A 72,089-nucleotide genomic window follows, 5' to 3' on the forward strand; every position below is an offset into this window, starting at 1 on the left:
TGGCTAAAATTCCCACAAATAGGGGTTAACATTCAGGGTCGCACGGTTATGGTTGTTTGCCACACTCCCAGTGGGGATAACTTCATGTTGTGTACAATATACAGTAGTATCCACGATGACCCCACAGTATTCAATCAGATATCTTATGAATTGACCCATGGACCACTGCCTGTAGTGCTCTGCATGGATTTTTAATATTAATCTCCTGGCTAACTAGTACCACAGAGTTCAACCACAGAGTTGGAAGAAAGCTCAAATGTTATCAAACATAAGTAGGAATGTGTAAAGATCATGGTCTAATCGATGTCTGGGGTAGAGTGAATCCAAAAATGCATGGCTATACATACTTTTCAGCTCCTCGTTCCACGTACACCTGCTTGGATTACTTCTTTGTTTCTAGCAGTTTTATATCAACTTGTAAAATTGAACGATATGCACAGTATTTCTCAGATCATAACCCATTGCTATCAGAAATAAGAGGAATGGGGAAAACTCGTAGTATGTTGAGCTTTGAGTGCGCACTGCTTGCTAATTAAGAATATCGCAGGCACATCACTGAGTAGATCCCAATGTTTTTAGTAAAAACATTGGTAGCGCCACACTAAACATGGTCCGGAATACCTTTAAGGCCTGTCTGCAGGGAGAGAAGCTTAGATTTTCACTAAACAGGGTGAAAAATGAGAGACGCCCCATCTTAGCTAAACCGGATAACTTAGCAGCAGCAGATGAAAATTTGATAACGGTTCTGAAGAAAGGAGGGGATGTAAAAGAAGCCCAACTTGGGATTATTATAGCAAGGGCAGCAATTGATTTGATCTTTACAAAAAGAGCTGCAGAAAAAAATGCAGTCTGGAAAAAAAGCACGTATGATTGCAGTGAGGAAGTTGGGCATTACCTTGCAGTGAGAGCAAGACAAACGAGTATGAGTAATGAAATAAGAGAGGTCAGGGATCCAGTCCACAGGCTGGTATGAGATTGAAAAGAAATTGGTGAAGCTTCAAAAAAATATTACCACATTTTCTATACTGAGGATATCAATGAAAATCATGTGCAAGCTGCGGAGTTTCTCAAACCAACAAGTGCAAACACATTATCTATTGATGAGCGAGATTCCTTAGGGGGAGATTTATCGTGGGATGAGAGTTGCCTCGCAATTGCTTTCTTCGGTAGTATGGCCTAGGGCCTGCTTTGCATGCATGTTATGTTAGCATGGCTTATTAGAAGTTTAAACGCCATTTTACCTTTTGCTGCTTTTGCACACAACACTGCAAAGCTGTTTTTGTAAGTTAGCCTTCACGAAGGTATTCACATGAGAAAAGGCTTGTTTTCGACATCTCTAGACTTACATCATGCCACTAGTCTGCACAGTGAGTGCTAAAGGTGTCAAGGATATCAAAACATGTTAGTTGTTTTTCGACATATTCGGGTAACGTTTTCTAGATACAACATTTTGGCAGCTGTGAGCCAAGTAAAATTCTGGCCTCCGTATTATCATGATTTCAGACACTTGGAAGATTTCCGTTTCCAGGGATGCATAGAGCCTATACTGACTCAGATGTAATTTACTCTTACTGAGCAGAAAGGTAATGGGGTCCCCTACACAAGCCTAAGAGACCTTCTATAGTTTATAATACATAGTTCCTATATAGGGACGGTGTTAAAACTAGGCGCTATAGGACCTGTTTTCACCATCATTGTAATATGATTTCTTCTTTTGTATTTTATGGAATTGTAACCATGCTGACCATATTATTTTTAATCATATGTCTGCTTATGTTGGCTAAAATTTTGCGCATGAGATCACATTGTTAAAATAAATATTTTAACCTTACTGTGTCTCTTATTTACTCCTGTTGTGGACTGGTACGAGAGTATAACAAAAGAGTGTTCTCACTTCCCACCATTCCTTTGATAGTCCTAAGTTGCATGTTCTAGGTTGTCTAATCATTGGTTACTTTGCTATAGGACGAACAGCTAATGTGACACTGATGCTAGCTGGTTGGGGATTTTGTAGGTACGGAGGTGAGTTTCTGGTACACCATAATTCACTGACGTCCTAGGTCTCTGTGCACAGTTCTCTGTATGAGCAGGATCCTTGCAACATGGCGCCACCGAGTGTGGTATTATTGTGAGACACTTGAGTAGTGCTTATATCAGTCTACGACCCCCTCACTATTGTTTCCGGTTGACAGTAGTGACAGATAAAACCTACCTATAGTTACATAGGTCTATTCAAGCTTGATATTTTAAAACGGTTTTCTGTTGAATTACTACCCAGTTGTGCCTTTTTATATTGCATTGTACTTTCCTATCACTGTGTCATTATGGCTGCGGTTGATATCCCAGCACACAGTCGCTTGGCTGTGCGGAATCACTTGCATGATTACCTAATTTCATGGGAAGGGCAGGCAGTTGTTTTTAGATGTATTAGCTGAAGCAGTGTACCCGTTTGAGTTGTTCTACTCATGGGTCACGTTTCCTGCCGTGGATGTTGTGTCTGGTGTATTTCACAGTTGCACCCCAGCTGCAGCGCCTGCAGAGTATGCTCCATATAGGACAGTGGAAGTTCTAATTTCTGCTTGGTAGCATGCCGTTTAGTTTAATGGCGCCCTCCCACACGTAATAACAGCGGTCAGACAAGGGCTGTTGTCAATCCCAGGTGCTACGTGGCCTGTTTTAGCTGCTTATAACCCGCATCCTAATGCGGGGCTGTTAACAGCTCCACAACTGAGACCCCTTTATGCCTCTGCTGTGTCAGTTATTAGGGGTCTGGTTCATTACATTACCCGCAACCTCCCGGGTGGGGCCCCGGGAGGTCAAGCGCATCCAGTTGGAGCGGGTGGGCTGAAGCTTAGTCCCGTCATGGTTAATGCAGTCATGGGCAAGCGTCCCCAGGATAAGGATGAGATGCCTTTTTGGCTTGCCGAGAAATTCGACCAACTGGAAGGAGTATTCCCGAATACTACTCCTGTGGAGAAACACAGGATCCTTACCATAAGTTTGCAGAAAGACTTAGTGCCAGACGTAAATGACTGTACAACTTGGGGTGTGATTTTTGCGGCAGTCTATACTAGGTGCTTCGGCACTCCGTCAATGGCTGTTCTTCCCTCCGTCATTAAGTGTGTTCAGGATGAACACGGGCCGGGGGCGGCGGTGGAGTTGGGAATAAAACTCGTAGGAGCGTTTGAGATGGTACATGATCTCGTCCTTGCAAATGTAAAAGCGGGATGCAGTAAGTTTCCAGGTCTCTAATGCTTTGCGTGATGCCGACAAACCCCGTCAGTTACCGAAAATTATTATGGAGGCTTATAAGACCGTTGGCCATAATAGTTTGGTGTTAAGCCTTTTTCTAAAAAACAAACACAGCAGCAAACTCAACAAGCGTCATCTGATAAGGATGACCGCCCAAAAGTTCAGGACAAAAAACAGGGGCAACAGCAACAGAAACAGGGGTCCCGTCGTGCTTCATCTACACTTGCCTCTACTGAGCATACATATGAGTTGTGCAACCGCAGTACTATAAAGTAACCTGATAGATTTCGGGTTCCTGAACAACGTTCCCCTCACTCTTTGCAGGAGACATCGGTCTCACCCACCGGTGGAGGAGGCGGCAGCAGAGGTCGAGGTGCCCAAAAGAGCTGTGAGCAGCCTCGCAAGGCTTAGAGAAAAGGCAAGCAAGACGAGTCACAACGACAAAGAACCCAGTTTCAAAAGAAGAAAATTGCTGCGGTAACATATGCCACAGATAGTGAGAACGCAGCTTTGGAATCTGACATGGGCGCTGACGCTGTTGGACAGCGCAGCTCAGATTACCATAGTGCGAGAGGCCCTGCATCCACTACTGAAGGTGACAGCGACTGACACCTTCGTTGTAGTTGAGACAGCAGACACTAGAGTGGCTCCCCCTGACAGACTTTATGAAATAGTCCTTGTAATTGAAAGTGGCATAGAACGTACCATAAAAGGGGTATTTTGGGAAAATACCTATGATATTTTGTTGGCGCAGGTCGACTGGCCCCCACCTTTTGTCTTAGCTGCTCCCCAAGGGGAGGAAGTAATCCTCCCTAGTTTCGCGCACACAGTGCTGAAAGAGCAGGCGCTGCATTTTGCAGAAGATTGGGCTAAGGCGCTTGCGCCGGCTTTGTACCGTACTCACTGTGGATGAGACAAATTTTCCCCTCAACATGAGATTCTTTTGCGGTCAATGCCACAGCCTCAACCCCAGTACCCCATGCAGCGAGAAGCAAAAGCTTCCGTTGCGGAAATCCTTGACAATTGGAATATCAAGGTGTCATTGAAATGTCTGTGTCTCTGATGAATAACCCCTCGTTTTCATTGTGAACAAACCAGATGGTATTGGATTACCGTCATTTAAACTCACATTGTTGTATGTGCGCGGTGCAGAATACTCACAGTTCTGCTCTTGTGGATAGTCTTGTGCGTAAAAGGTTCAAAACCACACTTGACATCTCCAATGGTTTTCTTGCCCACAATATGTTCCCTCTTAGTAGCCAATGGACAGCATTAACCAGTGGTGGCAAACAGTGTCACTTTCACCGTTTCACGATGGGCTACAAGAACAGTCCAGGCATCTTTGCCGCCCATTTTGTCTCTCTCTTGGAGGGGATCGACACGGATACATGTGCGTATGTGGATGACATCTATCTCAAAGAAGACGAATTATGGCCGCATCTGTGCCAAGTAGACAGCATAATTTGCAATTTTGCGGATTTTGGATACAAATTTAACTTTGCAAAATCTCACATTGCAGAGTACACAGTGTTGTTCCGGGGCTACGAGCTCAACAATGAAGGTCGAGGTTTGGCTCCTCACTTCCTGGAGAAATGCCCACTTTTGAGAGCTTCCACAACACTGAAAAAACTACAATCCTTACTGAGCTTTTTGAATTTTGGGTGTACCTACATTCCCGAATATGCCCAGCGTATCAAGCCTCTTTACGCTTTGATACAACCTTCTTTTTCCAAATCGTGCTGGCTGCCTGAGCATTCAGCCATCTTGCAATCTTTGCAGGCTGATCTGCTTGAATCTAAATTCTTGCTGACCCGTGATAACCACACCAACCTGGTAATAACAATCGTACCTGGGGCGGGGGGTTTCACGTACCTCACTTTTAATGAGGATGACACAGTCCCTATCGCCTACAAGTCCCACTTGTACACTTCAGCTGAGTTGCAGTTTTCCACTGTGCAAAAAACTTTTGACAGCAGTGCAAATGGCGATTCTTAAGGAACGTGCACTGTCGCAGGGAAAACGCATTTTGGTTGTTACTGCATATCTTGCTCTGGAGGCAGTGACGAAAGGCAGTGTACCAAATTCCAAAGCCTTGCACCCTCAATGGATACAATGGGCCACGTCCTTGACTTTTCAGAATGTCACGTTCATTTTTGATTCCTCACTGCAGACTCAAGAGTACTTGCAGTATGATTTTGTTCATCCTGCTCCTCTTACTATGCGCCCACTAGAGGCATTCCGTTGTATCATTTCCACTGACGGAAGCGCGCAAGCGGCTATGGTTTCAAAGCACGCATATTCTTCGGCCTGCGCAATTGTGGTTGGTGCTATGGTGGATGGTGAATTCAAGTCCGATGTACCGTAGAGCTCCGTGGTCTGATACTTGCATTAGAGTACACGGATCCCAGTGTGACCACTCTAATTGTAAGTGACTCTGACTACTGTGTTCAATCCTACAATGACAATCTAACCTTTTGGACTCAAAATGATTTTGTGACTCCAAAGGGCGCACAATAAAACATAAAATGATCTGTGTTTATGTGGATGAGCTTAAAGAAAGGCTGCCACTTCTTTTTGTAATTCATACTCTGGGTCACCAGCGTGTCAGAGTTCACCCTGTTGGCAACTGTCTCATGGACGAGGCTGCGAAGGCAGCAGTTACAACATAAGCAGTAGTAGCGGTTACACGTTCCAAAAGTAAGATTGATGATGACATCTTGGCAGCAATTGCTGCTACAGAAAAGGGAAGTAATTACGCTAGAGGTTTACCTTCTCAATACTCTTATCATTTAAGCCCTCATAAAGTTCCTTATGTGAGAATTAACATCGTTGGTGACAGGTTAATACCCAACGCCGACCGCAGACAGACTTTGATTACAGCAGCCCACGCTGGGATGGCCTTATCGCATGCCGGCGTGTCAGCTACTGTTTCTTTTCTCCAGCAACTATATTGGTGGCAGGGTTTGTACAAACAAACGGGTGATTATGTCCTTCAATGTGGCATTGGTCAGCAAAGTAAACCTTCTGCTGCTGCATGCCGCCCCAAACTCAGTTGTACATATCTAATAAACAACATGCGTGTGTTTATTTAGATCACTGTGGTCCTTTCTCATCTGATACTGCGTATAAGTACATCTTACACGCACTTTGTGTGGCTGTGGCCTCAAAGGAGTGCTGATTCCAGAACTGTCTTAAGGGATTTGCGTGTCTTTGTAGGAATTTTTGCGTGTGGTACCTTCCATCCGGACCAGGGTCCAGCTTTCGCCTCTAAGGCATACAAGGATGCCATGGCTTCATTGGGGGTCCAGGTCAAATGTTTGTCTCCATATCGACCTGAGGGTAATAGTGTTGTGGAGCAGATGAACCGTGACAGCTAAGGTATTAGGTACTGGCAGAGACTGGCTTACCCACGTTAATAGCGTGCTGCGTGCACTAAATAATCTCCCTAGAAGGTCTCTGGGTGGGCGGATCCCATACGAAATGCTCTTTGACATTAAAATGTTTGTCCCAGACCTTTATGGTCTAGAAATGGCGATGGCCGCCGCATCCTTTGACGTAGATGAACATTCTAATGTTTTGCAGAATCTACAAAAGACCAGAAACAGTCTTGCAAAGGAACACTTGCCCAACGCATCTGATGCTGAGTTCCAGATTCTGCTAGTCGGCTGGCTCCCGCAAGTTGGAGAACTGGTCCGAGAGAAGATCGACAAAAAGAAAGAATTCGGTCCTTCCTATCGAGCTCCAGTTGCCGTGCTTGGCGTGCAGGGTACAAGAACAGTCATTTTACCTCCTCTTCCTGGGCAAAAGGGGAACAGGTACCTCTCCATTGACAATGTCAAACTATACAGGGTGGCCGATTCTTCACAGTATGACTCCTGCTGTTTCATGTCCAGCAATGGTGCAACACTCTGTTTTAGTCCCGGATCCTGCCATCGGGCCTGATCTTGTCATTGAAATGCATACAGTTGCAAATCCTTTATTGAATTCAACTGCTGGTAATCCTCTTAATGGTACTGAATATACTTACCCCACTGACTTGTCTATGCCTGATTTGGAGACCCGTGTGGCCAATCAATCCCGTTTTTTATTTGACACTGGTCCTACATCATCTAAGGCCCCTTCAAAAGTTTCGATTTTTGTTACCTGGTTTAAAAAACATTTTTGATACCCCCTTGGACTTACATTTGGCTGGTACTTTATGCAATTTTTTTATTCATGTCCATCAGATTTATGGTGTATTTTTTTCATTTTATTAATGGACACTACGTTCAAGAAAGAACTTCAATTAGATTAATTGATGGAACTTTGGCTCCCCACTCCTCTTCACACATCATGAAGAGGGAGCAGACATTTGTTAATATAACTGCTTGGCCCGTTTTAGATGAGATTGCATGGGATGCTGTAGAGTTCCAGATTCATGGGCCCACAGAGGTTATTCATGTTCACAATATACTCCGTATTTCCATGGGGGATGTGGTTAAACAAAATATTCACTCCGATGATTGGTACGTCCAGGCCGTAGAGGCTTTGTTTTCTGATTTGAAATATTATGCTGCCTTTGATGCTGAAGATTTATATTTAGAGTCTGCAAACCATGGTGACTTGTACTGTTACCAGCATTTTGGCAAGCACTTTCTCCATAAAACAAATTCATTTAGAAATGTGGTTAACTACACACAGTGGGATCATTGTCCCGCACCAGTGGAAGGCAGCACAAAAAGGCTTTTGACAATTTTTTTTTCTTTCTGATTTTAATCAATTAAACCCGAATGCATTTTATTTTAAGTTGACTGAGAAGTCCTCTTCCAAGGTTAGACTAAATTACTGTATTAAAAGTCTTTTATTGACCAGTTGGCTGTTGGGGGCTATGAACTGTGGAAAGATACCATTGATCTTAAATCTGTTTGGGGTTCTAAAAGTTGGCAAGTGCAAGGCACTGAGGCTTTGCATTGTGCATGTCTCATCCCAAACAATATGTTGTTTCTGAATGCTACTATTTCACAAACCACCTGCTTTGGATTGGCTACTTCTAAAAAATGAAATGCTCCTTCATTTCCTGATTTTGGTGAGTTTCCCCATTGGAATAATTACACCAGTACTTCCCTAAGTGATGTACAAGCCCTGTTGAAAAATTCCTTTTTTAATGTCTCCAGCATTAATCCTGAAGGCTGGTTGCTATGGCAAAAAAGTGCAGATTCCTGCCAGCACTGTTTTCTGGGTCTGACCCCTGGATATACAGAGGTTAGAGTAGATCCCCATTTTTAGGCTCAGCATTCAGTCACCACCTATTCTGTAGGCAAATTATGTTGGAGTTGGCTAAGACACTCAACCTTAGCATCTGTTAAGTTGCATTTGTCCAAGCTGACGGACACCGTCGACTTAAATGATTTTGTTAAAGGTCCTGCGGCAGGCAGATCGAAGAGATGGATATATGCTGCTTACAACGAGGTTTGGAAACTGTCCCAGTTTGAAGCTGCTTCTAGGCTTGGAGCTATAGATCAGGCCAATTTAGAAAAAGTGCTTGCCATTGTAGAAAATAGCATTACCACCCTTTCCTTACGCATTTACACATTGGATAATATTGTTTCATCTGTTGTTGATATTGTGCAAGAAGAAGTTGCAGTACTGTACCATGGTCAGAATCAATTGCATTCTGTTATGCAGTTTGCTTGGACTCTTAAAAAGTTGATAAATGGCAAGGTGCCTTGGGATTACATGAACACGAGTTTGTTATTTTTGCCTTTTAATTTGACTGTTAAACAACAATTTATGTCTATGAAGGATGGCACGTTTTCACTGTTGCATATTGAAAAACTGGAGCCGTTACCATTTTCGATGTCCGAGTCGCATTCTGCAGTTTGCCTCATCCAGGGGTTGATAACTCTACCTTTCCCCCTGTTTAAATTTGAGTCCTGCATGAAACACTATGCCATAGGTGGATTTGAACCTTTAGGTAGTGCTTTTCTTCATGAAGTTTGGAATCTCCCATTCACACATAGGTGCTTGAGGGAAGGATTGGAAGTTTATTTGAAAGGTGAAGATTGCACATCCACACCAGATCATTCATTAGTCTGTATAAATCTGCACTTGCACGGTTCTTGCAATGTACAGGCACCAAATCTTGCGTGTGTTTTGAAAGGCACCCCCACCCCGGCTATTACACCAGCTTTCACATTGCTTGGAAACTGCAGTTATTTGTTATTAAATAATGAAGATTGTTCTGGTATGCTTGCCGGTATTCCTTATATCACTACAATTTCCCAGCATGTCGTTTTCTGTAAGAATGTCTTGTTTCCTCCTCCACATGGGAGGCTCGATGTTCCCATCTTGCCTTCTATCCCGACCTTGAGAGCAGAGTTCAACAAGATGAGTTGAATAATTAAATTGAATTGAAAGAGTTCTTATATAGCGCAAACTGCCACCCTACGGGTATCCTGGCGCTAAGACTGAGAGAATTAACCAGGGTACGGATAGGTCAAGATGTCGGAAGGAAAAAGGAGATCAGTCCTTATTAAAGAGCCAGGTTTTAAGACTCTTTCTAAACTCGATCAGGGTGTTAATTTGTCTGATACTCTGGGGTAACTCATTCCAAAGATGGCCAGCAGCCACATTAAATGCTCTCCCTCCCATCCTAGAACATTTGAATCTGGGGATCGCCAGCAGACTGGCACTAGAGGAGCAGAGCTGCCTCTTGGGCTGGTACCAGGTGAATTTTTCCTGCAGTGGAACTGGACCCAGATCATGTACCGCTCGGTGCACCAAGCAGAGTGATTTAAAGTGGACCCTTTCCTTGATGGGCAGCGAATGAAGGTCTCAAAGCCAGGGTAGTGGATGGTCTACGTTGCCTATTTAGCACCAGTTTTGCTGCTGCAGACTGGACGCTCTGCAACCATTGAAAGATGTGCTACGGTGCTCCCAAATACAGGGAGTTGCAATAATCCAGCCTGTTTATCACTGTGCTTCTCACTAAAAGGGAGTGCGAGTCTTTTGGTAATAGTGGGAGTATCTGACACAGCATGCACATCAGGGAGAAGCACACACAGTCGGTCTTATTTGCCTGTGACTCCATTTGAAGGTTGTCGTCGATCAGAACCCCCAAATTGCGTACCTTGCTGACCGGTGCCAGCGGTTCCTCCTCAGGGGTGAGCTTAAACTCCAATGGTATATGTTTAGACATCTTGACATAGGAGCAGTACACCACCTCAGTTTTCCCACCATTAAACTGTAAGGAGTTTCTTCGGAGCCAACCAGCCGTCCGACGCATATACTGCTGGAACGTGTCCATGGATACTGCGTGTTTTCATTCCAGGGAAAATGCCAGTTGTATATCGTCTGCATAATTGTCCATGTCGACTCCAAATGATTTAATGATGGGGAACAGGGGCTGCAGATAGACATTGAAAATAATAGGGCTCTTTTGTGCCAGAAGGAAGTTCCCCTTACATCTGCGCGCGACATTCGTCCTTCACATTGCAAATAATCGTACTGAGGTGAATGCCTTATTAAACACAGACCTGCACCTGCATTTCGGTGCTTTGATTCACACAATCTTTAATAACTCGTCGACCACGGGCCTGGCACACTTTTTGAAAGTAGTATGTTCTGGCCTTGTGACCTCATTTCAAATTATATTTGGTTAAATCCCTGCATTTTTTCATTCGATTTTTTCGAGTATCTTTGGTGGTTGCCTGTTAATTCTTGCTTTGGGAGCGGACATACTGCTGTTAATTTGTTTACTCCAGAATGGATGCACAATCTGTGCCCCACGACGATCTGCCCCGTCTGCTTCAGCTTTGTAACCGGAAGCTAGAATACTATGGATCACTGCCTCTGGCGACTCTGAGCGTGGTGTATGGTTTATCTTTCCGGTTCTCTTTCTTCATTTGCGTGCAGTCTGTTTTCCATTGCCTAGATTGTGGATTTGAATGGGCCCTGGATTTGTGTCTCTGCAACACGGTGTCTCCTGACCTGGATTTAAATCTACTGCATCCCTTAGTTGCTCATAAAATAGATTGTTCTAGTTTCGGGATTATGTCCTGCGCAGCGGCTCATGTCAATTGGAATATTTGGAATGCTGCCAATGACTTTCTGGCATGCAGTTATCTTGAAGTAAGGCCGAGTTGTCCTCTGATGGTGCTAGAGGCTTCGGCAATTGAAGAACATGTATGTTCATTTCAGTTACTTAATTGGATGGCTGAAATGTTCATGGATGATGACAATGACTTCCTATTGGAGGAGGTTGCAACGTATGGTGCCTATACACTGTTGGATTGAAGTGTGAATTTTTCTGCTTCATAGACACATACTGAACTCGTGAAGAATGTTTTTCTCCCTCTGTACTGCCTCAATGTTTTGGTTTTTTTTAGGTCTTTTTTCACACCATGGCCACCCGTTATTGTTTTCACTGAATTGGTTTCTTTTTTAATTCAGATTTTTATTCCCAATTATCAAGTTTGGCAAAATTCCTGAACTTGGTTATGACTCATTCGAACTTGAACTCTACGTTCTATGAATCTTGCCCCCTTTATTGTGCATTCCCCAATCAAGGGAGGGTGTACTATGGCCTAGGGCCTGCTTTGCGGGCATGTTATGTTAGCATGGCTTATTAGAAGTTTAAACGCCATTTTACCTTTTGCTGCTTTTGCACATGACACTGCATAGCTGTTTTTGTAAGTTATTCTTCACGAAGGTCTACACATGAGAAAAGGCTTGTTTTCGACATCTCTAGACTTACATCGTGCCACTAGTCTGCACAGTGAGTTCTAAAGCCGTCAAGGTTATCAAAACATATTAGTTGTTTTTGGACATGTTCGGGTAACGTTTTCTAGACACAACTTTTTAGCAGCTATGAGCCAAGTAAGATTTCCAAAACAACAGTTGATGGACAGAATGCAGAACCATGTCATACATTCACCCCAGTACAGAGATCTGGGCCTAAATCCATCGTTTTTTGCTCACCAAGCCACCCCAGTTCAGACATGGCCATATGCAAATCAGCCTTCACCCTGTGCCTCATGGGAACAGTCCAGCCAGAACTGCCAAGCCATGTCTTCTCTGGACTGGAATTAAGCGTCCTAGGACCGGTTTCTGGCTATCAGCCATCATCAGCCAGGATAGCTTGACTCCAGTGGCGTGGACAGCACGGGACTCACGTCTGAGCATACCCGTCCCACTCGGGGTGACAAATGCAAAAACAACAATTGATGGACAGAATACAGAACAATGTCATACATTCACACCAGTACAGAGATCTGGGACTAAATCCATGTTTTTTTTTGCTCACCAAGCCACCCTAGTTCCTGACATGGCCATATGCAAATCAGCCTTGACCCTGTGCCTCATGGGAACAGTCCAGTCTGAACTGCCAAGCCATGTCTTCCCTGGACTGGAATCAATCAATCAATCAATCAATCAATCAATCAATCAATCAGTACACTTGTAAAGTGCACTACTCACCTGTGAGGGTCTGAAGGCGCTGGGGGGAAGTGCTGCTACTGCTCGAAGAGCCAGGTCTTGAGGTGTTTCCTGAATGTGAGGTGGTCCTGGGTCAGATGTAGGTGGGTGGGGAGGGAGTTCCACGTCTTGGCCGCCAGGTAGGAGAATGACCTTCCGCCGGCGGTTGTTCTGAGGATCCGTGGGATGGTGGCGAGGGCCAGGCTGGCAGAGTGGAGTATGCGTGTTGGAGTGTAGAACGTGAGGCGGTAGTTCAGCATTCAAAAGTGTGGCAACAGATTGTTCCCCTACAGTTAGAACTTTTTTGCAGTCCAAGCAAAAAGTTTCAATTCTTTTGAGTTTTGATGCATTCTTTGGGAACTGTTGCTGGACCGCTGATGGTAGAGGGTCTCCAGGACCAATTGGTGTTGCATTTGAGGTAGACAGACCCCCTGCAGGTCGCTGCCTCTGTGCTCTGGTCAACTCCTTAGAGTGGTACGTCTTCAGATTATACAACATACTTGTTGTGCCGTACAAATCCTTCTTGGGCATACACCTGGAAAGGGTCTTCTCTCATATTGAGCACTTCTCATGCTTCACAATCACTTTATTCTCCCTGGAGAGGATAGTAAAAACTCCCAAACAAATGATTCCCCTTTGCAAAGGGTTCTTCCTCCAAAGAATTGTCTTCACCATTCATCAAGTTGTGGCTCCTGATCTTCACTGCCACCATATGCCATTTCATTTGGATATAATTTCCCAAGAATACATCAAATTAATATTCAAATAGAAAAGAGCAGGTGCTGAATTATAACTTCCAATTTCAGGACTTGAAGTCTGAAGAAAAGAAACCAAGGTGGGGACTTCCTTTCTAGAATAATCAAAAATGCCTTGTCCAATGAAAACCCTAACTTCCATAGTCACATGATATTCACATAAATGTTCAGCAGTTATAGTAAACTGAGCTACCTATAGCTTACGCCCCCCAATGCACTGCTTATGACCTAACATATTTCATCATTCATGAAATGGTCAGTGACATCACTGATGATATCTCAAATGACATTACAGAGACATCATCCACAGAACCACTCACACACCCACTCACACCACCACACCACCTCTCATACACCCACTCACAGACCCACAGAACTACTTACATACCTATTCTCAGACCTATAAAACCTATACAACCACTCACACACCCACTCACTCAACCATAGAGCCACTCACATACTCACTCACTCACCTGTACAGCCACTCACACACCCATACAGTTACTCACACAACCACTCACTCACCCATATAACAAATCACACAGCCACAAACTCACCTGTACAGCTACTCACACAACCACTTATTCAACCATACAACCACTTACAAAGCTATTTGCTTATGCATACAACCTCTGAACACAGCCATACACTCACCCATGGAGACACTCACACAAACATCACTCTGCAATTTAGCCACTTACACAGCAACACACTTAACTGAACATCCACTCAAACAGCAAACACTTACTCACTACAGCCAATCATACACCTACTCACTCAACTATATAGCCACTCCCATGCCAACTCTCCCACCCATACACCCAAGCACACACCCATTCACCAATACAGCCACTCTCACACCACTCTCTCACCCATACTACCACTCACACAATCACAGACTCACCCAGACAGCTACTTGGACACCCACTTATGCACCCACAAAGCAACTCAAGCATCCATTCACTTACAAATACAGCCACTCATACACTCATTCACTCACTATACAGCCACTCACACACCTAGTCATACAAAGATATTGCCACCAAGACACTGAGTCACTTGTCCATACAGCTATTCACAATCCCACTCACTCACCCATATAGCCACTACAACAACCACTCACTCACCCATACAGATACTCACACACCCACTCACTTAGTCGTACTGATACTAACACATGTACTCACTCACCTATACAGTCACGGACACTAGTGCACATTCACCCATACAGCCACTCTCACACTCACTTACCCATACAACCACTGGCACACTCACTCACTCATCCATACAGAGACTCACACAGCCTCGCACTCACCCATATAGTCACTCAGGCACCCAGTTAGTCACACATACAGTCACTCACACAGCTGCTCAGTCCCCTATAAATCCATTCACACACCAATTCATCCACCCATACAGCCACTCACAGAGCCACTCATGCACCCATACCATCACTCACACATCCACTTACTCAATACTACAGCTACTCACATAGCCATTCACTGAACCATACAGCTACTCACACAGTCACTTACTCAGCAATACCACTACTCAAACACCCACTTATTCACCCAGCCATTCACACACCCAGTCACATATCCAAACTGTCACTCAGACACCCACTCACATATGGATACACACAATCACACAGCCACTTACATATTATATGTTAAAAATAGTATCACTCATTAGTAGTACACAAAGTATACTAATTTAACTTTTATGGTACCTTGGTATATATTTTTGACTCTCAGAAACATTTATGAAACACACTCACTAGAAGGCGCCATCAGTGATGTCATGAGTAATGTCACTGACCATGTCATGAGTGATGTAATATGTGAGGTCATACGCAGTGTATAGCGAACAGAGAAATACTAGACTGTTTTTGTTTTCATGGTGAGGTGCTCCTTGAGGGAGATTTAAGTGTCTAGGTGAATCTGAGTGAAAGAAGTGGTTCGAATGTATTGAAGTTCATGTCGTTGAGCCATGTTTGCACTATATGTTGCGTAATGTTTTTGGTGAATAGCAGGACCTCTGCAGTGGTAGGACTGAGTTGCAGCTAGGAGCTGCACATCTGCATTTGGAAGACCACACACAGTGTTTGAAGAGTTGGATGTCTGGAGTTCAAACGCCTTTCAAGTAGAGTTGCCTATTGTGTCTCTGAATGGGTAAGTTCTGCACACGTGTCCAATGCAAACCGTTCACATGTGTAGAGAGAGCACAGTTCAGATGAAGGAGCATGATCACACTACACCGGTACAAATCCCCTGTGAAGCATAGCACTGTAATGTGAAGTTACACTTTTGTTCACTATGCAGGCTTCTCCATAGGATTTATGTGTAATCTTCACACTGTGAACAAGTATATTGAAAAGACCACGTCTTCCTTGTTCGCATATTTGATGCTGCATCTGAGAGGAAAAGAGGCTTGTTGACTTTTGCACGCCACCGTTCCTCCTGCAGAAGCCCAATGAAATATTGCAACTAGCAGTATGTGCAGGCTTGCAAACCAATAGGAGGATGAGAGAGGGAGAAGTGTACATCAAGGGCACTCCTTCTCAATGTACACTCTGCCAATGGTACTTGGGCATACCAAACCCACGAAGATTAATCATGCACCATATAAAGTCGGCTTTATCAAGGTCACTAAAATGCACAAGAGCCATAGGTCCAAAAGTATTTTTCCCCGTTCTTACTTTTTGCACATTGTCAGCTGTGAATCAATGATTGGGGATACCAAGTGCCCTTTGCCTGCAGCACCGCTACACCCTTCCTCTATGCCGATCAGTGGGCGCTATTCTTGTCACAAGCAACAGCATGTTCTTCCCACCACCTCACGCACTCTATTTTCTTGAGGAAAAACACTTTTACCAGTGGTAGTTTTAGAACGCCGCACGACAATCTTTCTCTGTCTTGGTCTCTGTTTCATTGATTGCATTGGGCCTAGGTGGGACGTTTTGTGACGGTACAGGCTAAGGGTTTATTGCAAGGCGTCTCAAATTGGTTATTGCACACTCCTGTAAATATGATTGCACTTCACGTAAAAGCAACAAAATAAAAGGCAATAAATCAGTTCTGACTTTTTCAATGGAACCACGCATATTGTAGCAGAACAATACACAAAACTTCCAATAAATATAAAACAAAAACTTTCTTTTGCTTTGATGAGAAACTCAGCTCTCATAAATGTTTCAGAGTAACTACTCTGCACATTCTGAAAAGACTAAATAAAAAGAAGTTCAGCCTTGATACGAGGTGTCATCAAGGTGTCTAGACTAAAGTGAATTTCACTCAGGAGACTTGCAATTAAAACTCCCGCAGCTCAAAGATTGGACCACTTGTAAGCACACTTTCACATAGTGATGAATGGAACTTAAATGTTTTTTTTATCAATTTTTGTTGCTGAAACGGTTCAGAAATGTACAGAAATACTAAAATTCATTTGTGTCCCTACTTAATTCATGTAGTTGACAGGAATAGAAAAATAAACTAATAATCTTAATTATTGCAATAAATCCCGTCCACCCCTGTAAATGTTCTCCCCATCACAACTCTGCATGGGGGCATATTATCAAGAACGGCGTTAAAATTATCGCTGCTTTAGCTGTCAATACTGGGGAGAAGACAGTCACGTGCATCTCATCTCTGCTTTGCACCCTCTAAGAGACTGACTCTCCATCTGCATCCCCATCCATAAATCCTGTCTGGAACCCTGTGCTCATCTGTGCACATCATGTCCCAGTCCTCGCCACACCAGCTGAACGCAAGCACTTAACAGCCCAGTCAATGCACCAATGGGGCAGGAACATGACACATACTCACTGCCAAATGAATCCACCATCTAAGTCACTGGCATTGCCTCGCTGATACCATTTTGTCACAGTCAATGTAACCATCACCTTTCTAGTCATGGTATTAAACTAAGAGGACACTGATTTTGTAGCCAAGAACAGAATCCTCTGGGTTCTATGCTGATGCCTAGGCCTCTGTGCCTAGAAGCAATTGCATCCACCTCAGGAATATGTGTGTGACCTCATGGTCATAGGTTTGATTTTCATTCCACCGAGCCTTTCATACTTCAAGGTTAAGATATGTGTTGTTCATTTGGGTTACATTAAGCATCTGTTATTTCTGCACCAGGGTGAAAATGCACTTTACAAATATGCTTGTTATTTTATGATCTCTTATAACATCGTAAAGTAAAGATAACTCACATAAATCTTACCAACTAGCACCCAACCGCATGGCAGCCCTTAGGGAAATAATTTTTCGTCATGTAGCTGTGCAGAGCCCACAACATATCCTGGTCAACAGGCCCAAGGTACCGAAGCAAACTGGCCCACCAGTACAAAACTGTGTCTCACTTAAAATGAAAAATAACATTAACAAAAGAACAATTGGGAGATACAAATCCCTGGGCTCTTAAACAAACTGAAACCAACACTGCAGCAATAACAGGTCACTAGAGGCTCAGGAAGCATCAAAAATCCATGTTCATTCACCAAGACTTCAAAGAGCAGGAAAGAGTATAGGAGGCTCTTTACTGACTCAGGCTGGAGGCGGGCTCGGCCTCAGCTCTGGGAACATTTGTCTAGCAGACATGATGGGTGTTTAGGTGACTTCACTCTCCCTATGAAGTTGTTACTTTCTCACCTCAAGGAAGACAGAACTCGAACGAAGCCAGGTGCACATTATGATATATCTGGTGTAACCGGTAGTCATTAACCACACTTCTTGGATTTGAAAGGGAGATTACCAGCCGCTCTCAGCACTGGTGCATTACTTTTGAGGGGGAGGTACTGTGAATTTTCTAGAGCAAACGTGTACTCTGAGATACTACTACCTGCACTTCTATATATTTCGATATCCAGTGCTGGTTGGTTGCATAGCCTTTCTCTGATATGCAGTCTGAAACACACATGTCATACAAAAACCCCACAAAAAAACAGCCCAGAAGAGCCCTGAGCCCCGTGCTAATGCCACAGTGCCATGGTGAAACAACTTCCCCTTCCGTGGGTTATCCGTTTTATCACTTTATCTCCTAGAGTGTAACTGCAACAAAAGAAGGACAGGGAAGTGTGTGCTATGCAGATGGCTCCCAGAGGAGAGTAGAAGCCGGCTAGAAGCTGCTTGCCCTCCACAGTGCCGAATCCATGACCACAGGGTGTCTGTCCAGACTCGGGTGCATCCGGACTCGGGTGCAGTCCCCCTGTTTAGCCACCCTCGAACCCTCAGACTCAGGCCTACTCTTTAACTGCCCCCCAAAACGTGGGGTTTCAGTGTCGTAGGCAGCTGTGTTGGCTGTAGGGAGGCTTATACTACTCCCTTCTGCCTTCTGCCGAAGCCCCAGTACAGTACCAGTGCACCCTTCTGAGCAAGCCTGGGTCACGTGCATACTCCTGTAAGGACATTTACTATAAACCCACCCCCAGCCGCCACCTTTCCCTAGCGGTACACACCCGTTGTTCACAGTAGTACTGTGAGAGATGGAGGTACATAGCACCTGTGTCAGTTTGTGGTGTGCACCACAGTGACTGTTTCATTTGGCAGAAGCCCTACATAAATCATAAAAAAACTGCCGGGTGAATTGTTTTTTTACTGATCCTTTTCCAAAGTGACTTCTTAACAAAGTTCCATTATAACTCCCGACTTGCACATTGCATTGAATGCACGTGCATAGAAATCCCTGCCAAGGAATAAAATGTAAATTCGCCTATGATACAATGACACAGATGTTTTCTATCTGCCCCCTCCCCCAACGTTCACACGAACCCCCCGTCCGCTTGCCTCCACATGAAAAAAAAACAACAATCCAATACCCCAGTGCTTCTACGACACCAACGCAATTCCAGCCATTTAAGAAAACAAGCATGCGCGCCTCGCGCTGAAAGAAGGCAGCAGGGGGAGGGGAGAGAGGAGGGTGCCTGCGCCGGTTTCCTTCCTTGTGGGAGCGAGCAGGGGCACAATGTGTTTGAAACTTAATTACAAACATATCGTGTCAAAGGTCACTCCCACAAAGGAATCGCCAAGCATGCATGCGTTGCCATTGAAAGCAATGCAACTCGTGCACGTTTTTGGGGCGAAAAGCGAATCCATTCCAAAAGTGATTTTTTCTATGCAGCGCATGCACGCCGCGTAGGCAAGACCTAAAAAAGAAAACCAGATACTACAAATTTGACGCTTGCATGGCTATCAGAGCTCCTGGATTCTATCGAATTTGTAAACGGTCTCTACCTCCTTATATCCTTCATTTTATGACAAATCCCCTTTCTTGAAAAGATTGCTTTTTCCAGATTACAGGTTACTAACAATCGAGATAACCAATGTTGACAACTGGTGGGTTATTATCTACCCATGCCGAAGCAATGCATAATCAGAAAATAGCCATGGCGATAAAAACCAATGCCCTTCCTCTTGACAATCTTCCACCATCTGCGACTCCCAGAAGAATTACAACGGTGGTCAGGAATACTTGAATATTTGATTTGCAAATAAAAAATTCTGTGATCTGCCTCTTTATAGGTGTTAATGGCATGCAGGTAGCACAAATGTGTACAATGTCGCCCCCCCCCCCCTTAGTTGACACCTGTGACATCTAGAGCCTTTGCTGTCCCCCCATTTAATAACCCTACTAGGTGTATAATACAGATTAAAACAAGTTGTATAATACTTTACAAAAACGTTTTGAAAGTAAAAACGTTGTTTGAACCAGAGAGAAGGATTCCCAAAAACTTGTTTCTGGGATATCCAGTCGCTCTTGTCCACATCATCCTTTGTTTGTTTATTGAGAAGGGAGTAAATATAACCAATGGAGGGTTTATGCCCAGCTGTCAATGCATCCGCCAGATCAGACCTTTGAAAACCAATGGGGCCCCCCACTCTTGCGCTATATGAAGTCCCTGAACTGGGGTTATTTAAAAAAATCTTTTGGGTAATATCAAATTTGTTCCTGATCTCTTGGAATGACCTTAGACCCATTGGGGAAAAAAGTAGATCAGCTTGTTTAGGCTGCCGTTCAACCATAGGAGGACTTATTGATCCCCGATGATTTCTGGGAGATGCGTATTATTGTTTAACAGGGTGTAAAAATGAAGTCTCCCCAAGCCCATTAATTTTCGAACCGAAGACCAAACTCTAATAAAAGTATTCAGTAATACCTTGAAGTGAACTCTCTTGAAGTAGTTATGATCGATTTGCCTCCAAAGGTTCCCCCACACTCTTTAACCTATCAATAGTTCGAATGGAGAACGGTGGCGCTCACCTCCTAAATGTGATGATGATTTCTCTTGGAACAGAGGTCCTAGATTCTGTAGCGTCGTGGCCCAATAGTACAACTTAAGGTTTGGTAACGCCAATCCACCTCTATCCTTAGGAAGGGAAATGATTATTAAAGCTCTCCTTGGTTTTGCATATTCCCAAATGAATCGGGAGATCATATCATCAAGTTTCCCAAACCAATTCTTACTCATCTCTAAAAGGAAAGCCCGAAGCAAATAAAGAATTTTGGAGAATAAAAGGGTCTCGATTTTCATTAATAATCCATCTAAGTCCGGGGTGATAGAGATTCCTAGATAAACTGCCCTTGTGGCTAATCGGGGGTCCACCTGGGAAATCTTATTATTACAGTTTTTTCCCTGTTTAACGAGTAGCCCGAGATGAGCCGGAACCTATCCGATTCCTTTTTTATCTCAAGTAACACTGTTGCAGGCTTGGGGGTAACCAGGGCTATATCATCAGCATACACAAGCGTTTTTATCTCCTAACCACTACAGACCTCATGGGGGATGTTATCATTAAGCTCTCATCTGCGGATGAAAGGGTCAATATAAAGGGCGAACAAGAGAGGAGAGCAAGGGCACCCCCGTCTTGTCCCCCCTGAGAACTTGAATGCCGTTGACAGCTTCCCAGCCGCCAACACCCACGCTTCTGGTCTAAGATACAGGGCCCTGATAGCTAGCCGAAACTCAGGTCCTATATTTACCCTTGTTAGTACCAACCACAGACATTTCCGGCAGACCCTATCAAAAGCCTTCTCAGCATCCAGCAGGATAAGGGCCATAGGGTCTCCTGTCACCTGGGGTGTATCAAATAGAGTGATTACCTGCCTGGTGTGGTGAGTGGTGCTTCTCCCAGGTATGACACCATCTTGTCATTTGGTTATCACATTACTGATCACAGAGGACAGTCGAGAAGCAAGGATCTTTGAGTATATTTTAGAATCCCCATTTATCAGGGTGATAGGTCTAAAGGACCTGAGTTCGGTAGCCTGTTTGTTTTTATTGAGAAAAACTACAATCTTGACTTGTTACCATGAAGGTGTAGAATTATTACCTTCAAAGATATGGGTAAAAAACCTGGTTAAGCAATCTTTTAATTCAGGCGTGAATACCTATGGGGATCCCATCAAGCCCCGTATCTTTCCTAGCAGACAGTGAACAGATAGCAGACTGAATCTCTTCCAAACCCGGGTCCCCTCTAGCCCCAGCCGCTCTCCTCCACTAAATTTTGGAAGTCGATTTGAATACAGAAATTCACTTATATCTTTGTCCTCCACTTTGCTGGTTTCACAATACAATGCCTGATAAAAGCTGTTGAACGGCAGCCTGATTCCTGCTAGATCAGTGATACTCCCTTGTGGTGGGTCCTGTATTTCTCTCATTTCATTTTCGCTGGACTTTTGTTTCGCCATTAGGGCAAGCATATTACTCACTGGCTCGCTACATTCATAGGCTTGTTTCCTCCAGACTGGCAATTTATCTGCAATTTTAATAGCCGAGATCTAATTAATGACCACCTTTGCTATTTTAAACCCCATCTGAGCCTCTTGCGTATTTCCCCCCTGTTGTGTAGCAATTAATAAATTCTTCTCTTCCCTTGCTAGAATGGCATATAACTCCTGCAATCTCTGTTTTTCCATCTTCCCTCGCCTAAGAGTGAACTAGAGGGTTTCCCCCTGGACCCCCGCTTTCAAGGCATCCCACACGAACTCTAGAGAAGAGTTGCCTGGATTTTCCCATAGAAAAAGTGGTATCCAGTTCCTTATGTAACATAAATATTTATTGTTGATCAGCAAAGCTTGCTCGAAGGTCTAGTTACTGCTCTTTCTAAAATGCCCACCCTTTTTAATTAGTAATACAGGTGGATTATGGTCAGACATGACCCAGGGGTAATCTCAATATCGCAGTCTTGAATTACAGACTATGACGTAAAAAAGAAGTCTAATCGGGCGTGCGAATGGTGAGGATTAGAAAAGAATGTTTAACGCAGTTTCTTAACTTGCCATACATCCATTAGGGTGTAATACCTACAAAGATTTTGTAAGGCCTGAAACACTTTGGGTTTCCTTCCATAATATTTAAACTGTTCCTTGCAGGACCAACTGAAAGGGAGATTAATATTTAAGTCCCTTCACACTCCTACTTCCAAGTCTATCTCTACACGTCTGTATGAAAAACTGAAGGAGATTCCTTTGGCTAAAACTGCCACCCCACATGTCTCTGTACCTTGAAGGGTTCCTCTAACCAGTTTAAATCCCAATGTATCTAGTAGTGATAATTGGATACCCTCTATATGAGTCTCCTGGAGACAAATAACGTCGCTGCCAAGACTTGTATTTCTAGAGCGACTTTGGCCCTCTTTCTTTTATTGTTAAGACCGCAGATATTTACTGAGGCAATTCTTAAGTTACTCATCACCTCCCTCCTTCAAAATCCCTTTCAGGAACCTCGATCCCTCCATATTGACACTGGCTGGCTGGAAGGGTCAATTTGTCCTCCAATCCCCATCCCTCTTCTATGATTCTGTACCAGGTACACTTCTGTGTAGTATCCACCCAAGCCAACCACAGATGCCCCCCTCCCCCCATGCCCGCCATCCTCCACCCCCACTAAATGAGCAATCAGGCGGCAGACCTGATTGAAGACACAGTGGAAGCAGGCACTCCCCTGTCACTCCCCAACCATGATCCCTCTAAGTATTAGAACAAAAGCGGCCATAGCTCCCGAAACAGTGAAAACATCTATCTTCTCAAAACGTTTGAAACGCGTAGACTGCTTCAAAAAAAGCCTAAACTAGAGATTAAAATCACAGAATCTTTGTTGAATAGATGTTCTGTTGAGAACAAAAAAATGTCCAGGGCTTTGTTGTGAATATTTGTATTCCTATATTCAATGAATTTTTTATATTCGTACACTGTCTGTTTTCTTTTGTGATGGTATGAAAGAATGATGAATGAGGTTTCGAATGAATTAATGTTGAATGTTTTTTGATATTGTAAATAGGAATGTAATTGTTTTGTCTTTTCATGTACATAAGGTCTTCAAAATACAAATTAAAAAAAACTAAAATACCAAATGGATAAACTTTGAGTAAGTTTCAAAAGTAAATAAATTATCATAAATCAGAGTTCAAAACATAGTGTTTGATTTCGTATGTTTTTTGGGGAAAATAGATTAGATAACGTGGTAGCAGCATATGCACCTTTTTCTGTTTATCACTAGTGGACTGTAGCAATTATTGTGTCACCACTAAAGTGACAATGAAGAGCATGTGTTCAGTTCTTACTGAAGAACCTGGGTGTGGCATTTTAAAACTGCAAATACGACTTTGCAAAATAAACCTTCTGCCAGGCCTAAATTTTCCCTTTTTGATACTTATTTGGTGTCCCTAAACTAGGCACAAAGGGGCATATTATCAAGAACGGCGTTAAAATTATCGCCGGTTTAGCAGCAGAAAACTGCTGCTAAAGCGGCGATAATGGGCTTGATAATATGTCCTGGAGAATTCCAATAGAAGCCCATGTTCACACCAGAACATGGACTTCTATTGGAATTCTTAAGGGCATATTATCAAGCCCATTATCACTGTTTTAGCGGCAGTTTTGTGCCGCTAAACCGGCAATAATTTTTAACGCCGTTCTTGATAATATGCCCTTAAATGCCTATGTTGCAGGGTGCTTGAGATTTAAAAAGTAAGAAATGTGTACTTAAGCTTTACATGTCCTGGCAATAAAAATTCTTCAATGTTGTTTTTCAATGTGGCAAGGCTGGCTCTCTAATAGAAAATCACTGAGCTATATTATAACACCCTATAATGCATAGCTTTGATTTGGGAATGGCTAGAACTACGATTCAAGGACTCAAATTATTAGTAATTTAGAAGCCAATCTAATGGTCAATCAGATTTTAAATCACTATTTTGAAAATGCCATGTTTAGAAAGTTCAATGAAAACAAGAGGTGGTGAACTTCACACCTATTTTCTCCATGCTTTTCTTGCTTGACTGCTCCAGAACTATATAGGCGTGCAAGTTTGCTTCGCACTCTGCTCCACTGCGCTGCAGAAACAACAAATGCGTTGGTAAGGGATGTGGGGGCATATTACCAACCAATAGAGATAATTTTTGTCTCTAACTTGTTTAGAGACAAAAATTATCGCCGCAAATCGGCGATTTTTATCGCAGATAAACCTTGCTATTAGCAAGGTTTATCGCAAATGCGATAAAAAACGGCCGCAATGCATGAATATCGCTGAAAAGTCAGCGATATTCATGCATTATCGAGCAAATGCTCTTAGCCATGTTATCCACCTCCCATTGGATAACATGGCTAAGAACTGCTCAGGGCAGGTGTTAGCTTTTGGAGATATTCGCGCTTAGCGCGAATATCTCCAAAAGTTGGTAATAGGAGATAGCGATGTTAGCGACTGTTTCCAGTCGCTAACATCTTGGCACGCCCACTTTGCATGTCATTAGTGATAAATATCACTGACATGCAAAGCGGGGCCCAAGATGGTCGCTATCTCCTATTAGCTGTCGCTAACTGGTGTTAGCGACAGCTTGGTAATAGGGAGATCATTTTATCTCCGCTTTCTTGGCTTTTAAAGCCAAAAAAGCGGAGATAAACCCCCTTGATAATATGCCCCGTGGTTTCTAACAAACTGCACAGCCTTTTTCAACTGAATGAATCAAATTAATTACATTTTCCAATTTTTATTCGTTTTAACTCCATGTTTTCTCCCTTTGCTTTTGCTCCATATTCCTTTTAGTCCATGTATTTTTCAATTCATTTAACTCGTTCCATAACCATACCATGCTCTTCACATAAACGAAAAGGACACCAAATAGATCCACTTGTTGCGTCTTTTTTTTTTGTTTTATTTTTTTACAATGCATTTCGGGAAGCCATGTCCCTTTGCCAGGGGTATCTACAATTCAAGGTTGAAAAATTAAAAAAGTATTCATAGAGATTGCCATCAGCATAAATAAAACTTTCAGAAATCTAACTTCTCACATAAACCTTTGCTTAACACCCAATGTCTTAAACTCATTCCTACTAAGTACGCCCCTCTTGCTGAACCACATACATTTATCGTTACTTTGTTCCCCAGGGCTCAGTATTATACACTTAAATCCTTGGTGGGCCCATGAGTGCTTTCCATTAAAACCTCCTGTATCCTTTTGCTTTCTTCCCTGCCTGCGCCCATAGCATTACATTGTACTTCCCTTTCTAAATTCAATAAAGCGCAGTAGGCTTACGTAACATGGATGCTGTATTTCACATTAAAGACCCAAATTCACGTCTTAAATAACCCATTCTCAAAGCTGAAATGTATTCCAGATCTTTACATTTCCTTCTCCATAGTGCGCCACCATACAAACTGTGTGCACTATTTTTAACCTACGCCATTGTTAAACACCCCTCCCCATCCCCACAGGTGTTCATTCTCATGCACGTTTTTCCTTTACGTTCGAAAACGGACTAAACTCTTTTAATGTTTCAAGTCCATCCCATCATCTACAGCACTACATTTCCCATAATGCAACTTCCACCACTTACTCAAGATTCTCAGGTAATCAAAGATAACTAAGATAACATAATCAATATATGAAATATATTGCAGTTCAATGCACCAATCAGAATGAATTCGAATCGTATCATAGTGATTTTAATAACCAATTTACTGTCTGCCACTTAAAGTCCTCAGTCTCTCTTCGTAAAATGCAGATGACAGTCTTTGATGTAAAAAAACTCTACTCTTTCCGTATAATTCACATTGTCATTGATATAACTGTGCAGTATGTTTGGACCACAGCCTGTTCCAACGTGTTCGATGTTTAGAAAGTTGACATTTTTCTGTTTAAAGACTCGAGTAGCCTTTTCAGAGCCAATCCCCAGCTGTCACCTGGCATCGCTTGTAAGTGTGAATGGCTCCTAGGAAAGGGAACAAAATAGCCTTACCTGGGGGGAGGTGTGACCTCCTCCGAACAGGATGGCTTGGTAGATGTACCCACCAAATTCACATGCTTCAAATGGGCATTTTTCTGTCACTGGCAGATGTCAATCACACCTAGGCCTGCCCCTGACAATGTCCACATGGCCAGAGTAGCACCAATTCCAGTTGGTGGAAGACCTTTTCCAGAACTGGTTTGCAAGGGAGAGCTTCTTATCTCCCAGGGACACACCACCGTGTTGTGTCCTGCGCTCAGCACTAGTTAAGAGAGGTTCTGCCATATTGGTTATAGGTAGGATAGTACACAGTAAAAAACACAGGAAGAGCTGCAAAAGTGAGTAGGCGCAACCCTGAGAACTTTTATCCTATTGGTTACGGAGTGGCCAGGAGCTTGCCCTACACAAAGGTTGGCAAAGAGCATACACATAGCAAGCTCAGTACCTTCTTCAGAACATCTTTGGACCTGTGAAAGGCAGAATAAGGACTGCACCTGCTGCTTATCCTATAGAGAGATACCCTAAAAGCTGGACCAGCTTCCCGCTTTTACATAGGACAGAAAAGTGAGCATCATGGGCTAGATTGCTAGCCTCCTGTTAAGCTCCAGAAACAATACGAGAAGCCCACAACTGCAAGAACCCAGCTTATCATTTTCAGCTGTAACTGCCCTGGACCCTACTGATGAATTTTGGGAAATTGAGTCATAACCCCCAAGTAGTGCCAGGAAAATCATAGACACTTGACTGGTGTTAGAGCATAGTCTTTCTCCCCTAAAATTGTAAGACTGAAACTGAAACAGAGGCTACCACCGGACACCTGAAGTCAAACTGCATGGTTGGACTCAACGTGCTGGTTTGCCTTGGTGAAAGCATCCTGACTTCTAAAAAAGTTTCGAAGTCTGAGGACTTTGCCAGAATCAACACTGAGCAGCACCCCGATAAGGATGACACCTTCGTGCGCCACAACTTCAGATTTCACCCACTCATTGTTTCCTCCTCTTGATGCCGAGAGTCTCAAACCTCCTGCTGGAGTCAAGGCTCACAACGAGGCCTTGCACTTCACCTGGCTGTCCTCAATGAGACCATCTTTGGATTCAGCTGGCACTGTGACCCACCAACAACCTTGTTGTAAGAGGTACTTTCTCCCAAAAAACAACTAATTCAGAAGTAAACTTTCCACAGGGACAAACCTGGTCCCTATATCTGGCTCATGCTCCATCACTTTCCACCTTAACTTTTGACTTTGACCCAGTCTAGCATGACCAGATGCCCACGGTTAGGGCTTTGTGCTTTTTGGCACCAGAAACATCTAAAACCTTGAAAAATCCTATCTCCGATTCCCTACATCAGATTTTTGTTGTTTCTGTGTCTATTTATTAACTAACATTCCCTCTATTTTTTTAAATAAATTAGAGTGGGATTTTTATTGTGCTGTGTTTTTTACATTTTAACTGTGTTGGTAATGATAAAAGCTTTACAAACTTCTAGGTTAGGCCTGTTTGCTCTGTGCAACAGCTACCAAGGGTTGAGCTCAGGTTTACATTTTTGAGACCAATCTGAGCCTATTTTGGAACAGGGCTATGTAATACTCAAAGTAGACTATATCCACTTGAACTAATAATCCACTTTCTCACATAGAACTATTATGATATTCTAAAACCAACTAGTGGTGTGTCTTCTTATCATTACCTAGGGTATTAGGCCAAACTATGGTGATTTATTTAATGGTGTCATATTTTCTTGAGCCACCTCTACCCATAGCCAAAGCCATTTCTGCTCTTAGGCTCCAGCCCATATTGGAATTCAAAGTATTATATCTTTGTAGTTCAAGACAGCCCCAGAGTTTTGCCACATCTTGTTTGATTGGTTCAGATGCTCCGTCCATCACCACCCCCTTTTGTACCGCTTTGTTCGCCATATGTTGGCAGGGTATACTCAGACGTGAGTCCCTTGCTCACTTTGCCACTGGATTCAAGCAAGCCTGGCTGTAGATGGCTGTAATGCCAGAAACAGGTCCTAGGAAGCTTGAATACGGCCCAGGGAAGGCATGGCTTTGCAGTTCGGTTTGGACTGTTCCCATGAGGCACAGGGTCAGACTGATTTGCATATGGCCATGTCTGAACTGGGGTGGCAGAGTGGGCTAAAGAACGGTGATGGATTAAACCCAGATCTGTTGACTGGGTGTGAGTGTTTGATTGGTTCAGATGCTCCGTCCATCATCATCCCCTTTTATACCGCTTTTTTTGCCATAAGTTGGCAGGGTATGCTCAGACGTGAGTCCCTTGCTCACTTTGCCACTGGATTCAAGCAAGCCTGGCTCAAGACGGCTGAAATGCTAGAAACCGGTCCTAGGAAGCTTGTTTCCGGTCCAGGGAAGGCATGGCTTGGCAGGTCGGGCTGGACTGTTCCCATGAGGCAGAGGGTCAGACTGATTTGCATATGGCCATGTCTGAAATTGAGTGGCATAGTGGGCTAAAAAACGGTGATGGATTAAACCCAGATCTGTTGACTGGGTGTGAGTGTTTGATTGGTTCAGATGCTCTGTCCATCACCACCCCCTTTTGTACCGCTTTGTTTGCCATAAGTTGCCAGGGTATGCACAGACGTGAGTCCCTTGCTCACTTTGCCACTGGATTCAAGCAAGCCTGGCTGAAGACGGCTGAAATGCCAGAAACCGGTCCTAGGAAGCTTGTTTCCGGTCCAGGGAAGGCATGGCTTGGCAGTTCGGCCTGGACTGTTCCCATTAGGCACAGGGTCAGACTGATTTGCATATGGCCTTGTCTGAACTGGGGTGGCAGAGGGGCTAAAGAATGGTGATGGATTAAACCCAGATCTGTTGACTGGGTGTGAGTGTTTGATTGGTTCAGATGCTCCGTCCATCACCACCCCCTTTTGTACCGCTTTGTTCACCATAAGTTGGCAGGGTTTTCTCAGACGTGAGTCCCTTGCTCGCTTTGCCACTCGATTCAAGCAAGCCTGGCTGAAGACAGCTGAAATGCCAGAAACCGGTCCTCGGAAGCTTGTTTCCGGTCCAGGGAAGGCATGGCTTGGCAGTTCGGGCTGGACTGTTCCCATGAGGCACAGGGTCAGACTGATTTGCATATGGCCATGTCTGAACTGGGGTGGCAGAGTGGGCTAAAGAACGGTGATCGATTAAACCCAGATCTGTTGACTGGGTGTGAGTGTTTGATTGGTTCAGATGCTTCGTCCATCACCACCCCCTTTTGTACCGCTTTGTTCACCATAAGTTGGCAGGGTATGCTCAGCGATGAGTCCCTTGCTCACTTTGCCTCTGGATTCAAGCAAGCCTGGCTGAAGACGGCTGAAATGCCAGAAACCGGTCCTAGGAAGCTTGTTTCCAGTCCAGGGAAGGCATGGCTTGGCAGTTCGGGCTGGACTGTTCCCATGAGGCACAGGGTCAGACTGATTTGCATATGGCCATGTCTGAACTGGGGTGGCAGAGTGGGCTAAAGAACGGTGATGGATTAAACCCAGATCTGTTGACTGGGTGTGAGTGTTTGATTGGTTCAGATGCTCCGTCCTTCACCTCACCCTTTTGTACCGCTTTGTTTGCCATAAGTTGACTGGGTATGCTCAGACGTGAGTCCCTTGCTCACTTTGCCACTGGATTCAAACAAGCCTGGCTGAAGACGGCTGGAATGCCAGAAACCTGTCCTAGGAAGCTTGTTTCCGGTCCAGGGAAGGCATGGCTTGGCAGTTCGGGCAGGACTGTTCGCATGAGGCACAGGGTCAGACTGATTTGCATATGGCCATGTCTGAACTGGGGTGGCAGAGTTGGCTAAAGAACAGTGATGGATTAAACCCAGATCTGTTGACTGGGTGTGAGTGTTTGATTGGTTCAGATGCTCCTTCCATCACCACCCCCTTTTGTACCGCCGTGGTGGTGACAGGGGCTGCGCCTTATGTACAAGGCAGCGTTAAGCCATTTAATGTGGCTTAACGCTACCTCGACATAAGGCCACCTTTCACGCTATGGTTAGCGTGAAAGGGTTGGCCAGTGGGTGTTGTGGTGGGTGTTTTACCGCAACACCCATTTATTTTGATGCTGTCCCCTATACACAAGGGTGGCATACATAGGAGGCAGCGCAAAAATTAAGACTAGGAGAAATGCATTATTTGTCCTCCTTCTTGCTTTTTTCCATATGTGCTGCCTTGTGCAGCACCCATGGAAAAGGTAAAATGCCATTGTTTGTTTATGTACAAGAATGTCCCCCTTCCTGTACATAAAAAATCTTTTAACAAAATACCATTTTGTCACTTTCATGTGTGCTGCATGAAGCAGCAAGCATGAAAGTGACAGAATGGCATTTCTAGGATTGTTTATGTGCTGGAAGGGACACCTTCCGAAACATTAACAATCCGTCCCTGCCCGCAGAAACCCTTGCACTTTGGTGCTAAGGTGTCTGTGTTGGCGCTAAGTTGCTAAACTTAGCACCATCGCAGGGGAAAACACAAGGTGGCACCATATTGTTGTAAATATGGTGGAGCCTTTTGTTTCAGAAGTGGAGGAGAGAGTTGTTAAGTCAGGAAGGATAATGCCTCTCTCCTCCACTTCCTAGTACATATCCCCCAATGTTACATCATCAAAGTTTGAAGCAAAATTACAATAACCTTATCCAAACTTAAATATTCATTAAACTAGTCAAGATGAGATTGCAATCTAGATGTGGATTTTGCGAGGAGGGAGGAGAATAGTTGATCAAGAATAAATAGCAATCAACAAATCTGCATGCAGGTGTTTTAGTTCTTGAAAAATGTGGACAGAGACTAAAATCCACCCAAAAAATAAATGTTCTCAAATGCATTCATTTAAATGCATTTCAATGTATTTTAAAAGGGTACACTGTGCATGGGTGCACAATTCTTTTTTTACTGATAATATGAAGTAGAGATATGCCACTCATCACCATGGAAACACATCTAAGTTCAGCCACCAAAGACAGTAAAGGTTATTAGATAGGAAATGAGTTATACATAATAAAATATATCTTCATGACAATAAATAAAAGTTACTGAATCTGGATCCTAAAGTAACTAATCAGGGAAAATGAAAGAATCCAACAGTTAAATCTCTCAGTTGTATACATTGTTGGTAGCATGAGACTGAAATACAGTTTATATTGAAAAAATAAGTCAGTCCCTTTCCTGGCATAACAGATGAGCTAAAGTGCATAATTGTGGGTCATCAGTTTATTTTGTAGGACCTCTGTTCCTTTAAGCAGTTGGTCACAGTGAAACAAATCTAACTCAAGCACAAAACTAGCAAAAAGGAAGACAGGTTATTAAGGTTTAGGAATACAATCTCTAAAAGTGTAAAATAGAATTTTAATGTGGGGTTGGTGTAAAGTTGGACACACCAATATCCATTATTATGATATTTCCAAATAGGTGCTTGCGTTGCGGGGATGATTATTTTTGTACAGGAAGGGAAACCTTTCTGTACAAAAATAATCACAAGAGGCTTTTCCGCTTTCTATGTGTGCTGCAGAATGCAAAAGGCAAAAAAACAATACGTTCACAAATGGAAAGCACACAAAATAGAACAGTTAACATGATAAAAAACAATGAAGTTTGCCAGATTGGCATAAAAAATGGCATTTTGACCAGGGAGGGGCACAACCCAAAGGCAAAAAACTGACACCAAATGGGGAGCGACCCTTCCTTCAGGGCCAGCTCTCCCTACATTAAAAAATGTATCACTTTGTGGCTTGTGGTTTACCGCTCACCCGCCCAAGGGGAAGAATTGCCTAAAACCAGCTGATCTGACCCCAGAGGGATAGAAAACATAAGACAAATGTCCCCTTCAGGACACAAACCCCTGTTCAAGGGGCTACTTCTCTACATGCATATATTATAATAATCACTGATGACTAGTGAGTTTCAACACACCCCTGTGAGTCAGATCAGCCTCAAAACAGCTGATCTGCCCCAAGGGGGGGGGGGGCAGAAGACAAAACAACAAATGCCTCCTTATGAGGAGCTGTTCCTATCAAGGGGTGGCTCCCCTACATGCATAGAAATAAAATTACATGGTGTCTAGTAAGTTTCATCCCCTGGGGGACAGATCGGCCATAAAAAAAACTGACCTGTTCCTGGGGAACAAAAACAAAACAACAACTTCCCCGTTCATGGGAGCAACCCTTGCCAAATTGCCCCCCTACACATCAAGGTGTCTAATGCTAATGCTAATGCTAAACTTAGAAGAGGGAAGAGTGGCCTGAAAAACCGCTGATAAGCATGTGAGGGGCAAAAACAAATCAACAAAAGCACCCTCAGGGAGGCGGCCCTCCCCTACATGAGCATTAATAAATCTCATTGGATTCTAATGGGTTTCCATAACTAGGGGGCAGATCGATCTTAAAGAGACAGCTCAGCACCTGGTGGGTCCGGAAAGCAAATCACAAATTAGGCACTTTTGGTGGAGAGACCTTTGTATAAGGGCAAAAACAATAGTTGATGGACAGAATGCAGAACAATTTCAAACATTCACCACAGTACAGAGATCTGGGCCTAAATCCATAATTTTTTCACTCACCATGCCATTCCAGTTTGAACTCAGCCATATTCAAATCAGTCTTGACACTGTGCCTCATGGGGACAGTGCAGCCCGAAGTGCCAAGCCAGGTCCTCCCTGAACCGGAATCAAGCATCCTAGGACTGGTTTCGGGGTTTCACCCCTCTTCAGCCAGGATAGCTTGATTCCTGTGGTATGGAGAGTATGGCACTACACCTGGGCTTACCTGTCCCACTCAGGGTGACAAATGCAAAAACAACAGATGATGGACAGAATGCAGAACAATGTCATACATTCACCCCAGTACAGAGATCTGGGCCTAAATCCATTGTGTTTTTGCTCACCATGCAATTCCAGTTTGAACCCAGCCATATGCAAATCACTCGTGACACTGTGCCTCATGGGAACAGTCCAGCCCGAACTGCCAAGCCAGATCCTACCTGGACTGGAAACAAGCATCCTAGGACCGATTTGTCTGGTTTACCCCTTTTCAGCCAGGATAACTTGATTCCAGTGGCATGGAGAGCACAGGACCCACATCTGGGCATACCCGTCCCACTCGGAGTGACGAATGCAAAATCAACAGTTGATGGACAGAATGCAGAACAATGCCATACATTCACCCCAGTACAGAGATCTGGGTCTAAATCCATTGTTTTTCTGCTCACCATGCCCTTCCAGTTTGAACCCAGCCATATGCAAATCAGTCTTGACCCTGCGCCTCATGGGAACAGTCCAGCCTGAACTGCCAAGCCGGGTCCTCCCTGGACTGGAAACAAGCATCCTAGGACAGGTTTCGGGCTTTCACCCCTCTTCAGCCAGGATAGCTTGATTCCAGTGGCATGGAGAGCACGGGACCCATGTCTAGGCATACCAATCCCACTCGGGTGACAAATGCAAAAACAACAGTTGATGGAAAGAATGCAGAGCAATGTCATATATTCACCCCAGTACATAGATCTGGGCCTAAATCCATCGCTTTTTGCTCACCATGCCATTCCAGATTGAATCCAGCCATATGGAAATCAGTCTTGACCCTGTGCCTCATGGGAACAGTCCAGCCCGAACTGCCAAGGCAGGACCTCTCAGGACTTGAAACAAGCATCCTAGGACCAGTTTCAGAGTTTCACCCCTCTTAAGCCAGGATAGCTTGATTCCAGTGACATGGAGAGCACGGGACCCACGTCTGGGCATACCCTTCCCACTTAGGGAGGCAAATGCAAAAACAACAGTTGATGGACAGAATGCAGAACACAGTCATACATTCACCCCAGTACAGAGATCTGGGTCTAAATCCATTGTTTCTTTGATCACCATGCCATTCCAGTTTGAACCCAGCCATATGCAAATCACTCTTGACCCTGTGCCTCATGGGAACCTTCCAGCCGAACTGCCAAGCCAGGTCCTGAATGGACTGGAAACAAGCATTGTAGGACCGATTTCTCGGGTTTAGAGTTTCACCCCTCTTCAGCCAGGATAGCTTGATTCCAGTGTCATGGAGAGCACGGGACCAATGTCTGGGCATACCCTTCACACTCGGGGTGACAAATGCAAAAGCAACAGTTGATGGACAGAATGCAGAACAATTGCATACATTCACCCCAGTACAGAGATCTGGGCCTACATCCATTGTTTTTTTGCTCACAATGCCCTTCCAGTTGAACCCAGCCATATGCAAATCAGTCTTGACCCTGTGCCTCATGGGTACAGTCCAACCGGAACTGCCAAGCCAGGTCCCTCTTGGACTGGAAACAAGCATCCTAGGACTGGTTTTGGGGTTTCACCCCTCTTCAGCCAGGATAGCTTGATTCCAGTGGCATGGAGAGCACGAAACCCACGTCTGGGCATACCCGTCCCACTCGGAGTGACAAATGCAAAAACAACAGTTGATGGACAGATGCAGAACAATGTCATACATTCACCCCAGTACAGAGATCTGGGCCTAAATCCATCGTTTTTGTGTTCTCCATGACATTCCAGTTTGAACCCTACCATATCCAAATCAATCTTGACCATTTGCCTCATGGGAACAGTCCAGCCCTAACTGCCAAGCCAGGACACCTCTGGACTGGAAACAAGCATCCTAGGACCAGTTTCAGGGTTTCACCCCTCTTCAGCCAGGATAGCTTGATTCCAGTGGTATGGAAAGCACGGGACCCATGTCTGGGCATTCCCGTCCCACTCGGGGTGACAAATGCAAAAACAACAGTTGATGGACAGAATGCAGAACAATGTCATACATTCACCCCAGTACAGAGATCTGGGCCTAAATCCATCGTTTTTTGCTCACCATGTCATTTCAATTTGAACCCAGCCATATGCAAATCAGTCTTGACCCTGTGTCCCAGGGGAACAGTCCAGATCGCACTGCCAGGCCAGGTCCTCCCTGGACCGGAAACAGGCATTCTGGGACCGGTTTCAGGGTGTGTCACCCTTCTTCAGCCAGGCTAGCTTGAATCCAATGGCACAGTGAGCAAGTGGCTGGGTTCAAAAGGGAATGGCATGGTGAGCAAAACAGTGATGGATTTAGGGCCAGATCTCTGTCCTGGGGTAAATGGATGACATTGTTCTGCATTCTGTCCATCAACTGTTGTTTTTGCCTTTTTATTAAAGAACGGGAAAATGCTGCTGAACACACCCACATTATCGGAGAATGGGAGAATGCTGGGAGTAATGTCAAGGCAGGAGCCAGTTGTCAGTTTTGGCTTCATGTTCAAATACGTAGACCTTAAATATTTCAATAAAGTCAGGCTAAAGATCTTGAGAGGTCTGGCAGAGACCTGGTATAGGGTCAGAAAAGCCTTAAAAATACCACACTACAGCCAAATGGCTCCTATCTGGGATTCACCAGGCTGACTGTTCTGGACAAAAGATGCACTAGCTCGACCTCTGTGAGAAGCAGCTCTAACAAGATGCAACCATATTATACAAGATGGTCATTTAATATAAACTGGGAAACGTGTAACCATCTTGCGGAACAGCAAGTGTCCAGATTAAAATGTATGCAAATGCAAAGTTGGTTCCAAGATCCACAGACGGTGATAGGAAGATAAAGCGAACTGGAAGACAGACTTCTGGACTAGGCAGTGCTCAAGAAGGAGCTCCCAACAATATACTGGTTGATGGTGGAATTGGAAGATGGGGCTTTTACACTGCCAACGGAATTGTTAGGAAGATGCTTGCCGGAGTCTTCGCTGGAAAACAAGTGGCAAATATCAATGTCTATGTTGTTTAAAATAGTAAAACCCGCATACCTAAGAAGAAATCACCTTTTCTCCATCCACAGAGCCTAAAGGATGCCTCAGAGGTTGTCAAACTTTGGGAGAAGAGGAGACGTAGCTTGCCCAAAGTGTGGTAGTTTGAAAGAGGATGATATACATATGTTTCTGGAATGTCCTGGGATCCAGCCATTCTGGAATGATGTGAGTAGGGTCCTGTCCATTTTGCTGGATACTGACATTAAGGTAAGCCTTTTGTCGGTTATTTTTGGATGTGCAGATTTCCCCGAAAGAATTACAGATAACAAGGCAAGGCTGCTTTTTTATTCTATGCTGTTGGCATGTAGAGAAATTTGCAAACAGTGCATAGCTGTATCCCCTCCCAGGTTCTTTGATTGGTTAACCTCTATTAAATGTGTTGACAGTTTGGATATGAAGGCCATTAAAAAGCATCATTTTTGGTCTCCCTTAATGGAGTGGTGTGAGCAACAGATGAACAACAAAGTCCAATGATAATGCCTTCTCTGCCTCGTCTGGCTATCTGGTCTCCCTTCACTTCCCATTTTGTGCTTCGGCTCATGAGGGTGAGGAGGGGAGTGATAGCCTGGGATTTTAAGATGGAAGACGGCGCTTCAAATAAACGAGGGTGGTAAAGGTTGAAGCTAGTGGCTCTTTCTTTCTCTCTCCCTGCTTCCAGCACAAAAGGGTATGATACTCCATTCACAGGTGCAAATGAAATGGTGTTTTTAGAGGCAAATGAGGATGAATTCAATTTTTTTTTTTTAAAGACTGATTTGCATATGGCTAGTTCCAAACTGGGGTGGCGTAGTGGGCAAAAGAACAATGTATTTAACATGGATCCGGTACCCAGTGCGGCTCCTGGCCGTCATGAGTCACAGTAGGTGTGTGCTCATGACGGCCGGGAGCCGTCTGAACTCTGCCCACTAATTAATTCTCCTGCACAGGCGGGGAATTAACCACGTTTGGGCAGAGCGGCAATGTTCAGACGGCGCCCGTCTGTCATGAGCCCACACCTACTGTGACTCCTGACGGCCGGGAGCCATACTGAGCATGGATGTGGTTAATAACATTTTGATATGTTTCTAAAATCTTTATTGGGATATGCCTCTGTCCTTAGGCCAGCTTCCTGTGTATACACATTAGCGACATATAGCGCATGTCATCCATTGTGGTAGAGAATTTCTGTCCTGAGCAGCTTGCCCATGGGGCACAGGGTCAAGACTGATTTGCATATGGCTGGGTCCAAAGTAAACTGGGTTGGCGTAGTGGGCAAAAGAATGATGGATTTAACCCAGATATGTTGACCAGGGGGGAATGTTTGCATTGTCAGCATTCCATCCATCATTTGTTTGCTGTAACACTTTGTATAAGGGGCCACTCCCTCCCACAACAGAACATACCTGGTAAATGCATCCCTACTACACAATCGTGGCACCACCAGCTATCCCGCAGCAGAATGCACACTAGAGAGGCACAGAGAAAAAGGAGAAACCCTAATCCCTCCCCAGGTGAGTGCACCTACTTTTCTATGGTCCTTGCTCGATACCCACAGGAAGTAAAATGGCTTCAAGTGCATCCCCAAGCATTACCAGGATGTTGACACTAGGGGTGGGCACAACTCGTGTAATTCTGTGTAGCAGAACCATGAGTATTTCTTAGTGCAAAAATTCTGCGAGATTCAGGGAATTACAGAAAAGAGTTATTATGTATTTAGTAGTATTTTCTTAGTGAAAATATTCCCCCTCACCTCCAAAATGGATGCAAGGGTACTGTAATGTTCCAAATCTATGTAATAGAGTGTTGAGCCTGGATTCCAGTTACACTGGATTCCAGGCTCAAGGGAAAATCTTCGGGACGACAGTTAGAGTTTGCTCTTGCCTGTGACAGTCTCTGGTTGCTCGTCCTATGAAATAACCGATGAATAAACAGCATATACATGGAAACTTACCTTGTCTCCGACCAGCAGTTATGACATCTTTTTGGCGACAATTTATTGAGTCACAAACACGAACCCTACCATGGAGGCCTTTGATTTTAGGAATGTTGTCTACATGTTGAGACAGATGTGGCTTCATCACGTAGCTTTCAGTGAGTCTCTTTTCACTGGTATTGTCTCGCTCCAAATTGGAGACAGGCCGGAAGATTTTGTTGTGCCGTTTCTGATGTGTGACATTGAAGAAGGCCTCAGTCTGTTAGGTGGTGGCTGGAACCTATGGTGTATGTTGCATTCCAGCGGCTGGTCCTGACATAATCATGCATCAGCAAGTGGAATCTCTTCATGGATTTCTGGGGAGTGTGAAAGCCATCAATTGGCAACAGCATTCCTGCATCTGATTTTTTTAATGCACCCAGCAGGAAGTCAGATGATAGTGTCTTGCTGAGTTAGCGGTCTAGTTGTATGTGTTGTCTGTGCTGGAGGGGAAGAGACAGAGTTTGTTCTTCTTGAGAGAGATGAAGCCGGCAGCTCATCCCAACGCTGATCTGCAAAGTGAATGTCTTCTTCATTGTTCTGGTAGCAGGTTCGTTCAGCACTGATCTTCACGGCGTTAAGGCACCAGGGTGAAGTGGCAGGTCAGTAGTATTAGCAGGTCATCTCAACGCTGATCCACACAGTGTGTTTTTTCTTTACTGTTCCTGTACAAGGGTGTTTCAGCACTGATCTGCACAGCGTGCAGGTTACATGTATTTTAATAACCTATTAAAATGGTGCCTCGGAAACAAATTTTGGAATTTTTGGTTCTCTCGATACAGTTCTGCAAAGATACTCATGCGTTGTCATTCTTGGCAACTGGTGGCATTTTTATTTTAGGACATTATTGGCTGTGTGTTCAGTTGAGGTCTTGTTTCACAAGTTTTCTAATTTTCCAATCTGTACCTGCTATATTTTATGGGGGGTGGGACTACTTTGCAAGTGTTTTTTCTCTCTACAGTGCAGAATATAGGGAAATAACACTATTGTCACTATCTGGTCACTCCCAGGTTTGGAAGCAGAGATATGCACTATTTTAGAAACACCAGAAGAACCTCGCATATGATGGAGGCAGTGGTTTGATGCATTTAAAACTCATTTGGGAGCCTTGGGGTACTTTGTTTCCGACCAGTGACAAGACAATATCTTCTTCTTCATTCTTTAACTTTTGAAGGGAGAGCTATACTAAGACATTTGCCTGAACCTGTTTATGGGGAGGAAGAATTGGATGAGTATCAAGAAACTGTAAAAAAAAAAAATGGTGCTTGATTTGATACCCAACTATGTCTGAACGTTTTGCGTCATAAATGTTTCTACATACTCAGAATCCAGGAGAAGATGCCAACAAAACACAGAATGAGCGTCTCTTCATAAAGAAATTCGGAAAAGAGCCCGAGCATTTAAAGATATAGAAAGGTATGTTCTGAGAGACATGAGGCTTGACACTAATGAGCTGTGACACCCTGCACAAAATAGTGACGAATTTATTTTCACTTTGGGCGCAGGATCAAAACAACAAGGATTGGGTGGATCGAAGTTAAACCTGTAGACCGGCGGCTGCTGGACAAACAGGTACAAATAGAGACAGTTAGAACAGATAGAGAAGATAAGCGTTTAAAAACAGAGAATTAAAACAAACTTTTTGCTTTGTACATATTTTTTAGATAATTACCAAAGACAGAGCCCTGAAGAGAACCTATGAACTGATGTCAGCTGGTTCGAAACGCGTCGGCATATAAAATAGACATCAAATGATTTATAGACCAATGAATTTATGTGTGGTTTATTTTCAAAAATAATTTTTGATTGTCTACATTTATATGTGGTTTGAATTCAATATTGAGCATTACTTTGTCAAGTTTAGATAAGGATTTGTGTTTACATAAGGATTTGTGTTTGCAAAGTGAAAACTGTATATTGTGTATATATATGTGAATAATGTTTTGTATATATGTGTAAATGGTAAAAATGTGTTGTGTTCCTTTTCATACATAAAAATCTTTTTGAAAAATGAAAAATAGAAATTAAAAGGGTACGAACAAGATATACCCAACAAACCTAAGAGTAAAACTGCTTTGTTTTTCTTCCTTAAGCACAAGGACTGAAAAAAGTGTGTGGTTGGTATTTAAAAATTTTTTCCTAACAAATACATTGCAGCATTATACAGGTTAGTGGCAGAGTGCCAATTTGAGAACTTTACTAAACAGTTAGTCAGGGATCAATGTTTTCCATTGCATTGATAATATTATTAAACAAAATTTGCTGTCAATGGGAAATCCAACATTGGAAGAAATGATTAAGGTGGCCAAGAGTGTGGAATTTTGTAAGTGGCAGCCAAGGAACTGGAGGGGAATGAACCAGTAGTTGTAGTTAAAGTATAAGGTGGAAAAGATGTAAGAGACTGCAAGCAAAAGGAAAAATCAATAAGTGGTGTTTATTGACAAATCAAACATATTTTTTTCCAGCGGAATATTTGCTTCTTTTGTGGATACCATACACAAGCAAAAGGGGGCAGAGAATGTCCAGCAAAATTTGTCACCTGTAAATTGTGCAATATACAGGGGCATTTTGCTAAGGTATGACAATCGTTCAAGGCAAAAATATAGTCATCTGTCAAATATGTGTTGGATAGTGACATTTCAGGAGAAGATGAAATGTGTATAGCCAAAGATCTAAGGGATATGGTCATGGTGGTACAAAGCGAAGAGGTAAAACGGGATAATATAGAGTTGTGTGTTGATCTGTATGTGGAAATCATGGTGAGGGATAAAAATGTATGCTTTTGGTGGATTTAGGAGCACAGATCACCAAATCTTGTTTCACAATATGTGGCCTACTAGGTAGCTTTTACCACCAGATCAGAGAGAGGTATTTTATGAGAGTGGAAAATAGCCAGGAAGGTTTATGTGGCTCGTAAATGATTGAATATTTTAGGTGGTTTCCCCAGGGTTTGTTTGGGATGATTCTCAGACCAGGAGCAAGAGAGCAGGTGTTGGCTGTGAGGAATACAATTGGTTTAGAAGAAGTCATAAATAAGAATTCCGATGTGTTCTTGGGCAAATTAGTAAAAGTTCAAGATTACAAGCACAGAAAATAATGACAGTGGGAACACAGCCAGTGAAACATAAACTCAGATATTTTCCTTTCAGTATACAGAACGACCTAGAGAAAGAATTGGACACTTTGGTGAAAAATGGGATAATTGAGCCCATTCACTCATCTATTGTGGTTGTCTCCCATGGAGGTGGCACTCAAGCAGAGTGGGGAACTGAGGATTTGCGCTACCTTAATAAAGAAAATTGGGTGGATTCTCATCCCTTACCCAGCATAAATGAACTGTTGGCTAGCCTAAAGGGGGATGTTCACCAAGCTTGATGTGGCCTTCACCTTCCACCAAATTGAGCTGGAACCAGAATCAATACATTTAACAGCTTTTGCCTCCCTTTTGGTACTTTTCAGTACTGCCACATGCCTTTTGGACTTGCTTCTGCGGCCTCAGTTTCTTAGTGAGTAATGGCAGACATGCTGAAAGATATTAAAGGGTGATCTGTTGTCCAGGATGATGTGTTGATTTTTGCACCAGATAGCCAGACACATGATTGTATATTTGAAGAGGTGCTGGAAAGATTCCAGAATAAAGGTGTAGTGCTAAGGAGGGATAAGTGCATTTTTCTGATACGTTTGAGTGTCTGGGGAATTTAGTTTCCAGCAATGGCATCACCCCAAAATCTAGTCTGGTAGACAGTATTAACCAGACTAAGTCACCTGTGGACAAATCTGGCCTTAAATAAATCATATTTAGGATTGTGTGAATTTTATTCAAGGTTTATTCAGAACTTTGCCACTAATTTGAGACCATTGTCACTCATGCTCATGATGAGAGTTACCTTTGTTTTGCATGTGAAATGCCAAGAAGTAATAGAGTGGGTGAAGTGCCAACTAGTTTCACCTAAACTTTTGAACCCTGAGGGGCCGGGCGCAAATGCCCGTAGCCAGTTCCACAAACTCATTCAGTGTGTCTGTGTGATCATTATGTATTCATGAGGACCTGGGCCATACCACATTACATTGTGCTGTGTACAGCAGGCACAACCATATCACCGCAGGCAGTGGGGTGGACCTGGGACATGTAGCCTTGTCGTACCTCCCTGTAAGCATAAGCGGAGTGGGCAGGCGTACAACAGTACAGCATAGGGGTGTGGCTCCTCCACACGTGGATCTGGGTGTGGTTAAGTTTAGGCCTTGCCAATGAAGTGACTAATATGTGTGTCTCTGTTGTAGTGTCTGCGCCGCTCGTAACGCAATGGACAATGTTGCTATGTGGCATGCCCCCAGAGTGCGGGCTCTGACGAGGTGGGTACATGGGGGAGGGCATGCCTCCTTGGGGTCAGGAATCTTACATACCAACTGTTGTGTGTGTCGCTATTAGCACAGCATAAGCCAAAGATCTACCCTCATGGGCATGGCGAGTTCAGCCAGGCAGGTGCTCTACATCTGTGTCAGCCCTGTCCTTACAATGGGCCTACACACAGGTGGACGGCCACCTTCAGCGTACATCACCACTACGTCGTAGTCAGGCTTGAGGACATGCGCATAGAGGCATGACAACGGTGTGCCGTAGGGATGCAAGTGATGCAACCGCGCTGCGCACACTTGTGACTATGCTCGGGGGAGAGAGGAGCAGCAGTGAGGCTACGTAATACACATTGATGCCTCTCGCTTGCAACAAGCAGTGCATGTCGTACAGGAATCACTAAGTCACACATATCACACACCAATGAACCAGTGAGCTTGCCAACACATCATGCAGTATGTAGTCTTGACTCATGTCTCTCTGCACTGTCACAGGTGAGCAAGGATATGCACTCTGCGCTTGGATGATGACACCCCTCCGCGCTCCGAACACACAGGTCCAGAGGCAGTACAATTTGGCCCACAAACGCACCAGGGGCATCGTGGAACGCACATTTGGTGTGTTAAAGTCACGTTTCAGGTGCCTAGATGTCACAGGTGGAAGGCTCCTGCACAGCCCAGACATCGTGTGCAAGGTGATCGTTGCATGTTGTGTGCTGCACAACATATGTATATCCAGCAATGCCCAATGGATATGACTGCCAGATGCACCGGACGATGCAGATGAAGATGAGGCAGGTGGACCACACCCCACTGCAGCCGCAGCAGGAATAGCCTGGAGGAACACAGTCATTTACAATTTCTTCTCATGTTGACGTCACATTGCGACAGTCCTTAGCAATCACGGGACAGTACGATGAATGACCACAGGCACAGCATGTGCAAATAAATGCATTCTAAGACACATTCCCTGCGTGAATGTCACTCAGCTGTACAGGCACTTCACTCAGACAAGTGTGGGTGCGACATGTAGTGCTAGCAATTTTGGAATTTGTTAACGGATGGTGGGTTTGTCACCTCTGTAAAGTGAGGCTGTTTAGGGTGTCACGTATTCGAACTGCCAGTTCTGTGTATCACAGTTGGTACGATATCCAACTCTTCTGCGTTTCACATGTGTCCCAATTCCTTCCATTTTGACTGTCATTTGTGGCCTACAAGTGACAACAGGGCTTCTTTTGGGCTCTGATATGTGCCGCCATGATGCAAGGATGCACCCTGTGACTCAAGTCCCACGACATGGGCAACTTGTACGTAAGGGGAAGTCACTGCCCCCACATTAGTCCATGCTGTCATTATTGTTTGATCATGGACATGGCATGTCTGTGTGCAGGGGGTGTTGATTGTCTCTCTGCAATGTGAAGTGGAGATGCAGTTTCGCAGTGTGTTCCATGTATTTTTCCACATTGGCGCAGGTTACATACAGAATACATGTCAATGTACATTGTGGCTGTTCGTGAGGAGATACTTATCTGATGCAGGACAATGGTAATTTGTTCTACGACACGGCTGTGGGCTTGTGCTCGTACGTTGTCACCTCACCGTTTTTTATTCTGCTTTATTGGAGCATTTTCCCGCATGACGCGTGGGAATCGCAGGCCTGTCACTGGTTATCGCTGATGTTTGTATCACGATTGGCCTTATCGCTACTGTTTTCACATTTGTGTTGCATGTTTTTTCAGCATGGCGTTGGTTTTAACGCAGACATTTGACGTGTTATCGTGAGCCTTTTACATGGTACCGCGGTGTTGTGAATACGCCGTTAACACGCCGTTGTTTTCCAGCGATAGACTGCGATGTGCAATATTGTGTCATGCTTATTTTGTGCTGATTATCACACGTTCATGAAAATATACCGATTTGTGTATTCTGTTGATTTTGTTGCTGTTTTCTTATATAATGGGAAAACCTATGTAGGGCTCTATATCTATGTACTGGAGAGTTGACCATGGAATCCCTTTACACTGGATTGTAGGCTAAAAGGGTGGAATCTTGGGGAACGACAGCTGGAGTTGGCTCTTGCCTGAGACAGTCTCTGGTGGCTCGTCCTACAATGTAATAAATGAATAAATGACATATGGAAACTTACCTTGTCTATGATCAGCAGTTACGACAGATATTTTTTGCGCTAAGAAATAATGCTAAATGCAAGAGATCATGAATATTGAGCCCAAGCAGCTGCTTGCGCACACTAAATATGTACTTGGGATAGGAATTCCCTCCAACTTACTTCCAGCATTTAGTGCTGTTTTCACAAAATGCACTTGAGGATGCATTTTCAACTAAGTAAAGGTGCTAAATGCAGCAAAACATGAATAGCAAGTGTGAGCAGTTGCTTGTGCACACTAAATGTGCTCTTGCCGTAGGATTTTTTCCTCTAAAAAAACTCCTATTTACGCGATCGGTGTAATTGTGTTGTAATTGTAATTCCAGTTCAAAGAGTAACGCAGGGTTACCGAAATTATCTGAGGAGTGGTGCTAAGGACCTGTCCTGCTGGTCCTTAGCACCCATGGACATCCACTGTTTTTTATTTCTCCCATTTAGGAACGTAAATGCAGTAACAGAGGTTTGCTGTCTCTTGCAGGCCCTCTTCACTGCATCTGCAGCCAATCACAGATGGTTATAAACTGTGACCTGCATATTGAATATTCAGGCAGGTTGTTTTGTGATTCTCTGTGAGTGTTCATTTTTGTAGTGTCACCGGCTAGTACATAGCTTGCATCGCAAATAAAATTCATATTCGAAAAGCAGTTGTGCAAATTACCCATCCTTGGTTTGTGTGGTGGAATACTACATTGCTGAGGTATCCGAGTGTAGGAAAATACAGTTTAAAAAGAAAAGTAAAAAAGTAGATTTTCCCCAAAACTATATGACATTGCTCCTTTCTAATCTGGACAGCTTTAGCGTGTTTGTGATATGTCATGTGTAGACAAAATATCTACAGTACATAAGTGGTTACCTCCTAGGTAGGCAATTTAAAGCACCTTCCACCCTACGATGACCATCATATCAATTAAATTCATGAATAATTACTATAATTACAAAACGTTGTGTATGGAAAATCTAACTTATACTTAACTTTAGTAGTTCAATAATCAGGGAGAAGAAATTTCAAGTGAACTGAGAAAATATTGTGTGTCAACATTAGCGATTCAAATTGCTGAAAAGTGTAGTGCGCCACCTGTGCAGTACAGCCTGCCATCAATCACCTCACGGAGCTGGAGGTTGATTAGCAAGCTCTTATCACTCAGATAAGGGCAAACACATGTGTTTGAATCTACTAGAGTATGCAAAATGCAACGAGTAGATTATTCCCCGTTCTGCTTTTGCTGACTTGATCCTCTATTATGGTAAATAGCCTGATGGAACAGATTTATCTTACAGTATGTGCAAGCATGCAGTGCACCTGCTGGAAGCGACGCGCTGCAAATAAAAACGTGGAACAGACCTAAAGGCAATCAAGGGAAGCCAGCAAAACCATGATCACCATTCATTTCCTTTTACTTCATTAAACCGAATTTAATGTGCACCTGTGAAATGTTATGTGGTGTGATTATTTATTTACTTGTTTGGAAGCGTCCTCGAATGTTGCATGAACTTCAGAACGCTAGAGCATGAGAACCTAATCGATTCAAATGTCGCATACAGTGGCAGTAAATTACAGCAACTTTATTCTATTTCGTACAATGCTTTCTCCTCCCAAAAAGTAATTTTGAAAAAGCTTCACCTTTCCTCTCCTACTGCACCCATACATTTACTACCTGCTCGGAGCCCACAAGACAGATCACTGACTATCCCAACACGTGCCGGGCACAGGCCAAGATCATCTGTCCATTAGAAGGCAGTCCAAAAGAAGGTGGAAACTCCTGGATTCAAAAGTTCAGTCATGTTTGACTTATGTTTCAGGCAATGTGATGCCATCCAGTCAGCCAAAGCCATTAGCCCGTCAAAGAAACAGATAAGGGCCTGTTCATTCTGACTATCAAGTCAGCAAATAAACTTTGTGTTGTCCATAAACACATACTGGACAACCGAGAGGCCTGAATAAACTTAACTTATGGAGCCACATAAAGATTGAGAAAGTGATGCACCTTGAGGGTTGCCAATCTATAGAGATGTGGATGAAGATCTGAACAGGTGCCTGATGACTCATTGACTCTGTCTGAGAAAAAAAGAACATCAGTAATCAAACAACGAGGGAGTGAGAAGTAAACAGGTTTGCTTGACTTCCGACTGTGTCAAATACAATCACCAAAAGAGAGAGAACTCATCATAACATTGTCTCTAGTCTCCCCAGTGAAAAGAGCAGTGGGGGGGGGGGGTGATGCCTATTGAACCCTCAGCCACTAGACATACTAGTGGCATTCTTCATCATTGATTTCTCACCCAGGATACCTAAGGTATCTGGGTGGACCCTATGCTATGTAACAGCAGAGCTCTTGGTATTATCAAGGGATCTAATATTAAAATTGCCTACAGGTGACTCTTTTCTTCTGCTTTTTATTAGGGGAAACCCTTGGCAAGATTAAAAACATAAATGAGGATGTAACTGGTGTTACAATGAGCTCCTACATTAAGAAGGTCTACATGTTCAAGCCATAAATGTATTTGCTCCCTCTTAGAGGGAGCAGCTGCTTATGCTTGCACCGCCGAATGGGAGCTATATCTGTTTCCCATCCCATCTCATCAGTACAGCCGGGGAAATAGAAGTCTTCTCCCACCTGGTGGGAGCATTTTTAAATCTCCTGCCAGGTGGGAGCAGACAAGCATTCCCTGTCTGCTCTGCAGCAGGCAGGGAAGGCATGTTTGCTCCCACTTGGGGGAGATTTTAAAGTGATCCTATAAGGCATGATCAAACATATGTTACCCTGCCCGCATCAGCGCGAGCAGGCAAACTACTTTGTCCCAGGGGTGGGATCCCCGGGAGAGAGTACTTCAGCCGGCCCCAGTTGATGTGGCCCCCAGGGCATTTAAAGACTCAAGGAGGTGAGCCGCACAGCCCCCCTCTCTTTTTTAGAAATGTTATGTCACAGAGGACCCTGGGGATGGGGAAAGGGCTGCAAGTTCCCTTATTTTTTACATTTTGGCCCTCAGAGATGGGGTTCCCTGGGGCCTAATTAGGTTTTGGGAGGGGGGATGCGCACCACCTTCCCTTCATATTTACCTCGCCCCAGGGGATGGGGTCCATGGGGCATAACAAGGCCTGGGGAGAGGGCCACATGTTCCCCCCCGCCCAAAAAAAATCTCATGCCCTCCGGCGCCTGGCCCACCTGAAAGGGAGATTTTTCCAAATTAAATTTAGCTTCATTGAATTTTCGCGAACATTTAAAAAACAAATTGGGCTACCTGGCATAGGGGTCAGTGTATCCCTACCTTGCCCTCATGTCTTTTTGTAATTATTTTCTAGGACTAGGGACTGAGTCCGGAGTCCTAAGATAGCTGCCATCACATTGTTCTTGATGTGGTCACATCCTATCAGATCTCTCCAAGAGATCTGTTGGGTCCACAGATTTCTGCGGCATGAAAAATCAATATTTCTGGACCAAAGCCTAGTTTTCTGCCAGATTTGGTGTAACTCCTATCAGCTGCTTAGGCTGTAGCAGTGTCTAATGTTCCTATGAAAAAATGAATGGCGAAAATGGGTTTTGGAATCTCCCTTTTTTTTAAGCCCCCACTTGATCCCCACCGAAGCATTCCAGTTATGGGCTGATGGGAAGAAAAATGTTGGAAAAGTTTTGTGAACATTCCTCAAATTGTGCCAAAGATAGAAGCAAACCAAAAAATGCATTTGCAATGGAAACCCGATCCTAACTGTAACTGCTGGACAAAATATATATATATATATATATATATATATATATATATATATATATATATATATATATATATATATATATATATATATATATATATATATATATATATATATATATATCTTAGAAGCAAGAAGAAGCCAAGCTGCCTTCCTGGGTCCCCAGGAAGAACAGAAGACTCAACGATTCCAAAATCAGGCAAAGGATTATTTATTAAGCAGCGCTTAACAAAAGCGAAAACTGACGCGTTTCGGGCGGATGCCCTTGATCACAGTCAATTGTAAACCCCTCACACCTGAACTTTTAAATTGCTCGTGCATACCATGTGACACCTATAGATAATGAAAACATACTATGATTACGTATTTGATGGCATGAGTTCGGGGAGAGGGGAAGCAAGACACATATAAATGACGTGACTATAGCGTCCCTGACAAAAAAAAATATCTGAATAAATTCATATCAATTTTCTGACAAAGTTCTGTCTGCATAAATGCTTAGTGACATAAATTTCCAAATGTTGAAAAGGGCAAAATTGTGTTAATCATAGTCTGTACAAATACTTGATGAATAAGTTGATTGTAAAATTACAGCCTATGTTATATTTACATACTGAAGTCTAAGCATACTCTAAATAATACATAAATATAAAGTACAGTTCATATATATACACATAAAAGAATATCTGTAATTCATGTATATACATTACATCACTATCCATTGTTGTTATGGACATACGTTATAGAAATTATGTACCATGTATATGTATGCTGGAGATACTATATTCAGTGAATAACAACTTAATAAATACTGTACATATATACAAAAACGAAGCATTTTTACCCTATTTGCATATTAGTGGGGACATCTATATATCTCGATGGCAACCCCACCTCGATGCACTTAGTGAGGGGACATCTAAAATGCGATGGCAACCCCTTGTTTCCCGAACACATTTCCTACGTCTAATAGTAAATCTTCCAAAAATTTATATGGATAGTGTGCCCAACATCTAGTGAGTGTAATATGTGAATGAAACGTTGACGAATAGATTCGTTAAACAATGTTTCATTTAAATGTTTTATTTATATATATATGACCTGACTCATCTAAAAGAATGATGGTAGGTTTAATTCTAAGTTCAAAATGTGAAATATATACATTGGGCAAAATGAGGGAAAAAAAAGGATTGATAATGAACAGAAAAGGGGATGTGACATAAATGTATTAAATTAACTAAGTAAATCAGTATGTTAACATGAGATGGAAGGCGGACTGAAATTTAAACCAAATAATATATATTATTATAAGTCAACACAGGTGTCAGATCAAGGCAACTATATACAAAATACAGTGACTTATAAAAAGTGATATAGGTCCTCCGTGGTGTTCAAACCATTTGGGACCTTAGTGTCGAGCTCTAGTATCATTCTCGATTCCAGTTGGCGAAGTAACTTGTCTCTGTCACCTCCTCTGCAGGGACGGGGTACAGAGGTTAGAACATAGTAGCTGAGACAGTCCAGATTATTACTATTCACATTTTTAAAGTGTCTCGCCACTGGATAGGCATTGTCATTATTTACAATTGCTCGGAGATGCTGCAAAATCCTGACGTGCACTGCGAGCCGAGTACTCCCAACGTACCTCAGGCCGCACGTACACGCCAGGACGTATACCGCATATTCCGTTCTGCAATTGAAATTGCCTTTGATCTGGATAGGAGTAGGACTGAAAGGTGTCATATAGGTGCTGGTGTTTGCACCAAACTTGCAGGCCCGGCAACTAGAGCATTTAAAGAAATCCTGACGCTGTGGGAACCAGGGTTTCTGTTTGAGGATTTCAGGAAATGCATTGGTGACATGGTTGCGAAGAGTGGGCCCTCTCCTGAAAGTGATTCTAGGATTCTCAGGAAGCTCAGGGGAGATGACATTATCTGTTTGTAGGATTGGCCAGCTCCTAGTGAGGATTGATCTGATTTTCCTACTCTGGCAACTGTACGGTGTAATGAATCTCATCTCTGATTTCTCAGGAGCCATTTCAGTTGATGGACTCCTGATATTTTGCTGGAGAAGGCAGTCTCTAGGCTTTTTATTAACTTTCTGAACTGCCCTTTTCAGAGTATCAACATGATACCCTCTCCTTCTGAACCTACTCAACGCTTCAGTAGTGCATCTCTCTAATTCATCCTCGCTGCTGCAGATTCTTTTAAGGCGGAGCAGTTCTCCATAGGGGATGTTTTCAATTGTGTGATGCGGGTGTGCACTGCTGGCGTGCAAGGTTGAATTACCCGCCGTGGCTTTTCTATGAAGAGTGGTCGCAATTTTGCCTGATTTATGATAAACCCTCACGTCTAAAAAATCAACTGATTGATCACTGATATGATGGGTAAATTTTAAGTTGTAATCATTATCATTAAGTTGATCAATGAAGTCAAGCGCACTCACTGCATCCCCTCTCCAAATTAAAAACACATCATCTATAAATCTTACCCACATCTGAACATTTTCTACAAAGGTATTGTGGTGTATTCCCATGAGGACCTGCCTTTCCCAAAAACCCACGTGGAGACACGCGTAGCTCGGGGAAAAGCAGGCCCCCATTGCCACCGCTCTCTGCTGTAGATAAATATCCTTGCCAAACATAAAGAAATTATGATTGAGATTCCATGCTGTTAGTGCAATGAGCATTTTGCTATGGTTGTAGCATTCTATCGGCCTTGTACCAAGAAAAAATTCCAGGGCCTTTAAACCTTTCTGATGTTCTATGCTCGTATACAGGGCCTCAATGTCTAGCGTGACATATATATATATATATATATATATATATATATATATATATATATATATATATATATATATATATATGACTAAATTGCAATAAATCTCTGAAGATTCTTGGGTCTACGCCTGGCTGTTTATGGATGGGCGGTTGTGGGTAGTTATAGTAAGACCAAGGTACGACCTAGTTTCAATATGAAAAACAATTTTTTACGTGCCTATATCTTTGGCAGCCTTTGAAGAATCTTCAGTAAATTTTCCCATAAAGTGCTCTCCTGATTCTTGTTGCGCATGGTAAGTGTCTAAGTGATCCGTAAAGCAGGGACCTTTAGGCATGGCTATAGTCAAAATGCAGAGTAGAGTAACACTTAATTTGGCAGAAGTGTAGATGTTGATCCCGGAAAGTGCCTTTTTGTGATTTGGTGTGATTCTGTAGTTTATGAAATATTAAGGAAAATCCAAATTTGTATATATAGGGCTGCAAAGGATTCACAACCGCTCCCGATCTCGTGCTAAGTTCTAATTGGCTAAAAACACTTGAAACCAGTGTTGGCAGCCATCTTGGGACTCGACTTGAAATGATTCCCAGAAAAAAAAGAAATAAAAATGAAAAGGAGGCAGGATCGAAATACCCTGACACTTAGGCCTCTTGGAGGGGGCCAGAGGGACTCCGCAGGGCCAAAACAAAATGCTTTTTTTTATCTTTAGCATGTCTTGCAGACCCCGCCGAAAAAGAAAACAAAGTGTGGGCTCCAGCGCTTCTTTAATAATCGCCCTTGGGTGGGCCAGGTCTCGGGCCATTTGCATAATAAAAGTGTGGCTGAGGCTTATTAATGCCCTGGGAACCACCACCTCCCTGTGTCTTCTTTACAAATGAATGTAGGGGAAGCCAGTATGGCCTCCCCCACTGCCCAAGGGACCACCAACACTGGGGCTTATTTGTTTTTTAATGGGTGCCTCTCAGAACCCCCAGCCCCAAGGATCGCCACTTACCCAGATTTTATTTAAAAACAATGTGGTCCGCAACCTCTCTGGGGCCTTTCTCAAATTGAATCCGGGGGGATGAGTGCACCCACCTGCAGCTCTGGGGACAACCACCCCCTGGCAAAATCTAAGAAAGGAGGGGGCAGTGCTGCCCCCCTCCTGGAGCCACACTTGGCCCTGGTGACTGACATCGCTCCAGCTATGTCCTGAGGTGCACACCCGCATTTATTTTTTAACAATTACTCAATTTTCACCTGGACCCCCTACGTACCATAGGTGCCACCGTTTTAATTTTTTTAAACATTATTAAATTTTTCACTTCACCTCCCTGCATGCCTCAGGTGTCTCCTCTTAGATGCACATAAAGCAATCAGTAACGGCTGTATGTTGTTATCCTGATTGAAATAGTATGTTATGGTGGCGTGGGTTTACTTTAGAATGCATACACTATTATTTTTACTTATTTAGGATAACCACACTAAATTATATTGTCCGTACTACAAATAATTTAAACTGCAATAATGCTACTTTTCAGTAAGTGTTTTTCATGCTTGTTTACTTGTATGTATACAAGAGACATCACTCCCACCACTGCCAGACAGAAGGCCGGCACAAAGTGACATGACCACAACACGCTAGTCCTCTCTTCTGCTTGTGCAGCTAAGTGCCAACTGACTGAACTTGAAGATGGCCCCAAAAGAAAGGTGCTGCCAAGAAAGTGACCAGTGAGGAGCAGAAGAAGCAGACTGTCACCACTGGCTCGCCACCCTTCTCCTTTTTGAAGACAGTCCTCCAGTCCACAAGCTAGGAGCAGCACCCCAGCATAAACAACGGCACCACCCCAACCTAAGCCCCAGCCCTTGTCTCTTAGCGAGGCAGCAACTTCAATCATGGTGCCTAGCAGTAAGTCTGAATTGGATTTTTCTCAGCTGCAAACTGGTACCCAGTCATAGCAGGCAACTGAGAATAATGGACAACAGGAGCCTCAACCAGCAATACATCTTTCTGAAGTAGGAGCAGAACAGGAGAATTAGATTCCTGCTGAGCAAGATAGACCTCTTCTTGAACCATTGGCTTCCTGATCTCCAACAAGAAAAAGAAAAGGTTCTCCACCATCTTCTGCAAACCACGCTGCTGATGATCTGGACATGGATCGGACCCCGGCTGAGTTTGAGAGCTGCCCATGAGAGACAAGGCGTTGGGAAAGTTCCCGAAAGCCTTTGAATTATGGAAGGGTGTTAGAAGAAGATGACACCAACATTACCACTCCTATTCAACTTGGTTCAAGGGATGTGGTACTGGTTCCACCACCATTGCCAGCTTCCATATTTGTGAGGCACCCGCAGAGATCATAATTCACCACTACCTCAGTCAAGGTACACAGTGCAGCAGGCAATCATCAACACACCTACCTTCCTTCAGTTCTTCAGGCATTGGCCGTGGCACCAGTGGCACACTCAAAAAGTTCTACTCCCCAGTTTGGGACTTCTTTGCAATTAGCAAGCAGGAGTATAATATTGTAATATGTTCCATTTGCCATGTGAGTGTTCACGGAGGTAAGCCTGGTTCACACTATGGCACTGGAGGCCGAATGACCCATATAAAAAAACATTATGCAATCTGGTGGGAGGACCACCTAAACATAATTGCTAAAGGTGGTGGTGGTGATGAGAGAGGGGTATCAGGTCTGACCTCGGAGGGAGGTGATGAGGAAGAAGAGTGTGACAGCTTTATGCAAAGCAGCTCTTTCCCCAGCACTGAGCCAGCATCACATGCATCAACAATCTCAAAATGGCACAAGAGTCTGATGGAGAGCCCACCACATACAGTGACTGCCCTAAGACACGCATTAAGCCTACGACCTCCTTGTTCTCCCTGGAAGTGGCTCCACACAAGAAGGCTACTATCACAGGCATAATTCGGCAGGAGGGGCCCTGTGAACGCAACCACCCACTTTTACTGTGGGAAGATTGCTAAAATGTTAGCTCTGCTCCTCCTCCCCTTTTCTTTTGTGATGGAGCGAGATTTTTAGAACTGAAGTGACTGGCAAACTTGTTTTGAACATTTGAAGAAGATTTGTCAATCAGCGCCAAAGTTATTAGCAAAAAGCTTTACCCATATATATATATAACCTACTGTACCCCTGGGGGCCAGTAAGCCCACCAGGTACCTCCAGTACGTGCCACGGAGCTGCGTTGCAGAGTGTTGTAAAAAGGGGCATGGCCTCTGATCACCTCTCTAAAACACAGCCCCCTGGCGCATACTGAAGGTACCTGGTGGGCTAGTTGGCCCCCAGGGACCCACAGGATTGATGAGAAATTAATTCTCTAACTTAAAACGCTCCACAGGGCAGACATGTCACCTCAGGCCACGCCCCCTTCCTTCACCACTGTGCAAACACATCCCATGGCTCGTTTTAAGTTGGGGAATTAATTCTCTTTGAATACTGAGGGTCCCTGAGTGCCAACTAGCCCAACAGGTATCTGCAGTATGCCCAGGGAGCTGCATTGCAGACATGTGTTCAGAGGCCATGCCCCTTTTTACACCTCTCTAGAACGCAGCTCTGTGGCACTTACTGGAGGAACCTAGTGGGCTAGTTTGACCCTAGGGACCCTTAGGATTCAAGGGGACTTAATCTCTCAACACAGGGCGCGTTTACACAGTGGGAAAGGGAGAGGAAGGGGCCTGAGGTGATGTGTACAAACACGCCTTGTGGCGTGTTTTAAGTTGGGGAAAAATTCCTCTTCAATCCTGAGGGACCCTGGGGACCAACTAGCCCACCAGGTGCTTCCAGGAAGCACCACTCCACTGTGTTGCAGAGAGGTGGCGCAGGCCCTGCCCCTTTTTACAACTCTCTGCAATGGTGCTTACTGGACGTACCTAGTGGGCTAATTTGCACCTAGGGACCCTCAGGATTCAAGGGGAGTTAATCTCCCAACTTAAAATGGCCACAGGTCGTGTTTACACAGTGGGGAAGGGAGGGGACGGGGCCTGAGGTGACATGTGCAAAAGCGCCCTATGGCGCGTTTTAAGTTGGGGAAATAATGCCCCTTCAATCCTGAGGGCCCATGGGGGCCAACTAGTCCACCAGGTGCTTCCAGTAAGCGCCACTGCGCTGCAATGCAGAGAGGTGGTGCAGACCGTGCCCATTTTCTCTGCAACACAGCTCTGTGGTGCTAACTAGAGATACCTGATGGGCTAGTTGTACCAAAGGACACTCAGGATTCAAGGGGACTTTATCCCCCAAATTAAAATGGCCATAGGGCTTGTTTGCACACTTCAGCTCAACCACCCCCTCCCTTCATCAGTGTGCAAACGCGCCCTGTGATACGTTTTAAGAGGTACTTTTAATCTCCCTCCCCTATTATATACTAGGGGCTTACAGAGGAGGCCATGCTAATAACAGGGGGACCCCAACGCATAGTGTTCTCTAGTGTATGTAGGTGTTTTAACTGTATTCTAAGTGTGTTTTAGCATAGCACTGGCTCTAGTCACAGTCAGTTACCACCAGTACCCATCTAGTTGAGGGTACAGGATGATTTTGCAACAAGGCCTCTTTCTGCTCCTCTGTTTGTTCTTTCTGCACGTCTTCCTTCTTATTGCACTTTTCTTCGTCTTTGAGGACTTCTGTTGCTTCTTTCTGCATTTCTTTTTCTTCTTTCTGTGTGTTTTTACTTCTTTCTTCACATGTCCTACCTCTGTAGGCATAGTTAGAAACTAGCATTTAAAAAAGCTTTGAAATTCACTGAAAAAACCATAGGTTTCAGGCACCTTATAGTTAGGAATTAGCATTTAAAAAACCTTAGAAATTCACAGAAAAAACCATAGGTTTCAGGTAAGTAATAGTTAGGAATTAGCATTTAAAAAACCTTGGAAATTCACAGAAAAAAACATAGGTTTCAGGGGCATTATAGTTAGCTGGACATTTCACTTGTACAAAACCATTGAAATTTCCCCGTTATAGTTAGTTCAGCTAACTATAACTCGCGTGCCCGCAATGCACTGCTGATGATGTCACATATTACATCACTCATGACATGGTCAGTGACATCACTCATGACATCACTGATGACATCTCAAATGACATCCCTGATGACATCATCCAATGAATGTGTGTCATCCAGTGAATGTGAGTTATAGTTAGTTGAACTAACTATAACAGGGGAATTTGAATGGTTTTGTACGAGTGAAATGTCCAGCTAACTATAACGCCCCTGAAACCTGTGTTTTTTTCTGTGAATATATATATATATATATATTTTGTTTCAGCAAATGCGCACCTGCGCTTCTCAACAGGCACACGCAGCACTCCTTGGCCATCCAGCCTGCATGCCTCTTATATTCACTGAAAAAACCATAGGTTTTACACCAGTTAAAGTTAGCTGGAAGTTTTACTCGCATAAAACCATTGAAATTCCCACGTTATAGTTGGTTGGACTCCTATAACTTGCGCGTGCAATGCACTGCTGATGACGTCACATATTACATCACTCATGACATGGTCAGTGACATCACTCATGACATCACTGATGACACCATCCAGTGAATGTGTCTATTTTTAAAAAATAATTATGTATTATATATGTATATGTAAAAGTTGATGGAAGAATACATGTTTAAATAAGTGTTTACATGGATGTTTTTTTAAAATACATATATTAGAGAGTAATGTTTAAATATTTAAATATATGTATTAGTGTTTCACTTTGTGTATAAGTGGCTGCATGGGTTGCTGAGTAGCTACATGTGTATGTATATGGGTTATTAGATGTTTTTCTTAGTATCAGTATGAGTGTTTGTATGGTTTGGTGGGGTATTACTTAGCACATAGATGCATGAATGACTGACTCTCTCTTTGTATGTGTTTTGAAGACAGCATATGTGCAGGACTGTATGGGTGGATGAGTGTGTATATGTGTGTGTTAGTGAGTGAATGACTGTCTCACTAGTGTCTTTATCAGTAACTACATATGTTTTAATCTAGTATATGTGAATATTGATGTATATAAGTGAGTATATGTGAGAGTGAGGGATTGTAAGAGTTCCTGTTTAAATTAGTATGTGTTTCTATAAGTGATTGTTTAAGAGAGTAAGTATGTGTAAGTTTCCTTAGAAGTAAAGCGGTAGTGTGTGTATAGCTGTATATGCAAATAAATGGATGTTCAATAGTTTATTTGCATGTGTGAGTATGTGTGTGAGTAACTTTTGGATGCCTGTCGTTGTGTAACAGGATGTATAGGTGTATCACTACATATGATGAGTATATGTATGAGTGACTATATAGAACTGTCGGTGAATGAGTGGATGTGTATATAGATGGTGGAATTATTGAATTGGTTGTTGTAAGTGGTATGGGTATCTCCATTTTTTTGAAAATGTTAGTTTCTATTTTTGAATATGTGTTTCAAGGGTTACATTACAGTGAAAGGAGGTCTCTCACTCTGTCACAAGGATGGTGTCATCAGTGATGTCATGAGTGATGTCACTGACCATGTCATGAGTGATGTAATATGTGACGTCATCAGCAGTGCATTGCACGCGCAAGTTATAGTGAGTCCAACTAACTATAACGTAGGAATTTCAATGGTTTTATGCGAGTAAAACTTCCAGCTAACTATAACTGATGTAAAACCTATGTTTTTTTCAGTGAATTTAATAGGTTTTTTTAATGCTAATTCCTAACTATAACTGTTGTGAAACCTATGGTTTTTTCAGTGAATTTCAATGGTTTTTTAATAGCAAATCTTTATAGGTATAAAAAATAATACATTTTAAAACGAATTTTATATTGTATAACTATGTCAATTTTTAATTTTTTTTAATTTTTAACCCTGGGGCGCTGCCGGGGCGCGTACCGGTGAACGCACGGGTAAGCGCAATGTTACGGCGCGCCCCTGGGCGCGTACCGGGGAGCGTCCCGTTAGCGCTATTCTCGCGAACAAAAACAACATCGTGACGTTTCACGTAACCGCGTGATACGTCATATGACGCACTGCGTAAGCGCACCCGGAAGCACGCGAGCGCATACGATCGCGCAACGTCCTGACGCGCTTACGCCGCGCGCCCCGGGGCGCGCCCTGGAGCGCGACTACGGGGGCGTCGAGTAATGTGACCTGAAAATAACACTTTTCATTGGTTGCTAACATTTTTTTTATAAAGAATGAAATCCCCACCCATTTCCTTCACTTCTACTTTCACTTTTGTGACTGAAAGACCTGCCTGTTTTGCTGTCGGTTCTTTGTTGGATATCTTGGATTATCATGGCTGCCAGACCATCCAGCAGTGAAGATGACTCCAATGAATTCACCGATGAAGAGCCTCCTCAGCCAAAATACAAAGAACATTTCATCTGGAATTTTTTTTCCATACCTGATCACCAGAAGAAGGTAAATGCTCCAAAAGTGGAGTGCAGGATCTGTCACACAGTCCTGTCACGGGGTAACCCCAATAAAAAATATTCTTTTGGGAACTCCACAATGATTCGCCATGTGGAGAGAAGGCACCCCCAGAATTTTGCCCGGGAAAGTGTCAGGGCTCTGGCACAAAAGGTTCCCAGTGATGGGGCCTCTACATCAACCAGAGGACGAACACCATCGGTGAGGGGGAGATCACAAGAGCAGGTTCCGAACATTCAGCCTGCATTTAACAAAGGCGCCCTTAAATGCAGATACTGTGATCAGCTACTTTCCTGTGGGGAGCAAAGTGTGCTGCTCATGGTTCGAGCATTGGAGAACCATCACTGCCGTTACCAGCCCTAATTTTTTTTCTTGGTTTTTTTTGCTCTTGTTGAGCAGTTTCCATTCCCTGTTTTTGTTGTAGTTCTAAAAAAAGAAAGAAGAAGAAAAAAAAAAGTTCTTTTCAGAACTACCTCCAATTCTCATCAAAGAGCTATATTCTTAAAAAAATTAAAAAGAGTAAGTGAAGTGGAGTGCATTGATAAATGAATGGAAAATGAGTAAGAAAGAACAGAAAAGTATGAGAGGGGAAAGGAAGTGAAGTAGGGGGACTGAAAGAAGGTGAGTGTTGGGAACGAAAGTAAGGAGAAGGAGAGTGAACATGGGGAATGTGGTTATTCAAACAAAATGTAGAAAAGGAACGGGGGTGTGGAAGGGTAAGAAAAGATGCATTGCTGGAGTTGCATCATTTTTGTGACACTCTCCAGCAATGCATCACTTTTGCGCTTACAGACACGTCTGAAATACTGACATATCTAAAAGTACTTGCGACATAATACGTCATATATTTAATATGACGCATGAGTAGAAGACTGAAGGCCTCATTTATGAGGCCATGCGTCACTTTTACGCCACCGGTGCGTCACTTTTTGTGACGCACCAGTGCTGTTAAAAATGCACCTTATTCAGTCATATTTACAAAGTGACGCATCTAGGTAGATGCATCACTTTGTAAACCCCTGCGCCACATTATACCTACGTCAGGTGTAATGTATGCAAAAGGGACGTATTGACGCAAGAAAGGGTCGTAGAGGTGACGCAGTAAAATCTATGAGATATCACTACGTCACTTTTATGACGCTGTTGCGTCTAAATCTTGCGCCTGTTTCACAGCAGGCGTAAGACTGGTGCAGGCCCTTTCACATGGGGCCTGGCCCCATGTGAAAGGATGCATTGCTGGAGTTGCATCATTTTTGTGACACACTCCAGCAATGCATCACTTTGCGCTTACAGATAGGTCTGAAATACTGACGTATCTAAAAGTACTTGCGACATAATACGTCATATATTTAATATGACGCATGAGTAGAAGAATGAAGGCCTCATTTATGAGGCCATGCGTCACTTTTACGCCACCGGCGCATCACTTTTTGTGACGCACCAGTGCTGTTAAAAATGCACCTTATTGAGTCATATTTACAAAGTGACGCATCTAGGTAGATGCGTCACTTTGTAAACCCCTGCGCCACATTATACCTACGTCAGGTGTAATGTATGCAAAATGGGTATATTGACGCAAGAAAGGGTCGTAAAGGTGACGCAGTGGATGAACGGGGTTTTCCCCATGCTACGCTCCCCGGTACGCTCCCCGGTGCGCGTACCGGGTGCCCCCCGCGAAAACCGAAATTGTATTTATTTTTATTTTTTTACCCGAGGGACCCTTTTATGGCCCCCACATCAAACCTAGTGAATCAGGGGGGGTCTACCCTTCCCCCTTTTGATTATTTCCCCCTTTGTTTTTACCACCTCTTGTGTCTCGATCCTACCGAGACACAAGATGGCGGCCGCTCCGGACTGTTTCGAATGTTTACAGACACCCGAGAGCCAATCAGCTTTCCGTGCGCAAGTCGCGTGGCGCGCCCGGAGCGCTCCCCGGTGCGCGTACCGGGGCGCGGCTATAGATATATATACATTTTTTTGAACCTAAATTACTCAAAATCCTCTGGAGCACATATCTTGAGACATAGCAACGGCACATCAGGCTACCAGTCCCTACAATTTTGCCAAGTTTGGTGAAAATCCATTTAGCCGTTCGAGCTAAAAGTGCGACCGACCGCCCTATGGAAATTAACATGGGGAAAACATGTTTTGGGACCCCCTTTTATCTCGGCTCCCGCTTGATGAATCCCCCCCAAACTTTTAGGGAAGGACCGGAGTGCCGCTAAGCAAAGTTGCTGAAAATTTCAGGCAGATTCCTCCACCGGCGCCAAAGTTATTCCAAATAGAATGTTACAATTTCCCTATGGAAATCAATCCTAACTATAACTACCTACTGGCGACCAACAGTAGGTAATATATATATATATATATCCAAAATCCAAATGAGAGAGAACACCAACAGTTGGAGACCCACACGCAACCGTGATATAATTATTTATTTTCTTTTGGCAGCACAGGACACACTTCATCAGCACGAGCAGATATCGCCATAAAAGTTCCAACGCGTTTCCGGTGTCACCGCGCCCTTCGTCTTGGGAAATGGCATGTAGGAAGAAGCTGCGTTACGTTTCTTTAGTTAATGTTCATGTAGTCCCGCCCACTGGCGTCTTTGCTATGCATCCTGGTATTTGCAGTTTTCAATAATCCTTTAGTGGGTTCTCGTTGCAGTTATCTCCTGAAAAATAAAGAAACCACAGTGGGTTGCTCAAGCATTAAAAGTGTCTGCTCTGCTGACTCATCCCAAAAGAAAACATCACGCTGCTCCATACGTGTTATTCAAAGTAATGACATGGGACCTGCTTTTAGGCAGCGGGGGATCTCGACGACATGGTGCAGGCCGTAATACATCCAAATGAGAGAGAACATCAACAGTTGGAGGCCCTCACGCAACCGTCGTCTACGTGTTTAACGCGGTGAGCGCGCGACTTCCGCAAAATTTTTCTATATAAAAGAGATATATATATGTATATATATATATTATATATATGTATTTAATATAAATATATAGGGGGAAAAAATAATATTCTTATAGTTTTAATAAACTTTTAAATGCAATTTGGAGAAGTCGCGCTAGATGCGTGCTGTGTGCTGCGTGCTGCGTGTACGCACCCAACGCGGATCCCATGTGACCAAAAGAAAGAGATTAGATTTTGTTATAACACTTACTGTTCTTACTATTGAAGAACCCCACCCATTTCAATTACTCTTCTTAGACCTTCCTTACGAGAAGACCTATCCTGAAAAGAACGTCACTTTTTGTTAATTGGAAACCTGAACTTCTGTTTTGGATTCAAACCACCACTGCAAGAATCATCTGATTCTGATGATTTTGTTACTCAACAATTTCTACCAGAACCTCATCCTCCCAAAAGATACAATTCCATCGTATGAAAATTGTTTTACTTTTCCAGAGGGGCAAAATAAATGTAATGCCACCAAAGTAACATGCAATATTTGCCAGGCAGAACTGTCCAGAGGAGATCCAAACAAGAAATACTCCTGTGGCACTGCTAGTATGCGCAAGCACCTCCAATCCATGCATCCTGTCAACTATGCTCACGAAGAATGTAGAAGATTGCGCCAAAATGTACCTCCACCACCGGCAATACCAAGTACCTCTGCAGCATCACCTTCAACATTACAACCAGATATACGTCCCCAATTTGTGAAAGTTAGAATGCACTGCGTGAAGTGCAATTGTTTAATTTGTTAAGGGGAGCAATCAGTAGACCTAGTTTGCAGAGCAATTAATAACCATCAATGCTAGTTTTTTTGTATTCCCTCAAAGTTCATGGTTTTGTTCGTTCTGTTGACTTTTTGTTCTTTCTGAAAAAAACATAAAAACTAAAAACTTTCTAAAAATCAAAAAAATATATAAAAGTACAAAAAATAAAAAATAAAGTTATTTTCAGAACTAACTACTCTGGTTAAAGAAAGAGCTAAATGTATATGCTAGTGTGTGAAAGTTTACATAAATGTATACATACTGCATAATTGAGTAAAGAATACATTTGTCATATATGGTGAATGTATAACTGTTTAACAGGAAGTGCTGTACCATGACACTGTAAGCTCTTTAGCTACAGCGTGCTGAGCTACTTCCGAAGGACAGAGATGCAACATATGTACATAAATATGTGGGAAGTCTGTCCTTCCCTTTGCACTGCTGCTTAAACTGCAGGCATGTTGTGATACACGCACCGTTGCACCATGGTGCAACAATATCTGGGTCGCGTGGAGTTTGTTTTTGTGCAGGAAGACACACCTTCCTGCACAAAAACAATCAGTGAAAGCATTTTTCACCTACAATGTATGCTGTGCATTGTAGCGTATATTGTAAGAAAATAATGAGAAATGAAAAAATTTCTACAGCAGATTTACAAGCTCCCTGCGCCACCAGTACATCACTTTTTGTAATGTACTGGTTGCGCAGGAGGCTCCTCCATATTTACAAGGAGACAAAAAGTTACCCTGCATGACTTTTCCTTTCCTTATAAATACGGCCCCTCATACGCAGCTCTTTACGTTTATATATTACATCATTCATGACATGGTTAGTGACATCAGTGATAACATCACTGATGACATCTCATATGACATCACTGATTACTGCATCCAGTGAATGTGGTTTGGTTTGTTATTTAAATATGTATTATATATATAGCAATCTGCATTGAAGAATGACTGGATATAAAAAAAATCTGGATAAAGTATTTAGCAGCATTGTGATTGATTGTTTACTTGAATAATTGATAGTGTCTCGTTAAATATATTGGATAGTGACTAAACTGTGTGAATATCTGTATTACTTTGTCAGTTGTTCTGTAAACTGCTGCACCAGTTGGTTACTAGCTATGTGAAAGTCTATTTTACTTATTGATTAGTTAACTGAGTATTTGTATGGGAGAGTGAATGTGTGTGTGGTTCGCTGGGGGGTCTCTGACTGCCCAAAGATGTGTGAATAGTTGATTCAGTAGGTATATGACGTTAAGACTACATGTTATAACAATTGTTTGGGTGAGTTAATATCTTTATGGGTATGGTAATGAGCAAATATATCTCTCAATGGTACATGTGCAATAAAGTACAAAAATAAAAGGCAGTGTATGTGACATTTGTTGTATGTAAAGAACTATACATATGACTCAGTGATTGCATCAGTAACTGTATGTATAACTGTATACTTGTAATAGTGATTTTATAACACTAACTATGAGTTACTATCTATATGAGTAAATGAAGTGCTGTATGTTTAAGTGTTAGGGGTAGTGTTTTTGGGTTTAGGGTAGTGTAGTGGTGTTTGTGTACTGAACGGGTTGTGCTGGGGATAGATTTAGGGTTTAAGGTAGTGCATTGGTTTTGTGTAGAGTAGGGGGTTGTGTTGGTAGATTTAGCGTTTAGGGTAGTACACTGGTGTTTGTGTAGTGTAGGGGGTCGTGCTGAGTGTAGTGTTTTAAGGTTTAAAATAGTGCAGTGGTGTTCGTCTACTGTAGGGGATAGTGTTTTAGGGTTTAAAGTAGTGCAGTGGGGTTTATGTAGTATAGAAGTTCATGCTGGGGGTAGTGTTTTAGGGTTTAGGGTAGGGTAGTGTAGTGGTGTTTGTGAAGTGTCGGGCTTCTGCTGGAGGTATATATTAACATTACACTATGACCACTCAAAGCACAATTATCAGTAGTAACCACCAAAAAATTCCAGGTGAAGTTATCAGCAGAATGCTAGGAAAATGTGTATCAATATTAAATTCTTTTAATCAAGTAAAATTCAAATCATTACATGCAGTGTGCCAAAAATGATATTACCACAGCAGTAAGTTTCCTCAACTTAGCTTTAAAGTGGATAAACATGTTTTATGTGACAGACCCATAGGCCAACGCTGCAGCTTCCATGTGCTTCAACACCCTCCACATACTCAGCAAGACCGTCAAATAGACCCACCCCCCGAATAAAGGAAGACCATCACCCAAGCACTCACCACCAGCAGGCTGGACTACGGGAACGCCCTCTATGCCGGAATCAATACATTTCTACTCTATAAACTTCAGACTGTCCAGAACACCGCAGCCAGACTCATCCTCAGCATCCCACGACAAGACCACATTACCCAGCATAAACGAGCACTCTACTTGCTCCCCATCGAAAAAAGAGTGACCTTCAAGCTGCTCACATATACCTATAAAGCCCTCCACAACACCAGGCTCTAAATCCTCAATCTCCTTCTACACCCCCAAAAGAAACCTCCACTCCGCTGACCAGACCTTGGCCGAAATTCCATAGAACTAGACAGGAGGCACACCCTTCTCCTACATCATGGCCAAGACCTGGAAAGAACTCCCCCCCCCTGTGCATCAGATGAACACCCACACTGAAAGCATTCAGGAAGAGCCATAAGACCTAACTTTTCGAAACACCAAAGCTGCACAAATCCCCCCATATACTCCCCAAGTGCCTGTAAACCCTCACAGGCGAGTACTGCGCTCTATACATCCCTAATTGATTAATTGATATGCCACCACAATGTGTGTTAGAGTGTTATCAACAGGCCCTGCCATTTGTTTGGCTGTCTGTAACTCTTAAGGGTAGTGAAATGAGCAGTACTACCTTCTTTAATATACACAGAATCTCTGAGTTTGGCTTGGTTTGGCTTCACCTCTGAGAGCTACTTTCAGGGTGCTGGTGAGCTACCCAGTAGCTCCCGAGCTACTAGTTGGAGACCCCTGGTATGAATAGAGAGGGGGGAATTGTAGTCCTGAAGCACACATGTGAAGGTTATTACACCACTACATGCATAATACATAGCACTTTGAATCACTCCATTCCCTAAAGCCTAGCTAACAGCATGAGTACATGCTTACTGACTGAATGATTAGATTAATATAAGTAAAGACACTGGGTGAATTCTACATTGGTTGACTTTTACTTTAGTGAATGAATTACTACATGGTACTACATGGTATTGAAAGACTCATTTTGAAATTGCAACAGCTGTCACACTGTCTTTGCTGGAGTATATAGATACTGACTGGGGAATTGTAGGCCTAAAGCGCAAGTGTGAAGGTGGTCACACCGCTACATGCATAATGCATAGTAGTTTTAAGCACTGCATACCCTAAAGCCTGGCTTACTGCAAGAGTGTACGAACTTATGTAACTGCAAACACATCAACCAACCAAATCATTCTCTCACAATTTTGCCAAATGGACACTGATTCATAGTGTGATTCTAGACAAATAACAGTATCCCTTGCAGTGTATAAAGAAAGATTAAAATTATTAGATAAATAAATGTATGAAAACTTGCAGTAATGGAATTAAATTAATTAATAGTCAGATATAAATTAGGTCAAAGTTTAATAGAGAGTATCTCTGGTACGGGATGCAGAATAATAAAAAACGTTTTACAAAAAAAGGGAAGTTACTAGAGTGATAAGTCAAAGAAAAAAAAGGGGAATGAATGTTAATACTCATATAAAAAAAAGTAACCTATAGAAATGCTTTAATAAGAAAAATGAACTTAAATAAAGTATTTTAGAAATTATACGAAAGTTAAAAAGTATGGAAAAAGGCACGTGACGCACTAAAACAGTGGAAATAAGAACACCTGTCAACTGAAAAACGTGACTTAAAAGTGTGAGGAGCAATAAATTGATCCCATAGAGTGTTAAGTAACCAAAAAGTATATAAACCACACCTGTGGGATAATTAGTTTCATTTCAGAGAATCAATAGGGGCGAAGAAACTACGAGCAATGTAATGATTTGGGGCAGCGGAAGCATCTTGAGAATATCCTTCATTTCCTCAGAGGGAACGTATTCTTAATGTATATTAAAAAATACATTAAACATTATCTTTCTTCCAGGGGAGTTGGATGAATTTCGACGGAGGAAGGAAACAATATCGAAGAGAGGTAAATTATCTGAATGGGTATATGTTTGATATTTTTAAAAAAAGAAAGCAAAAAAATTTAAATGATTATGGAATGTTGTATAATTAAGTTTCAATGGAAAATAATAACAAGTTGACAAAAGAACCAATACAAGAAATATAAGTTAATTAACCCCTTCGCTGCTAGGCCTTTTCCCCCTCCTGTGCTAAGGCTTTTTTTGGTGTTTTGGGGTAGTGCGCGCTTAGGCCCTTGTAACTTTTTGACCACATAAGGTATCCACGCCAAATTTGCGTCCTTTTCTTCCAACATCATTTGGATTCTAAAGGCGCCCAGGGTTTGTGGATTCCCTTGGAGGGGTCCCAGAAATTAACCAAAATATAGTGATTTTTTTGTTTTTTTCAGAAAAATGGGAAAAACGGGCTGCAAATGAAAGCCTCTGGGTTTTTTCCTGAAAATGGTATAAAAAAAGGGTTTGTGGGGCTGAATTCTCCATTTTCTCAGCTTTTAGGGAATGACAGTCTTTTGTCAGAGAACCGAAATTTTTCACTCAGTTTTGGCATTTTTCTGGGACATAGCCTATTTTTGCTATTTTTAGAGCTTTCCACCTCCTTCCAGTTAATGGTAGAAATGAGTTTGAAAGCAATAATGGATCCTGGAAAGCTTTACATTTTCGAAAAGTAGACAAAATTCTGAATTCAGAAAGGGGTCATTTGTCTAAATCCATGAAGGTTTCGTTATAGAAACTAACAGTTAGATATTGGAATATTTGAAAATTTGTTGAAAAAAACAGCCTTTTGTCTCAACGTTTTCACCTATAACTTTTTCTAGTTTTGACAGCTCTTGGAAAGCAATATACCGTTACATCCGTTAGACCTTCCTGGTTGTGGGGATATATAGTACTTGTAGTTTCACCAAGAACCCGACGAACCCAGATCCAAAAACTGAGCAGCAACTGCAATGGTATTTTTTCATTTACTGGGTACAGTGCACTTTGTCTTGGAAAATGTATACATGGAATAATCTGTATGAAAGACACCTATGTATTTATGAATTGGGTACAAATTATAGAGTTCAGAAACAGTATATAATTGGACATTTTCAAAGTTGGGAATACTCATACTAGCATGAGAATTATTGGTCATTTTTCATAAAGTTTTTTTTTTTACACAATGTCTTTCATTCAAAGGGAGAAATGCAAGAAAGCTCAATTGGTAATAACAGTTGATTTACAAATCTGAATTACCCCAAGTGTCCCGATAAAAACGGTACCTCACTTGTGTGGGTCGGCCTTGTGCCTGCGACAGGAAACGGCGCAAAATGCAACGTGGTCACACCTAAATTTTGCAGTTACAAATTGACCCTTTTTTGGCAAAGTGCCTACCTGTAGTTTGTGCACCCTAGTTCTTCCGGCACCTAGGGAAACCTAGCAAACCTATACATTTTTGAAAAGTAGACACCCAGGGGAATTCAGGATGGGATGACTCGACTGCCTACCACCAGGTTTTGTTACCCAGAATCCCTTGCAAAGCTAAGATTTTGACAAAAAAAACACATTTTCCTCACATTTCTGTGGTGGAAAGTTCTGGAATCTGCGTGGATCAACAAATTTCCACCCACCCAGCGTGCCCCCAGGTCTCCCCAAAAAAATGGTACCTCACTTGTGTGGGTCTGCCTTGTGCCTCCGACGGGAAACGGCACAAAATGCAACGTGGTCGCACCTCAATTTCCCAGTGAAATCTTAAGCTCTTTGGACAAAGAGACTACCTTTAGTTTTTGAGCCGTAGATCAGCCAGCACCTAGGGAAACCTAGCAAACCTATACATTTTTGAAAACTAGACACCCAGGGGAATTCAGGATGGGGTGACTTGTCTGCCTACCCCCAGGTTTTTTTACCCAGAATCCCTTGCAAACCTAAAAATTTGACCAAAAAAACACATTTTCCTCACATTTCTGTGGTGGAAAGTTCTGGAATCAGCATGGATCAACAAATTTCCACCCACCCAGCGTGCCCCCAGGTCTCCCAAAAAAAATGGTACCTCACTTGCGTGGGTAGGCATAGTGGCTGCGACATGAAACAGCGCAAAACGCAGCATGGTCGCACCTCAATTTCCCAGTGAAATTTAGCACGATTCAGACAAAAAGACTAACTTTTGTTTTTGCGCCGTAGCTCTGCCAGCACCTAGGGAAACCTAGCAAACCTATACATTTTTGAAAACTAGACACCCAGGGCAATTCAGGATGGGGTGACTCGTCTGCCTACCCCCAGGTTTTGTTACCCAGAATCCCTTGCAAACATACAAATTTGACCAAAAAAACACATTTTCCTCACATTTCTGTGGTGGAAAGTTCTGGAATCTGCGTGGATCAACAAATTTCCACCCACCCAGCGTGCCCCCATGTCTCCCAAAAAAAACTGGTACCTCACTTGCGTGGGTAGGCATAGTGGCTGCAACATGAAACAGCGCAAAACGCAGCATGGTCGCACCTCAATTTCCCAGTGAAATTTAGCACGATTCGGACAAAAAGACTACCTTTTGTTTTTGCGCCGTAGCTCTGCCAGCACCTAGGGAAACCTAGCAAACCTATACATTTTTAAAAACTAGACACCCAGGGCAATTCAGGATGGGGTGACTCGTCTGCCTACCCCTAGGTTTTGTTACCCAGAATCCCTTGCAAACATAAAAATTTGACCAAAAAAACACATTTTCCTCACATTTCTGTGGTGGAAAGTTCTGGAATCTGCGTGGATCAACAAACTTCCACACACCCAGCGTGCCCCCAGGTCTCCCGAAAAAAATGGTACCTCACTTGCGTGGGTAGGCATAGTGGCTGCGACATGAAACAGCGCAAAACGCAGCATGGTCGCACCTCAATTTCCCAATGAAATTTAGCACGATTCGGACAAAAAGACTACCTTTTAATTTTGCGCCGTAGCTCTGCCAGCACCTAGGGAAACCTAGCAAACCTATACATTTTTGAAAACTAGACACCCAGGGCAATTCAGGATGGGGTCACCCGTCTGCCTACCCCCAGGTTTTGTTACCCAGAATCCCTTGCAAACATAAACATTTGACAAAAAAAACACATTTTCCTCACATTTCTGTGGTGGAAAGTTCTGGAATCTGCGTGGATCAACAAACTTCCACCCACCCAGCGTGCCCCCAGTCTCCCGAAAAAAATGGTACCTCACTTGCGTGGGTAGGCATAGTGGCTGCGACATGAAACAGCGCAAAACGCAGCATGGTCGCACCTCAATTTCCCAGTGAAATTTAGCACGATTCGGACAAAAAGACTACCTTTTGTTTTTGCGCCGTAGCTCTGCCAGCACCTAGGGAAACCTAGCAAACCTATACATTTTTGAAAACTAGACACCCAGGGCAATTCAGGAAGGGGTGACTCGTCTGCCCACCCCTAGGTTTTGTTACCCAGAATCCCTTGCAAACATAAAAATTTGACAAAAAAAACACATTTTCCTCACATTTCTGTGGTGGAAAGTTCTGGAATCTGCGTGGATCAACAAACTTCCACCCACCCAGCGTGCCCCCATGTCTCCCGAAAAAAATGGTACCTCACTTGCGTGGGTAGGCATAGTGGCTGCGACATGAAACAGCGCAAAACGCAGCATGGTCGCACCTCAATTTCCCAGTGAAATTTAGCACGATTCGGACAAAAAGACTACCTTTAGTTTTTGCGCCGTAGCTCTGCCAGCACCTAGGGAAACCTAGCAAACCTATACATTTTTGAAAACTAGACACCCAGGGCAATTCAGGATGGGGTGACTCGTCTACCTACCCCCAGGTTTTGTTACCCAGAATCCCTTGCAAACATAAAAATTTGACAAAAAAAACACATTTTCCTCACATTTCTGTGGTGGAAAGTTCTGGAATCTGCGTGGATCAACAAACTTCCACCCACCCAGCGGGCCCCCAGGTCTCCCCAAAAAAATGGTACCGCACTTGCGTGGGTAGGCATAGTGGCTGCGACATGAAACAGCGCAAAACGCAGCATGGTCGCACCTCAATTTCCCAGTGAAATTTAGCACGATTCGGACAAAAAGACTACCTTTTGTTTTTGCGCCGTAGCTCTGCCAGCACCTAGGGAAACCTAGCAAACCTATACATTTTTGAAAACTAGACACCCAGGGCAATGCAGGATGGGGTGACTCGTCTGCCTACCCCCAGGTTTTGTTACCCAGAATCCCTTGCAAACATAAAAATGTGACCAAAAAAACACATTTTCCTCACATTTCTGTGGTGGAAAGTTCTGGAATCTGCGTTGATCAACAAATTTCCACCCACCCAGCGTGCCCCCAGGTCTCCCGAAAAAAATGGTACCTCACTTGCGTGGGTAGGCATAGTGGCTGCGACATGAAACAGCGCAAAACGCAGCATGGTCGCACCTCAATTTCCCAGTGAAATTTAGCACGATTCGGACAAAAAGACTACCTTTTGTTTTTGCGCCGTAGCTCTGCCAGCACCTAGGGAAACCTAGCAAACCTATACATTTTTGAAAACTAGACACCCAGGGCAATTCAGGATGGGGTGACTCGTCTGCCTACCCCCAGGTTTTGTTACCCAGAATACCTTGCAAACAAACATTTGACCAAAAAAACACATTTTCCTCACATTTCTGTGGTGGAAAGTTCTGGAATCTGCGTGGATCAACAAACTTCCACCCACCCAGTGTGCCCCCAGGTCTCCCAAAAAAAATGGTACCTCACTTGCGTGGGTAGGCATAGTGGCTGCGACATGAAACAGCGCAAAACGCAGCATGGTCGCACCTCAATTTCCCAGTGAAATTTAGCACGATTCGGACAAAAAGACTACCTTTTGTTTTTGCGCCGTAGCTCTGCCAGCACCTAGGGAAACCTAGCAAACCTATACATTTTGAAAAACTAGACACCCAGGGCAATTCAGGATGGGGTGACTCGTCTGCCTACCCCCAGGTTTTGTTACCCAGAATCCCTTGCAAACATAAAAAGTTGACAAAAAAAACACATTTTCCTCACATTTCTGTGGTGGAAAGTTCTGGAATCTGCGTGGATCAACAAACTTCCACCAACCCAGCGTGCCCCCAGGTCTCACGAAAAAAATGGTACCTCACTTGCGTGGGTAGGCATAGTGGCTGCGACATGAAACAGCGCAAAACGCCGCATGGTCGCACCTCAATTTCCCAGTGAAATTTAGCACGATTCGGACAAAAAGACTACCTTTTGTTTTTGCGCCGTAGCTCTGCCAGCACCTAGGGAAACCTAGCAAACCTATTCATTTTTGAAAACTAGACACCCAGGGCAATGCAGGATGGGGTGATTCGTCTGCCTACCCCCAGGGTTTGTTACCCAGAATCCCTTGCAAACATAAACATTTGACCAAAAAAACACATTTTCCTCACATTTCTG

This window comes from Lissotriton helveticus, chromosome 2_1 (genome assembly GCF_964261635.1).
Source record: "Lissotriton helveticus chromosome 2_1, aLisHel1.1, whole genome shotgun sequence".
Taxonomy (NCBI): domain Eukaryota; kingdom Metazoa; phylum Chordata; class Amphibia; order Caudata; family Salamandridae; genus Lissotriton; species Lissotriton helveticus.